The sequence below is a fragment of the Lipophrys pholis genome (genome assembly GCF_963383615.2).
Source record: "Lipophrys pholis genome assembly, chromosome: 1".
Taxonomy (NCBI): domain Eukaryota; kingdom Metazoa; phylum Chordata; class Actinopteri; order Blenniiformes; family Blenniidae; genus Lipophrys; species Lipophrys pholis.
In genome coordinates, this window is record NC_137635.1 from 18,157,898 (window position 1) to 18,224,549 (window position 66,652).

The 66,652-nt window shown below is 44.7% G+C and overlaps 5 protein-coding genes across 7 annotated transcripts; 2 read left to right on the forward strand and 3 right to left on the reverse strand.

Moving 5' to 3' along the window:
- Nucleotides 1-4,172: 4,172 nt before the first annotated feature.
- ubtd1b (ubiquitin domain containing 1b) lies at nt 4,173-14,447 on the reverse strand. The gene is made up of 4 exons (XM_080483049.1): nt 13,792-14,447; nt 6,549-6,776; nt 6,225-6,382; nt 4,173-4,901 (listed from the first exon to the last, which is right to left on the reverse strand). Exons 1-4 carry the CDS (start codon nt 13,871-13,873, stop codon nt 4,656-4,658), a joined length of 714 nt encoding a protein of 237 aa, XP_080339175.1. The 5' UTR covers nt 13,874-14,447; the 3' UTR covers nt 4,173-4,655.
- A 1,073-nt stretch (nt 14,448-15,520) lies between these two features.
- On the forward strand, nt 15,521-28,715 carry mms19 (MMS19 homolog, cytosolic iron-sulfur assembly component). Its single transcript, XM_080482963.1, has 31 exons — nt 15,521-15,647; nt 16,983-17,031; nt 17,303-17,403; nt 17,848-17,933; nt 18,022-18,096; nt 18,993-19,062; nt 19,987-20,115; nt 20,200-20,261; nt 20,651-20,737; nt 20,840-20,914; nt 21,067-21,144; nt 21,595-21,733; nt 22,003-22,157; nt 22,418-22,502; nt 22,727-22,852; nt 22,938-23,019; nt 23,236-23,333; nt 23,455-23,601; nt 24,360-24,515; nt 24,875-24,974; nt 25,100-25,202; nt 25,365-25,442; nt 25,517-25,643; nt 25,713-25,819; nt 26,146-26,202; nt 26,308-26,494; nt 26,709-26,791; nt 26,889-27,053; nt 27,128-27,187; nt 27,264-27,364; nt 27,956-28,715. The coding sequence occupies exons 1-31, from the start codon at nt 15,560-15,562 to the stop codon at nt 27,984-27,986; spliced, it is 3,087 nt and encodes a 1,028-aa protein (XP_080339089.1). The 5' UTR covers nt 15,521-15,559; the 3' UTR covers nt 27,987-28,715.
- Nucleotides 28,716-29,646: 931 nt separating this feature from the next.
- Nucleotides 29,647-36,809, reverse strand: zdhhc16b (zDHHC palmitoyltransferase 16b; the record flags this gene model as incomplete). Of its 2 annotated transcripts, XM_080483026.1 has the most annotated exons (10): nt 29,647-30,783; nt 31,103-31,173; nt 31,413-31,536; nt 31,630-31,715; nt 31,918-32,051; nt 32,153-32,181; nt 32,275-32,363; nt 32,595-32,789; nt 32,906-33,194; nt 36,262-36,809. In XM_080483026.1, the coding sequence occupies 9 exons, from the start codon at nt 33,164-33,166 to the stop codon at nt 30,681-30,683; spliced, it is 1,092 nt and encodes a 363-aa protein (XP_080339152.1). In that variant the 3' UTR covers nt 29,647-30,680. The 2 variants fall into 2 exon arrangements, with proteins under 2 accessions (XP_080339152.1, XP_080339151.1); XM_080483025.1 differs by lacking the exon at nt 36,262-36,809 and having other exon boundaries at nt 30,531-30,783; nt 32,906-33,307.
- A 44-nt stretch (nt 36,810-36,853) lies between these two features.
- Nucleotides 36,854-48,305, forward strand: vps35l (VPS35 endosomal protein sorting factor like). Of its 2 annotated transcripts, XM_080482975.1 has the most exons (30): nt 36,854-37,063; nt 38,090-38,189; nt 38,284-38,469; nt 38,593-38,712; nt 38,904-38,928; nt 39,395-39,474; nt 40,627-40,755; nt 40,835-40,919; nt 40,997-41,053; nt 41,165-41,261; nt 41,537-41,584; nt 41,712-41,805; nt 42,451-42,651; nt 42,755-42,801; nt 42,940-43,051; nt 43,148-43,264; nt 43,357-43,410; nt 43,485-43,565; nt 43,636-43,698; nt 43,793-43,878; nt 43,960-44,040; nt 44,135-44,198; nt 44,377-44,475; nt 44,592-44,669; nt 44,779-44,893; nt 44,980-45,119; nt 45,454-45,619; nt 45,888-46,006; nt 46,516-46,665; nt 47,962-48,305. In XM_080482975.1, the coding sequence occupies exons 1-30, from the start codon at nt 37,047-37,049 to the stop codon at nt 48,058-48,060; spliced, it is 2,910 nt and encodes a 969-aa protein (XP_080339101.1). In that variant the 5' UTR covers nt 36,854-37,046; the 3' UTR covers nt 48,061-48,305. The 2 variants fall into 2 exon arrangements, with proteins under 2 accessions (XP_080339101.1, XP_080339102.1); XM_080482976.1 differs by lacking the exon at nt 38,090-38,189 and having other exon boundaries at nt 37,037-37,063.
- A 1,193-nt stretch (nt 48,306-49,498) lies between these two features.
- LOC308121645 (tripartite motif-containing protein 16-like) lies at nt 49,499-51,199 on the reverse strand. Its single transcript, XM_080483012.1, has 2 exons — nt 49,847-51,199; nt 49,499-49,718 (listed from the first exon to the last, which is right to left on the reverse strand). Exons 1-2 carry the CDS (start codon nt 51,191-51,193, stop codon nt 49,635-49,637), a joined length of 1,431 nt encoding a protein of 476 aa, XP_080339138.1. The 5' UTR covers nt 51,194-51,199; the 3' UTR covers nt 49,499-49,634.
- Between the last annotated feature and the right edge of the window lie 15,453 nt (nt 51,200-66,652).

Sequence of the window (66,652 nt, forward strand, 5' to 3'; positions counted from 1 at the left end):
ATCAAGAAATATCTATATCATGACTCGCTTTTTATCTTTTGCTAAATACAAACAGATTTTGTTTCCATTTTTTTTTTAAAACACAAAATCAGATGAAGACAATGGAAAACAAAACAACCATGTTTGAGATTTTCCTTTTCTTCCAGATATGGTTGTCCTTGCATCCCAACGTAGAAAGCTTTATCTAACCGTTATATTGGTACGAGGATCGGGAGGTGGCATGAGGAGTGTCGATACGCTCGGCGAAGAACTTCCGTGTGCAAGTCAGTTCCGTCGGTCGCCCGTTCGCGTTTCTCGTCAAGTCCGAGTTGGAAATGTGCCTCCAATCCATCGAGTGCAAGACATCTTTAAAGTGGCATGAAGACTGCTGGGAGGACCAGTGTCCATTTGCATTGCTCCGAGTGTGAATAGAACAGAAGGAAGGCTACGGTTGAGGTTGAAACGTTCAAGAAAAAGCAAGTCAGACGTCTTTGTTTGACGATGCCGTGCCTTTTTTGCGAGCTTTAAAATCCGACTCAAATGAATACCATACGAGTACGAATGAGGGCAAACTTCCCAGCATTCCCATATAAAGCAAGACGGGCATTGCCCCGCACAATGGCGCAACGGCTGTACGACTGCCCGAATTGACGAGAGTCTCTTTGCGATTGCCCGACGCGTGCGCTGTTTAGAGGACCAAGCGTGACGATGGGTCGAGAAAAGGTACAGTTCTTGGCGAATCCCAGCGAGACCTTAAGATGCGACTGGCAACAAAAACGGTACTCATCCAGCGTTTAAAATATATATATATTTTTTTTAAAATGGAGTATTATTGTGCTTTGCAAGAAACTAATGAATTTCAGGGCTGCGTCTCAAGAAAACGCCACCCTGATCATTCAGATGGAGATCAATCAATCAGTCAGTCAGTCAGATGAACAACTACAGATCAGGGGTCTGCAACCTTTAGAACCAAAAGAGCCATGTTTGCCAATTTCCAAATAAAACTTTGTCTGGATCTGGAAACTAGAAACTCCATAAGTCCAATACAGATATGTTTGATAACTTTTAGCAATTTCTCTCGACATAGTTTTTTCCCATTTTAGCGACTTCCAGCCGCTGTGCATTTCCTCGCGGTTCAAATAGTTTGAGCGATATTAGCTTTTTTTTTTTTTTCTTTTTTGTGTAATTCCACCACCACCACCAGTTTAGCCATCCTTCCTGTGCTTTTAAATAATGTTGGCTATTTCGCCTTGTTAAGAGTCTGATATGTACCAACAACCCAAAATGTGACAGTGACTCAAAATGATATAAATATAATGCAATAAAATCCAAAATGTAACAAGTCAATCATTACACAAGACCCTGAGCCCAAAACCTAAATACCTTTATTACATCATAGGGCAGGCAAACTAGTATTCCCCTAAAATTGTAATAATTTTATTAAGTTCTGAGTGAGTCAATGATTTACAGATTAGACTGCTTCAATTTGAACAACACCGAAAGAATGAGTTCTACAAGTTTTATACGAATAGTATTTGTTTATACATCTATATACTTTACGGTATTTATGCATGATTGCTGTTTCCCCAAGTCATCTATAGTCTCCTGTTCTCTATGATCTATAATGTATTTCTCCAATCATCACTACAAAGTAAAGTATAACATTAAACACATCAAGACCACGTTTCAATTCTTGCTGAATCCCGTTACATTATTAACCAGTCGTTGAAATATATTTGAGAACGATTTGGCTCGTTGTCACTATCAAGCCGCCTTTGCTCATTTTGAGGAAGGAGATTAGGCCATTTTTTGACAAATTGTGAGATATACACATGAAATGAAAATGAAAGCCGCTCCAGAGGACCTGAAGAGCCACGGTTGGCTCCAGAGCGGCAGGTTGCAAACTCCTGTTGAGAAGTAGTTCACTTTGAATTGGAAAGACTCTGAAAGAACTGAATTTAAAAAAAAAAGGCCGATTCTTTTAATTCTGCCAAATAATCGTCAAGACTTTTTTTTATTATTTTTTTTCCTTAAATCCAAAAAATACGCATCTCTTCGTGTAAGGCACGTACAGCTTGACTGGCTCCTGGAAACATCGATCAACTTCAAATACACCAGGAGTGCGTCGTACGATATGTCGTCGTATCAAGGCCGCAAATCAAACAAGAGGGGTCAAACGCAGAGTTTAAAAAAAAAAAAAAAAAAAGTCAATTCAAAAGGCCACGGTTTGCTTTCACTCCTGCTTGGAGGACTAAAAGAGGGAAACACAAGAGGACAGGCAGAGACATGAGATAAACGGGGACTCGCTGTGATGGGAGACGTTCCCAATAAAGCCGTCAGCGCGGCGCGAACCTTCACATCATAATGCTGAACGGACACTGGGAGTGGAAGCTGTCAGGAGGGCTTTCTTAAGATCCGAGTTTTAGAGATTCGGAAGAGAAGAGAGCCCATCCAGGCTCCTCAAAGTCACTTTTTTTTTTTTTTTTTTTTTTAAAGCGGCCGAATAAGTCGTTGATTATCAGACACGGGGCTTCAGATTGTTGTTGTACTCGCAGCTTGACGTCACGGTGCTAAAAGTCGCGGCTGGTGCTTCGTGGAATCTGCAGAATGGGAAACGACGCTGCGAGGTCTCTGGTATTGCACATACAGAGTGAACTGCTCATTCAAGTTTGCATACGATTACAAAATATCCCTTTAAAAAAAAAAAAAAAAAAAAAAAAGGTCTCAGCAAAAGAAGGCAGCCAAGAGAGAGAAAGGTCAATTCATGTGATGAAGCAGCGGCTCAGCTTTTAATTCACCGCCGGAAGGGAGACCTGGGCGATCGGAGCGGCGAATGAAAACGAAGAAGCGTCGCGAAGACGCGCGTTTCTGCCGGGGAACGGGAAACAGATGGACGACGTCCCCGAAAAAATCCAAACACAGCCGAGTTGGAGGCCCACAACACCGAAGAAAGTCCATCCGATCACCAGAAGCATTTCAAAAACGGCCCGTTGGATGACGTGAAGGCGGACAAATCACTAAAGAAACATCAACCAGAAGGGGGGGGGTTCTCTCCAGGGTGGCAGTGACACGACTGAAGCTCCGATAAGCGAGCCTTTTGCACGGCTCTCTTAAACGGGCGGAAAATATTTGAATTATTCCGACCAACCGACACGTCCGAGGCCGATCCCCTTTAAAGCCGCGGCTCCCAACCTTCGCTCTGGGGACGCTTTCTTTGACGATTGGAAATCTCATCCAAAAGGCTGAGAGACCAACCGGTTGGGAAGCTTTGCTTTCCAGGTGAGATCAAACTGGATTTGGTACTGAAATAAACTCTTTCCGACTGGAAATAGGATTTTGGCTTCTTTTGAAAGGAAACAAAAATCGCGGAAATATTCATAAACATCCATATAAAATAATTTCTCCCTCGAAAGTCTAAAACTTCCAAGACTCCCACATTTCCCCAAATGCAACTTTACATGTTAGATTTAACATACTTTTATTTTTTTTCCTTTTCTAAAGCTTATGGCTCAGTTGTAATTTAAATATACTCAAACCCACGACGGTAACATCACCAACACTTTATGAGGTTTCCGGAAACAATACTTTAAACTCTTCTTTTTCATCCGCCGCTCTCTGCCAAGTCGCCAGACGGGGAAAAGAACCAGAAAACTAAACTTATCTGGAAAAAAATAAAATATAATAAAAAAAATACTGCATCGACATTCGCCAGGTGATGAAAGAAGGAACGATACCGGTCATGTTTGGAAGTGATTGTCTGAGTGTTGAGCTGCTCCTTTCAGAGCTCTTCCCCTCGAGGAATGGGAATACTGTCGAAAAGGACGAGGCCGAAGGATTTAGTGGCACGAATCCCGCTTCCAAATGTGTCGGAAGAACCTGCGGCAGGCGGGGGATTTTCCCGAAAAGCCCTTCCTACGTCGAGATTCGTTCATTTTAGGTCTTCGTGCAGATGGATCCCTCGAAATCCTGACACCGGTCCTTTAAGCTACGACTTGGATTGTAGTCTGCGCGACACATCATCGACATGATTTCTGTTAAAGGCAGCAAATATAGCTTAGACATATCTATTTGTTCCTGAAAAAAAAAAAAAAAAAAAAAAAAAGGGGTGGGGGGCGGGGTGGGGGGGCCTGAGTGGTAGCCCCCCCCCACCCCCCCGTCTCTCCAGACATCAAACCCCCCCAGATTTCTTTTTTGTCTTGTAGAAGGCACACAAACTACCACAAAAGTATAGTAATAATCTTTGAATGTGCAAAAAAAGCTCAGTTTACAATATTTCCTCGGTAAAAGAAAGGAGGAAGAGAGAAAAAAAAAAGAAAGGATAAAAATGCTCACACACTCTGCCAGATGTCTTTTAGTAGTAATGTGCTTCACAACCAACACGAACTCCTGCAGTTTATCCGTTGGCACTCGGAGGCAGCGTGTGCGCGCGGGTGTGCACGCGCGCGTGCACGTGGAGCTCATCTCGAGTGGTTGGATCGCTGAGAGGCGGCGCGCGGAAGGAAAGCGGCCCTTTGCAGTTCCTCCCTCAATTCTTTTCTTTCCACTCCAGAGTCATTTTGTTCCTCCACAGTCCAGATTTTTTCCTTTAGTAACAGTAGCCATTGTCCAAACAAATAAGCCCTCCAGGATGTGGAGGCCCCCCCCCCCCCCCCCTCCCACCCCCAACCCCACCGGGGCTACTCGGAGGCGGGGATGTTGAGCGCTTGGAGGGCCTGCGGGTTGACGATGACCTGGATGACAAAGTCCTTCTGGATCTTGGTGTCCTGCAGCCGCGTCTTGTCCGTGAGCAGCTTCCCGGAGAAGAACCAGCGCTGGTGGCCGGCGTCGATGTCCTCCTGGACCTGCAGCTGCTTCTTCAGCTGCCCGATGGTGTCGGCCATGCCGGCGCTGAGGCGCACGTCCTTTCCGGTGGACAGGCGGACCTGCGGAGGGGCAAGACGGGGAGGGCCACAGCGGTCAGGTGGACGCAGACGCCCCAGGTTGTCACGTTTTTCAGTGAAACTACGGTGTGAGAAAATCTCTTCGTTTTGATATCTTATGATACAGGCGGTGTTGAGCGCCATCGCCGCACAGCCAGACTACGCCCTCGGTGGCGCCATTTCTGTTTGGCCTTTACAAGCTTTTCTGTGAATTACAACCATAACTGACGACGGCATCAGAATTTTAAAGTTCTTAATAATTCTCTAGAAAAAACCTAGTCACCCAAGTTTTCCCCTTTTAAGTAAAAATGAATATATATATATATATATATATATATATACTAGAAGTGTAAGACATAAGACAAGATTCTACATGATAAAACAAGTAACGAGACGTTTTTTTATTGGACCCGCTTATGTGACGTCTCAAGTGAAAACGTATCGCTTTTTGCGTTTTCGCTTCATGTTTATATGGCAACGTCTCGAAAACGAAGTCCGTTCACACAGAAACAAAAGAAACGCTGAGAACATTTTCATGCCGTTTGTTCTTGTGATGATACCAAAACCGTTTCTACAGCGATGAAGCCTGGGCGTTTTCTCCCATTTACACTTTAGAGTTTTCGAAAACTTGCATTTCTCGTGGTTTCAAGCATCGTTGCGTTTTCAAAAACGCCGAGTGATCGGAAATCAAACAGAATAATTATGAGTAAATTTAGTTGAAGCCACTGATCGACATTATTCAGTATCCTTGAATGAATAAAAAGTCTGGACCCTTAATCTAGAAGAGTCTGTGTCTTTCAGGTTCAGGTTCAGGCTGGTTTTCAGAGTTTGGCTGGTAGAAAACACAGAATGATCGCAGCATGAAACAGGTCGGACATTGGCGGAAAGTAAGACACCAAAGTCGTTCGTCCTTAAAGTCCCGATACTGGTCCAGTGTACTTTCATTCCACAGGAGAGGATTAGTGGAAACACAAACTGGGGCTTGAAACCTTTTGATTCCGACTTTAATCCCAGTTTATCTTTAGATTTTCATACGATCTACAAAACGTGGAAAAATAGTGAACTCAAGAATTTAAACCAAGCAGCCGTTACGCTGCACATAATAAAACGTGAATTTATAGTTCTTAGAATCCCTTTGAATCTTATTTTCATTCTTAGACTCTCCATTTCGTCTTATTTTTCATTTGCGCTGTCGAGTAGACCCGGTTATAGAAAGTACAACGTCACTAAAAGCTTCCATTAAGTGGCCGTTCAGCAGAGGGGAACTCCTATAGCGCCATCCAGTGAACGTTTTTACTGTTTTAGGACTTGAAGCGGTGCTGGTACCTTGAGCTGGAACTCCTTCTTGGTCGCCACCGAGGGTTCGGGGCTGTCGCTGGGGTCCTCGTCGCTGCGCTCTGAGATGAGGTTGACCGGTGGGGCCAGGCAGTAGACCGGCAGCTGGTAGCGGTTCCCCAGTTCGTCGTAGCACTCCGTCAGGGTGCCTGGTGGGGAAGGAAAGCCAGAACATGAGGTCACCTACCGAATCCCAATTTTAGTCTTATGCTGTTTTATTTTGCTCAATATTACACAAGTTTGACTTCTAATTTCATAACGACATACTCATCCAAACGTTCCATTTATACTTAGGCGCCATGCGTTTGTGCTCACCATGTGGCAGTGTGATACTGGCTCCGTCCACTATCGCCTGGGCCAGCTCGTGGTCGTTGCACTCCAGGGCCACGGCGGCGGCTTTCAGGGCGTCCCATATCTCCTTGCGGCCCTCAAAGGCCGGCGCCGTGTCCCAGAACTCGTCCCGCTTGCTCCGCAGCTGGCCCTCCGTCATCGGGTAGTCGCTCTTCCACTTGGGACGGTCTTTCTTCAGAGGCTCGTTCCGTCCTGCGGTGAGAAGAAGAATCCTTCACAACCGTACAATTCGGTGAATTACAGTTTTCTATATCTATCCGCTAAGTATCACTGACATTCTAATCAATGTAAAACCAGACTGATAACTCAAGTTTCAAAATCCGAGACTCTGCTTGTGCAGCCACACGATTGAAAAGTGTAAATTGATTACAGACTGGTGCCAATAAACCGGCTCAAGAAGAAAACAGTCCAATCCTGTGTTTTCGTCCCTCAACATGTCACGAGCAGCGCTGCCAGCAGAGACATGCAAGCCGTCACCAGAGACACAGAACATCCTACTCCACCCCGACATGTCATCCCAATCTAAAATTAGGAGGTCATTCACAGTTTGCAATATGCATGAAGCATGCGTCGCCTGTATCGGTCAATGTAACCTTACCGGTGTTTCCCACCATGAAATATTCACACTAGGCACACTCAGTGAGGATGAAGCGCGTCAGACAAAACAAAAGTCAGAAGCGTTTGCCCACAGTAGCGTCCTCCCTGTGATCTCCCCATGCAGATTGGTGATACCGCTGCGGAGACGTGCGTTTAGTGCGAGTCGAGTGTCGGCTATGTCGCCGTCTGCTGACAGAATGCAGTTCAATTCCAAATTGAGTATCACCTGCATGTGCAAGCCTGTGTAAGCGAATGCCCGGGAGGCGGAGATACCACAGGCTGCAGAGTTGAATAAGCCAAAAGAGTTTAGAAAAGGAGACGGCACTCATCCAGAGGGTTTTCTTTCTTTCAAACTAATTATTTATAGTGTAAATGTGGAGGACGCGCGCTGCTGTAGGATTAGCTTTTCGTAGAGTAAATCCCAGTTGACACAAACGGGGCTTCGTCGCCGTGGCCGACCCTAACCCTAACCCACTGAAGATACGTGGGGGTTTGTAGCTGTGGATTTACAAAAAGGAAGTCAAGGCCCAAGGATGTTTGTGATGCAGAAGGTGTGGAAGGAATAATACTCCCAAGACCTTAGGTCTCAAGTGAAAAAAGGTTACAACAAGTTTAGGAATTTATTTTTTTTCCGACCGTGTGCCAAAAAGCACAAGATATTTAGGCCCAATTTAAGTGATAACACTTCCAAGAGTGAAAACGCAGGACAGGGAGCCCCTTAGTGTGTCTCAGTATTTCTTAAGGGACATTTTTACGGAAGTGGAAGAGGAGCGAGAATCATGGAGCAAAAGGGAAAAAAAATTGGACGGCAGATAGATTGTCTTTATAAAAACTTGTTTTGTGCTGTGTAAACTGTTGGTGTTAAGTTATAAGATGGTTTTTTTGATAGGCTTTTACACCCACCTCAATATAAAGATGGGAAACCTTCTTATTGGCAAGTACTGAGAAAAGTGCATGAATTTGAGAGGGTCACACTGTGTGCAAAAGACGACCACAACCCTGCAGGAACCACACCATGGTCATAGAACTTGAGGGGTGAGGGAGGTCGAGTGAGGCAGAGATTGACCTTGTTGCTTCAAAACTCAGATATAAAATACTGCATCACACACTATGAAATATGTGGGTGTTTTCATCCCACGGGACTCCCAGAAGCAGGTGAGGAGGCGACAGCAGAAGTGTATTCCTGAATATAAAGGAAAGATTTCATGTACGCCGCATGAGAACGACGTACCAGCTTTTATCTTGTACTACAGGAGACTTCTTTGACATTTCGCTCAGTCCCAGCATCATGTGGGTTTGGCCTTGTAAAGACATTTAACAGGCTCACACATTCCCCTGACATGAGGCAAACGGTGAAAGTGGGCTGTTATTCTGCGTTGCGCTGGAGCACATCCACAGTGGATGGAGGGGAAGCGCCCTTGACGCATACCGAGTCAATGTTCGACTACATTCTCGCCGCCCATAAAGAAGCATTATCTCACCGCCACAGCGGTGCCTTCAGCTTTCTGCAAACGAAGATAAAGTCTGCCTCCATACCTTCAAGAAGTCACCTCATGCATCGGTAAAGATACTTTTGGGAACCTTTCAGGCCAGGACTCTGAAATGTGTTCAAGTCCTCAAATTGTTTCTGACAAAGACAGTGTCCAAAATAGCAACAAGATATGCTTCTTTTGGACTGAGCTCAGGACTCAAAACAAACTAAAGCTTAAAATAATGTAAACTAAGAAGAAGCCAACAGGCGGGATTAACAGACACTTGAGCCTGAAGTTATCAGTATCATGAGCTACATCCATTGATGCATTTCAAGTGCACGCCACCGGAGATTATTTGATACAATGCCTTTACATGCAACATAGATTTACCACAACTTGGTTTGTCATATTTTCTTTTGTGTTGCTTTTAATGGTTTGCAAGGTTTAAAAGGATCCCCCAGAGCTTGAGCCCCCAGGATTTTACCTTGTATAAAGTGGGCGTAACAGATACGACAGATGGGTTACTTGGGTTTTTCCAAATGCAGTAACATAAGTTTTGCCTAATAAATAACTTATTGCAAGTCCAAAGTTACCGTTGTATTCACTTCCAAGTTCTGTCTATCAGCAATGGGTACTTTAGGCCTGTAAATCCACTCCCAGGTACTTTCTTGCGATCACATACTACCTATGGAAAGAGGTGAGGTTACTGAAGCGTCATCACGATCTGACTCCTCCATCATACAGAAGAGTGAGCAGGACGAATTTAAAGTACTGCGACATAAAATGAGAAACATGTGAACTTGGCATTGGTCCTCACTTTGCGTGCCTGTCTGCATGAGGGTGAGTCAGGCCGAGAGGATTCAGTCTCGTAAGAGGAGCCCGTCACCGACGCGGCCGGACATGATTCGTCTTGTTCTTTCTGAGCGAAGCCTGCTCTACTCCTGAGTTTCTGTTGATACCGATCGGGGTGGGAAAACGACCACAAGCCAGGGCAAACTCGGCCGCGATGGCTTTGACTTTTAAAAAGCCGCTCGAGCGAAATCAACAGAAACACAAAATTACTTTCAACACCATATTTACATTGCTACATTAGATGTCAGTTCAGGAACGCTGCCGAGGAAAGAAAAATGCTGCATCGACACCCTCTTTTTCTACCAAACAAAGCTGGGATCAATCTTGAAAAAAGAAAAAAAGCCTCTTGTTCTTCTGATGTAAAATGGAGACAATCCCCAGCTGGAAAAAATAAAAGATTGGCCTGCAAAGACTTTCAATCGGTAACAAGCGAAGGGGACATAACCTGCATCCAAATGAAGAACAGACATTTAGATTTACAGTAAAGGGAGCACTGGGCTGAACAGGGAAGAGCGTTGTTGTTACACTTGTTGTTAAGAGAAGTTAAAAGGTTCTCAATTCGGGAAAGATGGTATTTTGCTGTGAAAATATGGTGAACGACAAATGTTCTGCATTCAGCAACGATGTCTGGAAACAAATCGTTGTGATGTAACAAAGATAAAAGTCAATTGGGATGTTTCTGGTCATTAATCCTGAGGTCTTTAGCTTTGACAAAGTCAAATGGAAGCGTATCATTGTGGTAATCACCACAGACCAGGTGGGACTGGAGTGTTTCGGGGTAAACAAAATCACATGAGGGGAGGGGGGCGGGGGGGGGGGGGGGGGGGGGGGGGTGATTGGCTCCAGCACCCTGAAACCATGAACTTAACAAAATGGTAGAGGATGGATTAAGACCAGAGGGCAAATAAACCACCAGGACAGCATCAAATAGAGAACCAAAATCTTGTAATTATTCTATTTCTGCAGCTAAATTATGAACATTGCTCAAGCCAACACCAGTGCATTTTCAATTCAACACCAAAGGCCACCACTACAAACGTCTGTTTGAATTATTTCCTCTGAAGGGGTCAGATTGTTCAACTCAGATTAACACCGAATGAAGCAACCGAATGTGCCGTTTTCATGGAATCCGATTGGATCATAACCAGCTCCGTCAATCTACTCGGTGTTAACATGACACGCACGTTCAGCCGGATTACTTATGGTCCTTGTCATTGGAGCCATTGTTGCCACGTGTCGGGTCCCGAGAGAAATCCACGACTCCTGCCGGTCCAGCCGCGAGGCGCCCGTTTATTCAATTTAGTCTGGTTGTAAATATAACATTTACTCTTGCTGAGTGCTGAAGCAACGGCTCGGACTCTGTGTGTCATTATCAAAGAGGAAGGAGAACAAAACGCGGCAACGTTTCTTATTAGGAAAGCGTTACCTTCCAGGAATGTACAGAACCCATAAACCTGAACGAGCAGGATTGGGAGGAAGCGTGCGCTCTCCTACTTTATGGTTCTTCTTAAGTTAAATGACAGACTCTATGACCAGGAGCAGAATACACGTTTCACGTCACTGAACTCCAACAGCTATTGACGGTCACGTGAAAAGGAGTTTACCAAAAAGAACAATCTGGCCGCTACAATGACAGAGGAGAGAAAGGAAGCAGATTATAGCAGAGCAGCTGAATATGTAATCATAATGTTAACGCAGCAACGTCCATAAACATCATGTGCCACAAGAAAGGACTGTTTTTGTTGAGTATGTCATCTTGGAAAGAAAAAGAAAAAAATTGTTGAAAAAGTGGAACATAAAAACAAATAATTTTTTTAAAAAGTACAATAACTTGCTGAATTGTTGAAAACATTTACATTTCTTATTTGTGGTGGGATTGGTTTTTTTTCCTACGATTGTCATTGCAAGATGGTTTTTTTTTCTCCCTTCAACAATTCCTTTGTATTGTTATTTTTAGACAGAAGCTGAGATCAGGTAAAATGAAGCAATCTCTCCTGTTAGCCTGGTCCGGAGCAGGCTAACTACATTGGATAAATCACCAAGTTATATGAAACCGAATCCAGGTGGAATTTATCCAGAAAAACGGGGGGGGGGGGAATCCAAGCTTGGCTGGTCAAATGAAGTGTTTAGCACTCTCACTTCATTGGAGAATGTCACTGGTTCAAGTCCAGGTTTGTTTGTGTGGCGTTAGCATTTGAGCGTTTTCTCCAGGGAGTCTAGTTTCATCCCAATGTCCAAAAACGTGATTTTGAGCCTTATGTTGACAAAGATTTTAAGTCGATGTTTGTCCATGGCGTGTCTTCCATAGCCTTTTGGGATTGGCTCCAGCACCCCGCAACTCGGAGTTGGATGAATCAGTCAAGAGGAATGGAAGAAATGTTAGTTTTTTCAATCTTGTTGAAACGCTTGACTGCTGGCGGGTGCACCACACACAGACAACCGACTAGGTCAGTGGCGTCAAACGTAAGGCCTGTGGGCCAAAAAAGGCTCCGATGCGGACAAACCACGAGCAAAATGTAATAATAAAAAAAAAAAAGGAAGAAAACATTGATTTCAAAAAAAAAAAAAAAAAAAGTCTTTAGAGTAGCAAACACAAGGAAACACTGAGCACTGAGTTAATGAGTATATCAGTCACAATTTAATCTACTTTAGCATGTGATATTGTTGGTGTGTGCGCCCTGAAACTCTTTAGCATGTAGCACAGCTCGGAGTTAGACGCCGAGTAGTTAACCTAAAGAGCCACATCAGGATAACTCTGCTGATCCAAATGTCACTGGTGATTAAGTTGCTGGTGCTGTACGAACTAGCGTTCACCTCCTCTTGATACTTTGGCAGATCTACAATCTACAAACCACCGACATCTCTCGTTCTCTGGTTGCGGCGGACGCTGCCGCCGCATGACGTCCCGTAGTATTCGGCATTGGTATCGGTGCATCCCTGCCAAAAACTAAAATTTTGATTTAAGGGTCATTATGGCCCTATTTTACCGGTCCAGCCCACTCGAGGTGAAATTGGCCTGTTTGTGGCTCCTGAACTAAAATGGGTTTGACACCCCTAGATGTGGTAACAAAGGGATTTCTCTTCAAAAGGTAGTAAGAATAAAGGAAGTTGCATAATCAGCAGAGGAGTCAACATATGTCATTTGGCATGACAAATATGCCCGTGACTATCTGATCAAAACCAGTCAACGTCCTTCCCTTTTTATTTTACGGTTGTGCAATTTTTCACGACGGGAACATTTTTAACTTGGAAATATGACGCGGCTTTAGCGAACAAAGTAGCATCATAAACCTCCTGCAGGCAGGCTAGTTTATGAAAACATGCGTGCCAATGGCTGCAGACACCCTCCGTTCTGGGAGGCAATAGATCAGTCTGGAAAGAAAGACGGCAAACTTTGGAGGCGTCGGTAAGGATGAGCTAAGGGGCCATCGTTACTTGAAGACTAAAACAAGTCTGACATGGAGGATCTTTTACAGTATGGCCCTCTGCTCCACTGATGAGCTGCAATCAGTTTCTCAGCACAAAACAAAGATGAGCGGGGATGTGAAACCCAATGACAAGCGGTGACCTGAGATGCATTTGGAGTTAGAGTGTGCAGCCGGAGTGAAACACATCCGGATAGAATGAATCTTGGGCAGCCTCCACGTTTCAGCCCCTCAGAAACCCGACAGCCATCTACATTGGGCTTACGGTTCAAAACTGTTAAAGTTTCAATCTATAGAAATATTTAACACTAGTTGTATGTTTTTGGGATATTGAAGACTATGAAGAAATGTGCAACTCAATCACATTCACACAAGATGTAGAGAAGTGAAAAACGATTTAAAGCACTGTGGGACTGCTCAAGCGGTTGAAAAACACTATATATAAGTGAAATCCATTTACCATTTACATCTTCTGCAAAAATAACAACTTTGGACATGGTTATTCCCTACAGCTACTTGGAATAATGTCAGGACACTTCAAATGAGTGCATGCACAATGAGCAACTGGAAATCTGTTAAATGTTAGGGTTAAATTGTTAAATTGAGACACACGTGTTGCTGTTGCATTAAACTCTGCTATATTTTGGGGGAGACTGACGTTTATGCTCAACAACATGGCCCCAAGTTGCATTTGCAGCATCATTTCTTTAGTTGATTTGGTAACCTTTGCATGTGCAGCTTGGAGTCTTCACTCCACCACGAGGTGTGGACAAGACGTGTCTGCTGTCTTCGTACTTTGAACAGGCGTTTCCTAACTTTCTGCTACTTCATGAAGCATAACATTCACACACACATTCTTACCTCCACGTCCACCGTTCCTGGACGAGCCTCGGCTCTGTGTGTCCTCCCAGCCTTCCCAGTACCTCCCCACACATCCTCCCATGGCTCAGCGGGTTGCAGGTCGTCTCCCTCCGGGGTCTCACTGGCTGAGGACGGGGTCCATCGCTGGGGCAGGATCGTGAACTGGGTCCGATGAGGGGGGACAGGTCGCAGTCGTAAAACCACGTTTTCTCATCCGTTTGCTCCAATGGAGACCTTATTGCTGCGGCGAATTAACGCCAGCACGACGCGATCCACACGATCTCGTCGCCACGCAGCAGAGTCGCATGAGTTTGGCCGCCGAAATCGAAACGCGTTTATAACGCGCCTGTTACCCGCTTTTTGTCCTGTAAAGTTGAGTTTTAGTTGTGTTTCTCGCTAACAGGCTAACGGCGCTAGCCAGCTAGCTCCCACAACAACAGTGGACACAAACTTCCACATCGTGTCCGCAGCGCGACGAGCCGCTCTGCAAAAGTTCCAGTTTCCTCCCGGGCCGCGCTTCCAGGTGGAGTTTCGGCTCCTTTTCCGCACTTTCTGCGGGCTTCCACTCTGTTTAAAGTGTTACTTCCCTCCCTGCTGGTAAAAAGGTGACTAGCCGCGGGGAGCTAGTGCGAGCGAACTTTTTACGCCTGTGCGTCAGCACGCAGGTAGGTCTCGTTTCTCTGACGTCACGGCGTAACCGAATCACGAATGAATGTCGATAAACTGGAGGAGCCGTCTTAAAAGGGTCAGGCAGCATAAATATTTTTTTATTCTGATTTTAATCCCATAAAACTGAAGTGAGCTGAAAAGTAGTGTCAGATTTACTATAGGACATTTTAGGTGGTCCTGACCGTAAGGGGGAGGATTGGAGCCACCTTAAAAAAAAGGGAGAAAAGACAAATAGAAATGTCCTGATTTGTTTTTATCAAAATAATTCTTTGGAGAATAAAGTCGGAATTCCGACTTTGAAGTTGCAGTCAACTTACAATTTTTGTGGATTCCATGAAATAAAACGGAATTCTGATTGTTTTTTGATTAGATTTTTAATATTATTTTTAACTCTTCTAAACGTTTTGGCTGTTTTAGTCTGGTGTACAAACAAAATCATGCAGATTGTTTGTAATTTTTCTCAGTTCTGGATTGAGGTTATTCAGTAATAAGGGTGTCTGCAGTGGATGTCACACTGTGTGTCCAACATCTGTCTGAATGTCAAGCTTCAAGTAACAGTACATTGCCTTTCTTATGAAGAAACTAGACTTGAAACTGAAACAAGGAAATATGAAGTCCTGGAACTAAAAAAAACAACAAATGAGTGAAAACAATGTCTGCATGTGCAACTGATATTAACAGGTAATTAAAGTGTATGTTGATACATTATGTGCGTGTGTGTGTGTGTGTGTGTGTGTGTGTGTGTGTGTGTGTGTGTGTGTGTGTGTGTGTGTGTGTGTGTGTGTGTGTGTGTGTGTGTGTGTGTGTGTGTGAGTTATCTTACTATGCTGGTATGGGTGTTTTTTTTGTGTGAGTGTGTATGCGTAAAGGATTAACGACAGTCCGTGAACGCAGCAGCAATAAAAACATGGCAGAGTTTTATTTTAACACTGTGCTTACGTTTATCCAAAAATGTTATTTAATCTGCATTATGTTTACTTTGTGTTGTTAGCTTACGAAATTTTTTGTTATTATTTGCTGTTGTTGAATTAATGGGTTTCGTATTTCCGGGCAAAGTTTTGACGCATGCGCAGTGGTGGAGGAGACAGAGCGGAGCACGATGGCTGCGGACAGCTCCCTTCTGCTGTCTCTGGTGGAGGAATTTGTCTCCGGACTGCAGGACAGCAAGGCGAAAGATGCAGCCAAAGGTAAACAAGACATCATCGCTTTCTACTCCGCTGGTTCACAGAGCATGTCGGGACTGGGGAGGCGTTTTCATTTCGGGCAAAAGCCGAGGAAGGGTAACTAGCTCAGTTAGCTACCCAACATCCTTTCTGTGGCTACAAGCCACAGAAAGCCACTTTCACATTTTATTTCACATCTCACAGCTCGTCCTGCGGGTTACTCTGTGCTAACTAACCAGGACCGTGAATATAAATGCTGCTCGTGTCAGGATCACCGCGTGTTGCGGCTGTTCCTGTGTTCCTGGAGAAGTCAATGAACCCTGAGCTGGATCCAGTCAAACCTGCATGTTGTGTAGATGTTCCTCCTGCTCCAGTATTTGTGGATCTAATGGATATGTGTTCACAAAGCTCCTCATAAAGCCCACTGAGGAGCCTGCATTGCAGTCAGATGCAGGTCGTTGGTCTGCACCCCCAGTGAAGAAAACATCAGTTTGTGTCACTTTCCACTTGTTAAAATGACTCTGGAGCCACACAACATGTGAAGAATTAAGGCAACACGTTAGGACCGACAAAAACTTTGTTGCACTCAAGTTTCATAAAGTAAAATTTACAGTTCGAATTGATTTTTAGTAGTTTTTGTTGCTGTATTTAGCAGTTTCACCTCTGTATTAAAGGAGGTTTTAAAACGGTGTTTTTTTTTGGAAATTGTAGAAATTTTAACTGTTTTACTGTTTGATTTTTTTTTAAACCATTTTTTATAAATCTTAATCTTATTTACCTGTTTGTATCTTGAGTGGTTTCAGCTGTTTTCCTTTTTTTTTTTTGTCAACTTGTTTGTCTAATGTGTAATGCTGTTTTTACATTTTGAGCTGATTTACTGTTTTTTTAAAACTCTTTTTTTTTCTTTTAGTGTTTTAAGCTTTTTTGTGTTAGACATGTTAACAGTTTCAGTTTTTTTTATATTATTTTTTGCCATTTTAATTTCAGTGGTTTTTTTCCCGTCAAACATTTTCCTTTGGGTTTTGGCTATTTTTGCCATTTTATCAAATCTATCTATCTATCTATCTAAAAAGCCATTTGTAGTGAGTCATAAGTCATTTTTAATATGAGTCTGGTGTGTAACTCAAAGAAAATTAAGATAGAAATGATTTTCATCCTAAAATGTATTGATAGCTTCAGAGAGCCTCATGTGGCTCCAGAGCCGTGACTTGAGGACCCCTGCTGTCTATCCGGGGTGCTGTACCAGAACCTTTGAACCTGCGGGTTAATCCGATCGTACCCACCAGAGATGACCTTGTTATCGGCGTTGGGGTCGTAGCGTCTCATGACTGTTGACCAAACCTTGCTTTTCCTGTTCAGGTGTGAAAGATGGACAGTTTACGGTCCTGCAGCTGGTGGAAGCCCTTGGGTAAGCCGTCGCTGTCCCCCCCCCCCAACATAAACACACATGGCCACACCACCGGTGCTTTTCAGTGAAGTTACGTTGAAACATTTAACCTTATTGATACCACACAGGGATTGCCCTCATTTACACAACATCGTTTTCAAGTGAAAACGCAAAACTGTTATCGCGTTTCCTGTGTCTGTTTCCGCGACAGCGGCGCTCGGAGCCACTGAAAGCTCAACTTTTTTTGAAAGAGCGTCCAACTCTGTCGTTCATTGTCTTTTCTTTATTTTAGACTCAGTCTGACCAGCTCGCAGCCTCACACTCGAGCCCGAGGAGTGCAGCTTCTCTCCGAAGTGTTACGGGAGTGCTACGGCGAGCTGACCGAGAAAGAAGGTGCACATGTGCTGTGTCCTGTTGTAAAAGTCCAAACTCCACAGAGGATGGAAACAGGACGAGATGATTTCCGCTGTCCGCTGGAACGTGGACGACATGTCAGATTTTGATAGCAAAAGATTCTATTCCCCAGAACGTTGGGACAGGGCTATGCTTACCAGCTGCTCTGTCTGTTGTTTGAGGGCCTTCTCTGAAAGAGACTTCAAATAAAGGTTTAGAACCTTTTTCAAAGATAGATAGATGCTGACTATTTCATAGGCACAGTCAGAGATACAGAGATTTGAACTGTTTGGTGATAATCACATTAATAAACCTTCATCTGCATAAATGTGTTTACAGGCAGTTTCAGTCTTTGTTTTCAATTCTTGCTGATTTTCTCAGTTGTTTAAGCAATTTAAGACTTTTAATATCTAATGTCGTGTTTCTCCGTGGCGTCCCCTGCAGTGGAGGTGCTCATCGCCTTTTATGAGAACCGTCTGAAGGATCACTACGTCATCACGCCGGCCGTGCTGCAGGGCCTCGGAGCGCTGGTGAGCCTGCCCGTCGCAGATTGTCGGACACAAAACGGAACAGGTGACGGCAGAGATTCACGGCTTTGTGTTTTTAACGTGTGCTCAGACAAAGTGTACGGCGCTGCCGCCGGGCTCTGCCGTGTCCATGCTGAGGTCTCTGTTCCAGGACGTTCATGTGCAGGTGAGACTGACATAGTGGAAGATATCTAATCATCTTTTAATGTCGTCCTTTGCGATTTGACATGATTGCATGGAGGAGCGATTCTTACTATATCCTGAAACTTGAGCTATGACTAAAGTTTGACGGAAGATGATTGAGCTGGAGGGTTTGTGCATAGTACCTCGTTAGATTTGGGGTCATTTTAACTGTTATGAAAGTGTAAAAATCTACAATGGCAAATGTCATTGACCTCACGTTGTAAATAATCTTTGTGGTCCCTATGCACACAATCACACATGATTAAAGCCCAGTTTACACGACAGCGTTTTCAAATGAAAATGCAAAACGTTCGTTGCGTTTCGGGCGTCCATTTCCATGGCACTGGCGCTCAAAACCACTGAAAGCGCAACTTTTTGAAAACGTTCTTTTTGAAAACACTGCTACTGCGCATGCTCACCACGACCGTAGTAATTACATAAATACACTGCAAAAAAGGTGGCCCAAACATAACATATAAACACTAAAGGAAATCTTGAAATAAGATTTTTAAATCTAGATTTAAGATTTTTTTTTTTTTTTTTTTTAAATCAAGGACTAAAAATAAGTAGATAACTTTTGAAACGAGCAACATTTTCTATCATGTCTAAAAACAGTAGTTCAAATCTTGGCAAGTGTCCAAAAAAATTTGCAGCGTAGATCTTCTGCACATGTGCGAGTAGAAAGACGATAAGAACAATGTTTTCCTCCAGAGTGTCACGACACCCAGTCCATGTTCTCCTGGGACCTAGTGGTTTTATAGCTGACGGTCACCGTTCGTAGCAATTCAAGGTTGTCGTGTAAACGGGATCGGATTAGAGCTTTTGAAGTGAAGTTGACTCATCTCAGGAGCTTTTATGATCTCTGTGTTTTCCACCTAGTCTCTGATGCTGGCCGAGCGCTCGTGTGTCTACAACATGCTCATCAACCTCATGGAGACGCGGGAGGCTGGTAAGAGACAACGTGCAGGCTTTAAACAAGTAAAAGTGACGAAGACTATAATAGCTTAACTCCACACCGCAAAGTTTAGCTGCTCTTGTCTAACATTTGCTGGTTTCGTACAGTCTTATACACAATCTGAGTAGTCTCTTGCCCTGGCCCTTTAGATTTGCTTTTTTTCCCCCCAGATAGATGATGAACCGTGAGGCTGTATTAGAGGGGCACTCTGTGAAAGTGAGGTCATACCTCTGTTGTACATTAGGGGGCACTATGAAGACACTTCTGTGTCGGTCCCTTTCGTCTGGCTTTGGGAGTTTTTGGCTCCATGGCTATTTTAGTCCCTCTTCAGTGCATAAATAATGTGTAGCAGCTGATCATGTAGACATAACCACTCCACAAGAGCTCCAGCCATTAGTTTGAAAACTCCTCCCCCTGCTGCTTCTTTGAGTGACTCAATACACCGTCTTGTGGCGCAAACTTGTATTGCTAGATTAAATCAAATTTTCCAAATTGGAAAACTTTGGGAGGTCCACCAGCACCACACTGCCATTTTTAGTTTGCTTAATATTTGATTTTAAGTTAATTCCATGAAACTAAAATATTATCCACCTTTTTGAAAGTTGCCATAAGAGAATTTCTGTGAATCCGGAAAAGCCACTTTTCATTTTGAAGAACATTTTTAATGAAATCGTCACTTATCTACTTATGATTCCCCTTATAATTGCTTTATATGTATTTGTATTTTTCCACAAAGACTTATTATTGGCTCTTTATTTCTGGTCATTTGTTAAGTATTTCCAAACCGACGCTTAAAGTCCTTCCAGCTCTTTGTTCTTCATTGTTTAATTCCTCCCTATGTACCAGTGCATCACTTCCTTCCTTGTTGAGGACGTCTTTCTCACTCGGCAGACATCGTCTTGCTTTCCTCTCCCACAGAGCTGAAGGGTCTGGGCGCCGACTTTGTCTTCGGGTTCGTTCAGTCAATGGACGGGGAGAGGGATCCCCGCAACCTGCTGTTAGCATTCCAGATCGGCAAAAACCTCATTCACCGAGGATACAATCTAGGTGAGAACCTGTAGGCCCCCCCCCCCCAAAATGCAGCTCACGTAACCGTCAGGCCTCTTGTTAACTTCCGGCGTGCCGTCACAGGTACATTTACAGAGGAGCTGTTCGAAGTGACCTCCTGCTATTTCCCCATCGACTTCAGCCCGGTAAGTCCCCTGTTTACTCAGCTGGTAGGTCCAGGTGACTGACGCAAGCAGCAGAGCGTTTGCAGAACAGAAGAGTCTTTACTGACTTCCTGTGGCTTCCAGTAAAGACGCTGTTCAGGAAACGGGGAGACGGCGTTCGCCTGCCTGTCGGCAACAATGCGCTCGTTTGATGTGGGGTTAATGAGACTGACTGCGACCACGTCATCGACAGTCCATAAAACCTTTCGCAATTGTAGAAATGGTCTGTTTGAGCTCCAGTTTTGGTCTCCGCCAACTCAAAAAGCCCTGATTTGGCTCTTTAGCCACTTTAATATTTGTATAATAGGAAATTAAGATAAGAGTAAGGCGATAGAGTGTATATTCATTGCTTACGTCATTGCTTCCTTCAGCCTCCCAACGATCCCCACGGCATCACCAAAGAGGAGCTGATCCTGGCTCTGAGGGCCGTCCTCACCGGGACTCCCAAATTTGCAGAGGTAGCCTAGTTTTTAAGCACAACTCTTACCATTCGATGCGTCTTCGCGACCCGCAGAGACTTGAATCTGGCTTAAGGTCTAACGGCCGCTGTGCTCCTGCAGTTTCTGTTGCCTCTCATCATCGAGAAGTTGGACTCGGACGTTCCGAGCGCGAAGCTGGACGCACTGCAGACTCTGGTGAGAAACTCTGTTCAGAAAGATGCGCGCGCACACACACACACACACACACACACACCGGACGGGTGTATTAACGGATCACTCATTGCAGTCAGAGCGTGCGTCAGTGTGACTTTAGGTTTCTTACCAGTCTGTACTTTTCTATCTTGCAGACAGCTTGTGTGTCGGAGTACGAACACAAGGACCTGGCTGAGTTCCTGGAGGGACTGTGGTCATCACTGCGCAGAGAGGTGTGTGAGACATACATTTAAATCGTATTTACTGTTGTGGAAAGATTCCAACATCGTCGCCTTAATATCTGTAGGTTGTGTCATTTCACCGAGTTAAATTTCTATATCTAAAGGCAACTTTCCTCTGATTGTGCGAAGCCCTGCTGACATGTAGCGTCTGGACATGAACAGTAAATGTCTTAACGCCAGTGTGTGATTTGTTTTATTCCTCTTTATGGCGCTTTTTTTATGTGGGACTTAAATTCCAGTCATCAAAAAAGAACGACCTCAGCACAGCTTGGGTTGCCCTTTCAAACCAAGCCTGTTCTTTAGGTTTACACTCTAGAATTGTCTTGTACAGTTTGTGCATCACGTAGCAGGGACGAGGCGAGCTGGTAGACCAAAGTGCAGCGCTGAGGATTTGGGATTGGAAAGATGGTTTCTAATCGTCACTTCATTGTGTGCCCGCAGGTGTTTCAGACCTCCAGCGAGAGAATCGAGACGGCGGGCCTTGCCGCCCTCACCGCGCTCACTTCCTGTCTGTCTCGCTCGGTCCTCAACTCCGACTCGGAAGACTCCCTCAGCACCTTCCTGGACCTCGTCCTCAAAGGTGAGGCGCTGCGCCCGATGGTGAAAAGCTGCTACTAAGACGGCTGATCTGAAATGAATAAGTGAATGTATGAACCGGTTGAAGAACTACTTGCAGTGTAAAGACGCTTTGAGAGCTCAGCAGGAAACCCCCAACCACCCTTCTTTCTTTTTTTTTTTTCCACACCCAATATGTCGCGTCGCTCGTCTCGTACTTGGTGTTTGTTGTTCAGATGCTTCAAGCAACATTCAGACTCAAAAATGAGGACTCTCCTGTCCCTGATGTTGCAGACTGTAAGCATCACCTGTGTGAGCCGGACCTGAAGCTGGTGTGGCCCAGTGCCAAGCTGCTGCAGGCCGCCTGCGGCGCCTCCCACAGGGCGAGCCACATGGTGACGGCCGCTGTCATGCCGGCGCTCATCGAGCAGTACAGCAGCAGAACACAAGTCAGTCACACGCTCCTTCTACTCCTCTGAGCAGCTTTCACTTTGTCTTGATGTGGACCGACTCTCTCTCTCTCTCTCTCCTTTTTTCTTTTTTTTTTTATCCCTTTCGTTCCCTCTCTGCATGTCTCGGGGGTTTTTTGTTTTGTTTTCTTCCTCCCACTCTGCTTCCTCTCACGGTTTCTGATTCTCATTTGGTTTTGCTCCTCTCTCTCTCTCTCTCTCTCTCTCTCTCTCTCTCTCTCTCTCTCTCTCTCTCTCAGTGTTCCCACAGACGGACGTTATTGGAAGTCGTCCAGCGATTCGTCCAGTCGGTGAAGATCTGTCGGTCTGCAGACGCCAGCCCCGGTGAGTGCGTGCTGCGTTCACTGCCTCTCGGCCTCGCCGAGGTATAAATATCCCTCCTATCAACCTATTCCCTCCATTTGCCCTCAGTCCCGTCCCAACCAGGTGTCAACTCGTTCCGCGGTGTCTCGGACGCAGTTGCATGTTGTTTGTGTCTTTCTTGCCGCCTTTTGATGAAGCGTGAGCTCTGCGTCGTGTGTTCACGTGCTTTCACCTTCTGGCTGCAGACGAGAGCGCGCTGTCGGGCTTCAGAGAGGCGCTGTGCACCATGGTGTTCTCGGCTCTCGCCGAGAGTAACTCCAACCTGCAGGTCACCGCCACCTCCGTGCTCACGTCGCTGGCTCAGCACACAGGTGGGATGCAATAAGGGGAAACACGTTTCCTACTCCTGGCGGGAGTGTCCCAGCTGTTCTGAGCGTCCGCTTCTCTCGCACGCAGGCCTGCTGTCTGACTCTGATGTTCAACTTGCTGTAGATCACCTGGCCAGACTGCTGCTGACTGAGGAGGAGGACCGAGTCTGGTAGGGCACAAGATATCAGTTTAACATTCCTCCTTCTGGGACTGGGCCCCGTTTTTGATAAGTACTCATATCGGCAAGTAGCTAGTACGTGTCCCCCCGTGATGCACCGGTGAACTTTTCTTGAATACAGTTTTGAAAATCAGCAGGATTGAGTTGATTTTTTTTATGCACTTGACTGACACGTGTCTCACATCGTTGTCATATTTCTGCCTGCAGCCTCGCGGTGGTGGAAAGTGCCGGCGCCTTAGCAGCCCTGCACCCGGCGGCTTTCATCGACAAACTCATCCCAAGACTGAAGGAGGAGCTGTTTTCTGGTGAGGAGGAAGGACTTTCATCCCCGCACAGTCGCACCACCATGACTGAAGGTGTTTGTAGCGACTGCTTTTCCTTGATTTCCAGCCAATCTCAATGCCAGTTGTTCCCTTCTATGTTCAGAGCCGACGGACAAAGACAACAGAAAAGATTCCCATCATGCAGTGCGCCAGCGGTGTTTGTCGGCCCTGGCAGCCGTGTCCATTCAACCCAGCGTTGTTCAGGAGAGCACACCCGTCCTCCTGGACGTCCTCAGTTCAGCACATACAGGTAACGTATTAACATATCATGGAAACATTAGTTTGTGCTAGAATTTAAAAAGAAAAAGAAAACGGCTTCTGACTCATGAAAAGCTGCAGTGTGAAGCTGCTCTTCTGCTTCAGTTGTTTCATGCTGCGAAGTGTTTTGTCAGAATTCACAGGAACTGTCTCACTGGTGGGCGGCACAGCGATGTCGACGCTGCTGCTCTCGCCTCACAGCGAGAAGGAAAGGATTAGTTTCAGGATTTTATGAGTTGGGATTGCATGTTCTAGGATTTGATTCTCCGCTTTAATTAACTGTAAAATTATAGTCTGATTGATATCAAATTTCCAAATACGAGATGCTTGATTTAATTTCATGTCGTTCTTAAATATGAGTCATTCCCAGTGAAATAGCCATTGAGTCCTGTACAGAGGCTTCTGGTCGCTGCTGATCAGAGCTGCACAATGCTCTGGAGGAAGTTGGGATGCTTCTTCTTAATTTAAATCTGTGGATTGATTTTCCCAAGAATAATGCCAAGCTATCCTAGAACCGAAGCAGCAAAGCAGCCCCTCACACTGATGCTCCCTCCATCGTGCTTCACTATGGAGATGGGGTGTAATGCCACATGCTCCTTTTCCTAGTAATTCATGTAGAAAAACAACAGATTTCATAGGTTTCTTATATTTTTCCTGCCGCACTATGCGAATGTGGGTTTTCTCTGGAAGTTTCTTCACACAGGCACAGAGATGATGGTCATCTCAGTATAACTTCCTGGTTCCTCTCAGGCAGCGGTAGCTTCTCGGTGGACGAGGTGGTGCTTGCGTGCCACAGCCTCCGGAGGATAGCAGAGCAGGTTGAGGACACGGAGGAGACGGGGCGATGCTTCCATGACGTTGTCATCCCACGCATGCTGTCTCTGGCACTCCAGGCAGCTCTGCAAGGTAAGCAGCTAACCAGCCAGAAGTGCCAAAACATCCTTCTGAGTAAACTCTTGTCTTGTCTCGTTTAATCACGAAAAACTGTTCGATGGCTACAAATACCACGGCACGTTTATGAAAATAATTTCAATCTGAATCGGCTATTGCTATTCGCTTCATCTTTTTCTTTTTGCTCACTTGGAGCATTTTGACACACAAACAGGCTTTACAAGGTGAGATCCCCGAGTAAAAACAGTCAGGGCCTTGAGCCGTCCACTCTGCAGGGACAAAATGCAAAAGAAAACTAAACAATCTTGTTCCTCAAGACTTTCAGGACCAAAAACACACACCAGTAAAATGGACTGAGGATATTCTGTTTTCAGGTGAGGAGTCTCCTGCTCCTCGCAGTCCTCTGACAGAGGAGGCGGTCCTGTCCGCCATGGTCCCTGTTGTGAGCACCGCCTGCTCCCGGCTGCAGCCCTCGTCAGTTACCTTTTCTTTTCTTTTTTTTGGCATCATTTTTGTACATTTTCCTTTGTGGGTCTGTCCGATCTGTTTTTCGAAATGCACTCTGAGAAGTTTTCATCAGGTGCTTGTGGTTTCCTCAGGTCGGCGGCGCAGACGGCGGCGAGCGCTGTCGCTCTCTTCCTGGATGGTGACGTCTCCTTTCTGCCCAACAACTCCTTCCCTTCAAACATCCAGCTGCTCAAGGTTTGTGGATTTTGTATGAGAGGGCTTTTGAAGCACAGACCAGGAGTTTTCATTGAGCTGATTGTGAATATATGAAGTGAAGGTCAACTGATGGCGATGTTGAGAGTAAGGAAGCTAATAGAAGGGTTTGTTCAGCTCATTACCGATGATGATTCTCCTCAGGAGCAGCAGGGAGGATCGTGGAGCCGCGCTCAGATTGTCTGCCTGCTCATGGCCTGCGTGTGCTCGCTACCCCGAAGCGTAAGTCCCCACTCAAAAGCGCCTCCCGTGAGTTTTACCATGAAAGCCGAGTGACCTGACGGCGTCTGCTGCAGGTGGACGTGCCGCAGGCGGACCGGCTGCTGGCCGAGCTGGAGGAGCTGAGCTGCACATGCAGCCGCCCGCTGGCCTACACGTCGGCCGCCAAGTGCTTCGCGGGGCTGGTCAACAAGAGGGAGCAGGGTCAGTGTCTCGGCGACTCCGGGCCTTCAAGTTTGCGGCCTGTCAAGTTAAAAGCCGCTCTCGTTTCAGGAGATTCCCTGGACGGCCTCATTAAGAGAACCACGGAGAGAGTGAGCAGGGCGCTGGACTGTGGCTCCTCGCCCGGACGCACTCAGGCCTTCACGCTCATGATCTGGGTAAATGTCTCCGACTTACAGTGCGGTTCAGTCCGAGTCTTCACACCTTGTCACAACTAATGGTGTAATCGGTTCAGCCATTTTAAAAATAACTCGCCAGTCGAGTCATAGGATATTCGACTCTGTATCATAACATTTGACCAATAATATAAGTGAGGTAGAGTAGCATTAAAAAAACAACTTTAAAATGTAATAACCACTCTGAATGACAAATGATAATATTATTTGCCGATGATGGATAGAATCAGCATCTTTCATGGGAGCAGCCTGCATTGGACGCTCGGAGCACTAAACACTGAGCATTAAAAAGCCCCTCTTTCCCCCAGGTTGCGAAGGCTCTGCTCCTGCGATACCACCCTCTGTCCTCAGCACTCACAAACAAGGTAAAAGAGACGCCCGCCCGGTCCGGCCGTGCATTCAGCTGGCTTCTTTATATTGTAAAGTGGTAACTCCCCACCCCCCACCCCCCACACCCCCTGGGACCGCAGCTCTTCTCTCTGCTCGCCGACGCCGAGCTGGGCCCGGTGGCAGCCGACGGTTTCTCCCTGCTGATGAGCGACTCGCCCGACGTCCTGAACCGAGGCAGCCACGCCGACGTGCGCATCATGTACCGCCAGCGCTTCTTCAGCGAGAACTCGGCCAAGCTGGTGCAGGGCTTCAACGCCGCACCGCAAGGTGAGAAAGCCACAAAACCATGGCTTTATTTTAAAAAAAAAAAACAACAACAAACTAATAATAAATGAGCTTATGAACGATGTACGAAAGCTGTGAAATTCCTTTTTGGTCTCTACAAAATACCACCGTCTTCTCCTCGGTTTCCTATTAATGCCTCTTTGACTTATTGGTCTTTTTTTTTTTTCTTCTTCTAATTCGTCTGAATTTCCACCAGAAAAAAAGCCCAACTACCTGAAAGCTCTGTCCAACATAGTCAACAAGTTGCCCAAGCAGGTTCAAGTGGCAGAGCTACCGGCGGTGAGTAGAGCAACGACGCGAAAGTGCTGCGACGACGCGAAAGTGCTGCGACGACGCAAGCGGTGGTAGTAACGTGAGGTCTTGTGTCCTGGTCCAGCTCCTCTCTCTGCTGCTGGAGGCCCTGACGTGTCCCGATCAGGGCGTCCAGCTGTCCACGCTGTCCTGCCTGCAGCCTGTCCTCGTCAGCCCGCCGCAGGCCCTCATCCAGCAGCTGGAGGCTCTGGTCGGCCGGCTGCTGGCCCTCGTCCGCAGCCCGGCTATGGTGAGTGAAGGATCGCGCACGGCGCCGCTCGGTGAAGGCGCCGCGCGGTGAACTGGGTTTCTCTTGTTTTGCAGAGCGTGCGGATCGCTTCACTGCGCTGCATCCACGCCCTGTCCCTCTTCCCTGTGCATGAGGTAAAACATCACACCATAGTCTTTTGAGTTCTCGCTTCTCTGGACGTCGTCTAACGGATATCGCCCGTTGACTCAGGTGCTGCCGTTTCGAGCGCGGGTTCTGCGGGCGTTGGCTCAGCCGCTGGACGACGGGAAGCGGCTGGTGAGGAGCGAGGCGGTGCGGGCAAGAGGAGAGTGGTAAGGATCGGCTACTACCCCAGTTTTCCGTACTTACACCCCCGTCTAATTGGTGGTTACGATTTCATGACTTTTTTTTTTTTTTTAGAGCCCCTTTTAGCCCAGAGTTAAGAGTGCTCTCGCAAATGACTATTATAACATACGTTTATTTACATACAGTTGAGTCAGGGAGCCACAACAAAAGAACTGCAGGTTGCAGACCCCTGGCCTATAAGAATGTCCATGTTTGTAGCGTATTGTTCTCTGCACGCATGAGCGTGTGCTTTCATTTGAGAAACAACCAACAGCACCCACTAGTGGCTCCACTCCACACATTGACTTCAGCATTATCACTTTTCTGTGTAAATGGGGTATGGTACATTTTCTTGTACCTTTAGGAAAGGGATGAATAAAAATGACACAATGAAAACCAGTCCTGTACGTGTACCGTATTTTCCAGACTATAAGGCACAGTGTGTTTATTTTTTCATGACGAACTTCACCGATTACTCGACCAGCGGCTCTTTAAGTAATAGTCCATAAAACACAGTAATGTCGCAGCATTTATTCTTTCAATGTGTCTCAACGTTTCTCTTACATTTTTCCTTCAAGGTTCCTCGTCGGGAGTCCCGGGGGAAGATGATTTTCCATGAAACCCACCGGGAAACTCCAGGACCAAGTACCGAAGCGCTGCAGTCCTCTCTGGGCTTACAGCTCCTCATCCTCTCAGTCCCTCCCTCCCTCCTTTTTTGTTTTAACCGTCTGTATTTACATGAAACGCACAAAGAAATGTTTATGTCCCGACTCGGCCTCAAAATGAAACGTCGTCGTCGGGCTAAACTACGAACGTACAAGTGCCAACTGACTGAGCACTTTGAAGACAAGGCAGTGTAATGTACTTCGAATTCAGATTGTAACTTATGTGGGAAGTATGTCCAGCATCCGTCTTTTATTCACACTCATGTTCATTTCACTCGGACGGTCCGACGACTCGTCCACCGCCGCCACGGAAATAATGCAAAGTCTGTCTAACTTAAGATGTTATTAAAACTTTTCTTTCTAATTTACACAAACAAAAACTATCTGCTCCTTTTGTTAAACTGAAAACATTTCACACACAGAAAAACAAAACAAAAAAAGTTTTATTCTAGAAAGAAAAGGATTTGAGTGGAGCACAGCTCACGCGGTTACAAATATTGCAGCTGGGAGTTCAGTCGCTATGGCAACCGCGTTCGTCAGAAAGGACCGAAAATGTCTTTAAAGATGAACAGTGACACAAGGCACACAACAGCTTCAAGTGAGAAATGTAAGAAAAGGAAAACTTTTTTTTTTTTTTTTTTTTTGGCACAAGAGTTCGATTGGACTGCCGATCCTCCGGCTCGTCATCCGCAGGTGTAAACATGACACGGGAGTACACAGTTTTCTTAAATAGTCACCAGATGGAAAAATGAAACATTTACCAACGACATTAAGCAGAAACAGTTTTCATTCAGTATTCATTGGCTTTTTCAATCAGCAAAATGAGTTCAGATCTCTGAAGTGTTACTGGTGCCATGCTTTGCACGTCCTGTCACACAGTAGCTAAAGCGAGTTCAACAAAATCCCTGGAATTTTCCGCCTCACAGCGTTAACTTGGATCAAGTGGAAAGCGCTTGTTGTGATTTAAAACCTCGTTCACATTCGGGGATTACCTTGTGTAGCCTGGGATTAGACGACGGTGCTCGGAGCCACTGAAGGTGGAAGTCCTCTACAGAGACGCTCTGTCGTGTAAATGAGGGACTTTTCTGAAACTAAAAAGCAAACAATCGTGCATTTTTACTTGAAACGTCGTGCAAGCTTTGAAAACTCCCGACACTTGTCTTGGTAAAGTGCTCGGCGCTATTGCACAAGTTTGTAGGCTAAGCTGAGCATACAAATAGTTCCCTTATCAGGTTGGACTTTTCTTTCCCTCTGAGGAATTTGCATATTCTTCCTTTCCATACGTGGGTGATGGTTATTTGCCTCGCCAGTGTGTCTCACCTTCAGCCGTTTATTGGATCAGGCCTCATTTAAACAAGGTTTCAAGTGAAAACAGTTTTCGCTTTTTTGAGAAAAGTTTTGCATTGGCAGAAGCGCTGAAAATGAAGTTAACACACCAGGCCACTAGAGGGTGCTGTTGGGTCTTTTTGTGATGAAACCACAGGCGTGGGCGGAGAGAACGATACACGATGAACATTAGCAATACATGGACTGGTAGTCTTGCCACTCTGGAGGTTGTGATCATTATCGACTTGCTCATTTTTTTCTTAATTTTTTTTTTTTTTATGATTTCCTTCATTTACAAGGAGCATTGAGCATTTTCAAAAAGTTGCATTTTCAGTGGTACTGAGCACCATTGTCGCGGAAACCCACCCAAAACCTAGCGTAAATGGGGCGTTTTCTTGCTTGGCATCAGGCGCGCTGCTGCAGCAGCAACCACATCGGTGTAGATGATGACACTGAAGTGTCAGAAATCGTTAAAAAGCTCCGATGGAAATGTTACTGCACACAGACTAGGACCAGTTGTCTCGATCTTTAATTTATTTGTGTTATGCAACGTTTGTATCATCAGTTCATCATTAAGCAGCCTTTCTGCTATAATTAATGGCTTTTTGTGGAAAATAAAATGAGCCGTGACACAAAACAATGAGCGTTAGGACACGAGAGGAGTTTGGGAATCCCCAGCTTTGTGTGCCTCGATGATCTAGCTTCCTTTTCTGGCAAAATCCAATGTTGAAAATAGAAAATTCTACAAAACTGATCCCAACTTTTCTAGAGATGTGATGAGGAAAAGGGTTGGTTTCCATTCCACACACATCCCATCACTCAAAACAAAAAAAACCTTGGTCTCATCGGAGTGAAAGTTGCAGCCAAAAACAGTTTTGTGTAAATTAGACTTAATATTTTCTGTACAATAAATTAAGTGGATTAAAAATGACATTTTGTGGATTTTAGTAGGAGGGAAATCAAGACATTGAGGCCAATGAATCCATGTGGAACAAGATGGTGACTAGCATTGAAAAAATTTAACACATAGCACCTTTAAATACGCCGTCAGTTTAGTCAAAGTCTTTCAGAGACCCACCATGTCTCCGCCAACAGGAAGAGCTGCTGGAGTCAAGATGCCGACCAGCAGCATCAAAACATTTCCACGTCACTGCAGACACAAGCGTCACGTTGGGACGTGTGGAAAAACTATTTTGGAACATTTGTGGCCCTTTTCCTGAAAGAACTTTGGGCACAAGCAAAAAAAAAAAAAAAAAAAAAAAGCCTCCCGGTTTGTGGGACGCCGGTTTGAAGTTGGTGATGCGCTCCAGAGTCAGATGGCCATTGGGTCGTTCCTGGCGAAGATGCAGTCCCACATGATGCCGTCTCCGCCGGGCAGATGGCTGGAGGGCAGGAGGACCCGCGTAAACCAGTGACTGAGGGAAAAGAAGGACAAACGGCCTGAAGACGTGCAGCCCAAACACGACAAAAGCCCAGAGACGGCGTTTTCACGGGCTTGCGCCAGTGTTTTACTCTTCGACGGGCAGAGAAGAGTTGGAACTGAAGGACTGATCATTAACGCCCACACTGATCCTCACAGTGGGTCGGTTTTGGCAACGACTCCAACCAAGCGTCAACATCTAAGGCGGCACCCTCGATTAAACTAAACAGTGGTTGCATTTTGGGGGGCGGGGGGGATCCAATGTGTCTATGTAATGATCGACGCCAAAATCAACAAGTCCAAGATGAACTCACCTCTTTTTCTCCACACTGAACAGCAGCCTCCAGTTGTTCATTTTCCCGTGATGAAATGGATTTCTGAACACCTGTTTCAGAACCCAACAAACACAGATACCTGTTATCGTAGCGTGTGCGTATTAATATGTTATATTTCGTACGTATTGTTTGCAGAATACAAGTTATGAACCCTTGAAAATTCTTTTTAAATAAAGTCACGTTCTGCTATCTTGAGTGTTACGTGGCTCTGCGTTGGTTCTGTGTGAATCGGTAGAGGAGTCGTGAAGTCGTGCGTGTCACAGTGCCACCTCCGCATGAGTGTGCGTACCTTGCCCTTCTCCCCCAGTCTTTTGGTCTCTTTGCGGTTGATGTGGCGCTCCACGCTGGTCTCGCCCCGGCTGATGAGCATGGCGTGCCAGAGGGTGAGTCCTCCGAGAGCCACTGCCACCGAGCTGCGCGGGAGGAGACGGACACAAACATTTCTAACGTGAGTCGTGTGACGTCGCAGGCGGGATCCTCGAGACGGGCGGCTCCGCGCTGCTCACCTGGTCAGTACCCAGAGGAAGATGATACTCTTGTGGGCGGTGGTTTCTCTCAACGTGAAGTCAGGAGGAGGGGTTTGATAGTACATCTGATGGTGATAAAGAAATGTGTCCCATTATGTTGGAGACAACGTTACAAGATGAGACGAGACATCGCCGCTCATCACGAGGAAGTGGGTCTTGTTTGCTGATCCTTAGACACACGACTCTTCCAGACTGGTACTCAAATCCTGCTGTTTGTTTAACCATCCGGGGAACTTTGAGATTCTCGGACCCTGTTTAAACACTCACCTCGATCGCATTGTAGGCATCCAAAAACAAGTTCCTGCTGCTGATGCTGCAGTAGATGCAGCCTAAAGTCATGTAGACGCAGAAGGAGAAGAAGTAGCGGTGGTTGAAATGACCCACGCAGTTGTTGAGCCAGGCTGGAAACGAGTTCAGTCCAACAACAAGTGGAACATCAGAAAAAAAAAAGAAAAACAACTCAATTTCATGCATTGGACTTTGGCGAGTCTGAGAAGGATACGGCAGTGATGGTCCATCTTCAATACACACCTGTAACATGAACATTATGCCAGGTTGGATTAAAAAAAGTAACAAGTACAAAGCGACTCTTTACCAACATAAAGACGGATCTGATGGTCTTACACATTGCAGATGCTGCAGTGGTGCGTCCTCGGTGGTTTGGGATTGATACACTTCTTACATATGGACACAGACGGTATGTTGACTTTGTCCTGAGAGAAACGAAACCCCCCAAAATTCTAAATTCTTCACGTAAACTCTGTGCCACAACAAAAACAAACGATAGAATATAAAGGTTATCCAGGCACTATTTTACTGGTCCGGCCCACTCGTGATGAAATTGAGCTGTATGTGGCCCCTGAACTAAAATGTGTTTGACACCCCTGATCTAAAGCAAGAAAATGACACTATTGTGTAGATCAAGATACCAATGATTGAGGTACCTTGGGGGGGTGTCCGGGGGAGGTGGTGGCGGCCTTGTAGTAATGGAATACCACCATGACGAGAAGCCAGTGGCCACAGCAGAGGTGCCACACGATCCAGTGTGCAGGGTAGGTCCTGAAGATGGTGGGTAGGACAAACATGTAGACGATGACCACGATCGAGGACGTCAGCACGGTGACGAGACAGACGAACACCTGACAAGTCGAAAGGGTGAGAATTCACAAGATTAAAGCAAGGGTAAGGGAAGTAGTAAGAAGAGGTTAAAAATAAATAAATAAATAAATAAATAAATAAATAAAAGAATGCTCACCACTCCAAACCAGCGGGTCACATTGTCCACGATCCAGTAGACCGGTTCAAAGGCACAGTCCAGCAGCGTGTCCGAGTTGGTCAGACTATTGTAATAGAGCGACCGGAGCAGCAGGCTGCTGTAACTCCACAGCTCCAGAATCCTGCCGCTGATCCACGGTTTGCCTCGACTTCCCGTCTGCAAGCGGCATAACCGGCACCAGCGGAGCGTGAGTCGCATGGCCCGGGAGAGCTGCCACCTCCAGCTGCTGCCTATACGCATGCCCCCGCCGCCACCTCTCCTACACACTCTGCCCTCCAGACACACACACACGCACAGGCAGACGGTCCAGCAGTTACAAACGCAGGCCGCGTAAAACAGCAGCTCCTCGTGACGGAGGCGGACGGCCGCTGAGGTTTCCATCGTCGGGTGGCGGGTCTCCCAAGAGGTTCGGTACGAACGGCTTCCACTCCAAGGAGAGCCCAGAAAAGTTACTCAGGCACAGTAACAGCCTCTCCTGTGTGACATATGCCAGTCAAAGCGAACAAGAACAGGGGCTATCAGGTGATGAGCTACGCCCATCGGGGGCCCTCCGAATAAACTTCTCCCGTTAATAATTCACATCAAATCCAGATCTGCAGGCCAGAAGCCTCTTACAAACTCTTACTGGAGACATGTTGAGTGGTAACTCTGTAAGGGGGGAATGCCAAGTGATGAATGTCTTAAGAAGGACCTACAGAGGCTACCTGATCCTGGGGCTTCAGCTCATGAATGTGAGTATTGGTTACACAGATAAGACATGTTCGGGTTCTCCAAAATTGGATGGCATTATTAATGAGAGATGCTAATGTGGGAGCTGAAGTACAGTAAATACGAAGCCGGGCAACAGATGAGATAGGACTGACAACTCTACCTGGGTTTGGTTGTACAAAAGCAAATCAAACTGAAAGATTTGGGACCAAAATAATGAAATAAGTATAGATTTAAAATAGAAATGAGGGATATTGGATACTGAGGCAAAATGCCCCGAGAAAATGTCAAGAATAAAACCAACGGGCCCGTATGAAGACGAAACGTTGAGAAGACTCAAGAATATCGAATATCGAACGACAACATTTGCAAGTGAAAATGGAAAACCTTTGTTGTGTTCGACTGTGTTCCGAGCCGCTGAAATGGGCTCGCAGGGTGCAACTTTTTGGAAACGTAGGGAAACTTTTGGAAAACGCTGCTACTGCACATGCGAATCACGGCCATAGTAAATAGTTCTTCTGCACGTGTGTAAGTAAATGGACAATGACTGGCGGTCCGTATTCTGCCTCTCCTCTGCATTTCTGTCGTCTCCGTGTAAACCGACATCGTTTTTAAATTGTTTTGACCTGAAAATGCTGTATGTACAGAATAAAACAAAAGAATGTGTTTTCAAGTTCAAACGAGCAGTCTTTAAAGTACATTTCCTCATAAGAAATGCTCTGCCAAGAGTTTGGAGTTGTCAAAGTCAGAGTATTAAGCCGGCATTGGTACAGTCGTTTGGTTGCATTCACACGCTGGTGCTGCATCATCCAACACGAGGTTGGCAAAGTGCTCGTCACAGTCTGAGTCATTGATGTAAATCAAGAAATTTACCACGGTTTGATTTGAATTGGACATTTTGCATCATTTTATTGAGGCCAACACTTTTCATTACGACCAACATGAGTGCATCCAAATTCCTGCCATCTCTGATATTATTTCCCAAGGAAGTCACTTGTGGAAAAAAGTGCTATATTTTATTTCTCACTTTGACATCAAAACTATCGCGCGAGAAAAGGATATGAATGCGCTCTCCAGGGAAAAACACACAGACATCCTGACGGATCAACGTGTTGAACGGCGACGGTATTAATCTAGAAGTTGCGTACCTGGCAGACAGCGGGTGGCACGCAGCGGGGCACCGCGGTCACTATGGCAACACGCCGCCCTAAATCTGCTCTGGGCTGAAAAGAAGATGAAGCTTTAGTTCATCCTCTGTGCTGTCGCCATGAATCAGGGGGAGGAGGAGGAGGAAGGGGAGGAGGAGGAGGAGGAGGAGGAGGAGGAGGAGGAGATCTGTGACAGCTTTCACTTTTGGTCAGTCTGCCAAAAGGACACTGATCACCAAGTACAAACATTTTCATCCTCGCTTGCTTGTTTTCTTAATTTTTTTTTTTTAAAACTGGTCGCACTCACAAGTCAGTGTAGAATAAATATTGATTAAACATAAATACTATTGGGAAATAATATTGTGCAGTGTGTATATTGATACGACTTGTAATACATGAATAATTACCGTAATTTCCGGGCTATAAGTCACATTTGTCCAAAATAAAATCCACCATGATGATTCTGTTGTTATACAGTGACATCTAGTGGTCCCAGACAGTATGTACTAGTATATTTTTGATACAAGTCACTTCTTAAGCTGCGGAACCAGCCAAACAACGACAACCTTCTGAATCTTGGTCCAGAAAATATGATAGCTGTTTCGGTTTTTTTATTTTATTTTGTGAAACAAAAATGCAAAAATTACACTGTTTCCCGGAAAAACCCTTTTGGTAACGCTGCTCCATGTGCGCCGCGGTCATAATAAATACTTCTTTTGCACGTCTTCATGACGAAAACAAATAACAGCGCCCACTAGTGGCACCAACATGCTAACGCGTCAGTTTCAGTGTTTCCGCTGTTTCCTTATGAACGGACGTCGTTTGAGAAACGTTGACGCGTAAACGCGAAACCTTTCTGAAATGGTGCGTTTTCATCTGACGGACGTGGAGCAGAAGCTAGAGATGCTACCTGGTTTAATAAGAGGATATGTCGGATTTTTATTTTACTGCACGCTTCCGTGTCTCCTTCTCCATTCCTGCTCTATTTCTGTGGCGGAGTTACAGCGCCACCTCTTGGCCTGGCATATGTACTACGTCGTTTTCGCGCCGTCATGTGTCATGTTCAGTTCTAAAGAGTCCAGATGCTGGCTTTCAAGTCATTTTTAAAGTGTCCAGCTGTGTAGATTCACCAGTTAGAAAGACTTTCTCATTGGAACTGTGTTAAAGTCCCAGGACTCCTAGTAGAAGTGACAGACTTGAACCTTGTCATGGATCCAGGGGTGTTGGTCCTGAACACCGCACAGCAGCAGCTCCCTATCACCACAAACACACCTTCAAACAACGTCTAAAAAGGAACCACGGATGAAACAAGCCCCCCCACCGTGTGTCTCATAAATATGTCTTCGTGACACTCAAAGGTCCTCAAAGCTCCAGTGTGTCATGCTTTGCATTAGCGGGCTAACGGCTAGCTGCCTGCAGCATCATTGTGAGAGTTTGTGTGTTTGCGTGTAGAGAGACCGTGTGTAAGATGGAACTCACCTGGTCTGGAGAACCGGGCGGACAAGCCTGCGGAGCTGCGGTCGCGTCAGGTCATGGCCGGGCTAAACTGGAAGCTTTGAGATCCGAGCAGACCGCCTGTCTGCCCGCTGCAGAGAGAGACGGAACACCGGGGAACGCGCTGCGCCGCGAAGATCGTTTATCACATTGCTGTTACACTCTGGGAAAAAAAAAAAAAAAACATCTCTGGGGCTAACCAGCCACAAGAGGATTAAGGCCACCTTAAAAAGAAAATATAGTGTAATTGTTTTTATTCCGACTTTCAAACTGTAAACATTTTTTTTTGTGTGAAACTAAGCAAAAACTAATTCCATAATCAGTTATTCTCACAAAATCAAGCCGAAGTTTGAACCCTTTTACTTTGTTAAATGTACAACACAGTCTAATACTCATTAACACACGTTGTAGCGGATGAGCCGAACTTGAACTTTTAATTGTACCACTATTAATGATTGTCATAATGATTCTGACTTTGCTCGTCAGAGAAACCTTACCGCAGTGATACTACCTCTCTTGTTTCTCTCTTCGCTGGAGCGGAAGCGAGTTCATGTGCGCGTTGAATGCTGGGAAATGTAGTCACGATTGTACAATAGAGGCTCTCTCAAAATCGCCGTATCCTCAGTGTTGAAATTAGAACAAGTTAGGAATCAACAGTCACATACAATGATCTGACAACAATATTCACCATGTCTGAACGAAAACAAGCGCTCCGGAGAAACATTTTGGCCGAAAGCAGGAAGTGCTCATGGGTCATGTGACATGCAGAAATGGCTGCGGTGCAGTGGTAAGATGCTATTTTCTTTGAAGCTCCTGAAAATCAATCAGATTTCATGTGTGTTGAGGTTGTTTTAGATCGCATGCATGTAGTGCAGATACACAGAGCTCCAAAATAAATCTCCTCGTTTGCTGACACATAAATCAGCAGGTCGCAGTGAGACGTGACAGTAGAGAATGTCGCTCTCTGAAAAGCTCTCTGCTCATTAAAACATGGATTTTCATCTCAGTCTGATATGGAAAGGCAAATGCTTGTAATTCGACACCAGCTTCATAAACTTACTGTTTACATTTTTTTTTTTTTTGATAACTCCAAAGACAGCACAGTCATGTCAAGGCACTTGTACACAAAACACAAAATTCCACATGGGAAGATGGAGATGGTGGAAAGAAAAAAAACCAACTCTTTTAACATGAGGAAACCTGCAGAACCAGACTCAGAGATGGTGGCTTTGGGGTGACGGGATAGAAGTAGAGAAAAGGATAAAACAGAGCAAAATACAACAGATTGTCAAAATGGATGGTTGCAGGAGCTTCAGATGATGAACATCCAGTTCCACTGTCAGAGATCCTGCAGGAAGGTAGAGAGAAGCTCAGTGTAAACCTACAGCAGCTTCACTAGGAAAAGGTCCAGCGTGGCCGGAAGAAGCCCTAACTGTAAGCTTCATTACACAGAAAGGTCTTAGCCTTACTTTAAATGTAGAGACGGTGTCAGCCTCCTTAACTGAAACTGGGAGCTTGTTCCACATTGGAGGAGCTTGAAAGCTGAATACTCTACCTTTCATTCAACTTTTAGAAAACCAAGGAACCTCCAGTAAGTCAGCACGCTGAGAACAAAGTGTTCTTCCGGGTTATTATGGGACTGACAGGTCTTTAAGATATGATAGAGCTTGGTTCTTCAGAGCTTTATAGAAGAAAATAGTGATTTTGAATTCTATTCTAGATTTTACAGGCGGAACTTTAACATAAACTCATTGATTGGCTCCAAGTTCTGGATAGCCACCTCAAAAGCAGGCTGTTTTTGTTTTGTCTCCAGGCGTTCCCGTGGGCGCAACTATGAGACAGAGCAGCAGAGGTGTCGCTGTCAGGGGTCTCCAGTCGAGTTCGGAGAATACCATCCCCTCAAACCCATCATGGTATCCAGTAAAAACTGTCAATGACAATGTGAGAGACTCTCTGATGCCGTTGAGTGACTCTCACCTCACTTCCATCTGTCTCTTCTCCATCCAGGTGACGGATACGAAGACCCGGCGTGGGGCGCGTAAGGGCAGCACCTCCTCCTCTTCGTCATCCTCCTCCTCCGTTCCCCCTTCAGACCCCCTCAGCTCAATGCTGGATGGGACCGACCCGCTCTCCATGTTTGCGGCGGCTTCTGGCAGCGAGACTCACGCCATGTCACACAGCACTTCTGCAGGGGTCAGTTCGTACTGCAGACAGAGCGAGTGATGCTCCAACAAACTTCATTTATTAAAGAATTTAATAGAATTTGTTTGACAGAAGTAAAGTGTGAGTTAATAGAAGTAGATGTTGTGCTTCTAGGACCTTGGGAGGAAGAAGAGAGAGAAGGAGGAAGAAGCCGTGGGATCAGACTTCGAGCCATGGTCATCCAAACGAGGGGAAATACTGTCCAGGTTCACCACAACTGAAAAACTCTCAATTGTGAGTCGTCCTTTAAATTTCAGCCAAGTTCTTCTGCAATCATAGTTTTACGTTTGCTTGTATGATTCACAATTTTTTTTCTTTCATGTCTGCTTGGATCAAAGACTTTTATCGACCAACTTTGCACTCGTCCTCGACTTGGATTTACTTCATGAAGTTGAATCTTAATTACAATTTCTTTGTTTTTGTAGAATCTCTTCATGGGCTCGGAAAAAGGTAGAACCTGCAGTTATATTCTACAATTCTACATGGATACACTATGATTATAATGTCTTTTAATGTCTGGTGGTTATCCTTATTTTTTCTGATTCAGTAAATGTTTATGCGGGATGTCTAACAGATTTTAGTTCCGGGGCGACATACATCCCAATTTCATCTTGAGTGGGCTGAACTGCTAAAATAGAGCCTTAAGACATTTGTTTTAAAAAAGTCAAAGTGTTTTTGCTTAGTGGTTTGGCGGACCAGACTGGAGCCTCTTGCAGGCCAATTTTAGCCCACGGGCCTTATTTTTTACACCCCTGTAAGTTAGTAATGTATTCATTCGCCCGAGTTTACGCTATGACACTGCAGTTTTAGATTCCAGCTGGTTTTGGTATACTGCATGTTATCCCATCTCTCAAGGAACCAAATATATCACTCTGTGAGCTCCTGTTGAAAGTGATTCTCTCCTGTTTTTCAAAAGGAAAAGCCCCCAGCCCAGGCACATCAGCTGTTTCGGAGAAAGTTCGCACTCGCTTGGAGGAACTGGATGATCTGGAGGAGGTATTTTTGTTTTTGCTCAGTTTTACAATCACCAGCCACAACATGAATTTTAAGCATCTAACTGAAGTCCAGAGTAAGGATCGGAAGGGAAAAGGTGCAACTTTTTGAAAACGCTCTGTCTCCGTGGAAATTTTAAAAAAGCAACTTTTCTTAAATGCTGCTACTGTGCAACCGGACCACAGCTGTAGTAAATAGTTGTTTTGCACATGCACGAGTGTCATGACTGCCTGTCCATATTCTCCTGGGACTTGGTCGTTTTATAGTTGAGAGTCTCCCGTAATACCAATCCAACTTCGTTGTCTGACCATGCAAATCTCCCTGTACTCATCATTGTTGATGTTTATAGTGTATTTTTGTCTATGTGTGTGGTTTATTTACAAAAACAACCGACAGCACTCACTCGTGGTTCAATAGGAACACTACATCGTTTTCAGTGTTTCTGCCGTTCCCACGTAAACCAACTTCGTCTTTAGAATGTTGCCGTGTAAATGTGAAAGTTTTCTGAAACGAAAACACAAAAATGATGAGTTTTCACTTAAAACGTATTAACGGGGCCTGAATCCAAATGACTTCCCATTGGATGGATTGATCACCTTGCACGGCACCATTGGTTTGTCCATCCGTCCATCCATTTTCTCCCGCTTATCCGTCTCCGGGTGGCGGGGGTGGCAGTCTGAGCACCGTCACCCAGAGCACATTGCACCGATTATGAACCTTTCCTGCTGGTGGTGAGCCCACGGGAAGGTGGCGCCCGGCGTGGGACATGAACCCACTACCCTGAGATCTCAAGTCTCATGCTCTACCAACTGAGCTCGCCGGGGGGCTACCATTGGTTTGTGTGAGTGTGAGTGGATGAATGTGATTCAGAAAAGAAAGGATACATTTGATATGTAAATATTAAGTATTGGAAGAAGTAAAAAAAAAACGCCTTTTTAACTCGACTCATTTGAAACTAAATTAAGTCAAAGCACTATGTCACGATCCAATCCATTACAGTTAAACATAGTTGTATACACTTGTTGTAAATATACGTACATCAATAAAAAGAAATGCATGCATGCACATATTTATTCTCGATAGGTATGATATAACATAACTCCAGTACGCCAGGATTTTCAGTGAGCTACATGCTCCTTGTTTGTGTGTCGCCAGGGTTCCCAGAGAGAGCTCCTGAACCTCTCCCAGCAGGATTACGCCAACCGCATCGAGGAGCTGAACCAGTCCCTGAAAGAAGCCTGGGCCTCCGACCAGAAGGTCAAAGCCTTGAAGATCGTCATCCAGGTAATCCATTGGTTTGAAACACTGGTGCATTACCTTTCTGTTCGAGAGTATCACCATGAAGCTGTGGTCTTTGTTGCAGTGCTCTAAGCTGCTGTCCGACACCTCGGTCATCCAGTTCTACCCCAGCAAGTTTGTTCTCATCACCGATATCCTCGACACGTTCGGTGCGTCATGACGCCAGGTTTCAGTTCTTTCCTTGTCAGAAGCATCGTTCCTGACTGCGGTCTCGCTTTGCTTGCAGGTCGGCTTGTGTTCGACAGAATCTGGACCATGTGTTCGGACCCTCGGCCGTTACCGGGTACGGATGAAAAACCAACCCGCGTTCTCTTTGCACCGGTCGCTGCGGTCAAGTTTTAATCGCCCACTTTTTTTGCGAGCCGTGGTTGCTCGTTTTTTTGTCCTGTTTCAGACAACTTCACGGTGGAAGATGTAAATGACACGGCGAAGGAGACGTGCCTCAACTGGTTCTTCAAGATCGCCTCCATCAGAGAGCTCCTGCCCAGACTGTATCCTCCGCCTCCCATCACAGCTCAGAACCTGTGCACTGAACTTTCTACATTTTAGTTACCTTAAATCCATCAAATACGGAAATAACATATTTGCTTGAGTGTAGAAGTTTTCCCATGAGGGCTAATGTTTTCATTCCAGTTTTGTCTGCATACTTCTGCAAATCAATTGAACTCATATTACTTTACTCATTAGTCCCATTCTGGGGGATTATTCCTCATTGGACTCAGAAGTGACTGTTCCATGAAGTTGACTCTTTAACCACAATACACAGATATGTTGAAGCTGCCATTCTCAAATGTAACCGGTTTCTCACCAAATCGTGAGTAACAACAGTTTATCAGTCAGTTGTTCCACCCTGAATTCACTTTTGGATAAAAGATCAAATGCGAGATTAAAGACACTGTTTTGTTTTGTTGTGAGTTGAAATGAAATATCTGTTTTCACAGCGGCATCCAGGAGACTCTCCCACGTTTGACCGCCATGATCAGGGGGATCGGAGATCCGTTGGTGGCTGCGTACGCCAGAGCTTACCTCTGCAGGGTGAGACGGCTCCTGTAATTCAAGTATTCAAGGCAGTCAGTGCACCGCATATTGTGTTTACACGACACCGTTTTTAGAAGAAAGGGGGGAAACTTTGTTGCGTATTGAATGAATGCTTGGACACTGCGAGCATAATTGACAGGTTTTTGGCTGGGCTCCTCGGTAAATGCAAAGCAGAAGATGATGAAGCATTGTCAAATATGCTTTAAAAAAAGGGGGGGTCGGAACATAATTCCACTGTTAAGGTGCTTGAAATTACACTGACAGCAAAGAATACTATTCCACGGTAAAACAGTTACACTGTAAAGGTGGTTAAAAGAGTTTGTAGTTTTATTTTATTGCGACCAATTTATCGCTGTTCAAAAGGTTGATGTTTGACAGACACTGCAGTGGAAATTGAAAAATAAAATGTGTGTCTGGTTGATAGTTGCGTGTGTGCCGGTGTCGGGTGGGGCAAACAAAGTGTTTTAGACCAAAGGGGAGACACATCTGATACTGAACGGGCCTTGAAGAAAAGCTTGTATCATACTGTTCTCTTATGTAAAGCATAGCACCAACTACTGGCCTAACGTGCAAACTGCAGCCTTTCTGTGATGCCATTCCCTCCCAGTTCTCACTGAACCGACGTGTTCTTTTATGACCTAGATTGGCATGGAAGTAGCCCCGCACCTCAAAGACAACCTGAACCGCAACTTCTTCGACTTGCTCGGCACCTTCCGGCAGATCAGCGGCGAGACGGTCCAGAATCAGCTGGTCCTGCAGAGGGTGGAGCCACCCGAGTATCTGACCCTCTACTCTCCGGCCATCAACTGGATCTTGCAGTGCATCGCCTACCGAGCTCCAGAGGTGCTCACACTGTGACTCTTGTAGGATAGGATGAATGAAAATGGGTCGGTGGGTGTGTTGGGGGATGAAACTGTTTTGGATGCTGATTGTGTTTCCATTTCAGCCGCTGCTAACGGAGATGATGGAGAGATGCAAGACATTGGGTAATAAGTAAGTAAGCTTTAAGCAATGAATTATTTTTTTCCATTAAAAATCCCACAATACCCCTCACGCGCCTGTCTCTATAGGGTCCCACGGTTGACAGTGTATGTCAACCAGAGTCATTCACTTTTCTTCCACTACCCACAGTGCATTGCTTCTAAATTCCGTTATGAGGGCGTTCAGGCCGGAGTTTGTTGCAGCGAGGGCAACAGACTTCATCAGTATGATTAAGGATTGTGACGAATCGGGCTTTCCGAAGGTCAGAAGACATGAACCTTTGCCACTATCAATGTACATGGTGGTAAATGTTCTGAATGAAAATATAGATGGACGCCTGCTGTGGTTTTCTCCTCAGCATCTGTTGTTTGGATCTCTGGGTCGTAGTCTGGCCTGCACAGACCCTCCAGAATCGGAGAGGCTGACGATCCTGAACGAAGCCTGGAAGGTCATCACCAAAGTGCGCAGTCCGCAGGTGACTCAGGACTCACACCAGCTTTCCAAAAGCACGTCGTTCTCGTCGAAAATGTCCCGGATACTCACCCCAGATTGACTCGTGTCTTTCAGGATTACATCAACTGTGCTGAAATCTGGGTCGAATTCACCTGCCGCCACTTCACAGTGAGTACAGCAAGGTCTGATTCCTCTCTGCAAAGCGTCTTGCTTCTCCTTGACGCCCCTCTTGTTTGTTTCAGAAACGTGAGGTCAACACAGTTCTGGCTGACATCATCAAACACATGACGCCTGACCGAGCGTTCGAGGACGCCTATCCGCAGGTTGATTCTTGAACCATCCCCCTCGCTCCACTCTGTCTGCTCCATACTGAACGTTTTGCTTTTCTGGCAGCTGCAGTCAGTGATCCAGAAGATCCTCACATACTTCCACGATTTCTCCGTTCTCTTCTCAATGGTGAGCGACGTTCGAGTCCAAACGCAGTGAAACTCCAGGTGGGCTGAGAAGAACTGCCACCCTCGTGCCACCTGTCTCTCTTTGTGTTCCTCAGGAGCGTTTCCTGCCCTTCCTAGACATGTTCCAGAAAGACAGCGTGAGGGTGGAGGTCTGCAAATCCATCATGGAGGTCTTCATCAAGTAAGCATCAAGATTTTTTTGTGGGGGGGCTGACCGCAGTCAGACAATGCTCCTCCTTAACATCTTTCACCCTTGGTGCAGACATCAGGTGGAGCTCACCAGAGACCCGGTCATCCTCAACGCCATGCTGCACATCTGCAAGACCATGCACGACTCTGTCAAGTATGGTGTTTGTCAAATACAAATGATTTTTTAGTTTTGGTTCTGTTGATGCCGCGATGTGTGTTTCATCCAGCTGCTCTGCTTTGTCCTGCAGCGCTCTCACTCTCGAAGACGAGAAACGATCTTTGGCTCTGCTCATCATCGGTTTCATCCGCGTGGTGAGACTCCTCCGCAGTTCAAATCTATTTCTGACTTTATTATTTCTGTTAACCATCCCCATGAAGCCTCCAGAGCCAACTGCACTGACACAATGCACCGCCTTTAAACGCATACGTCTCCCAACTCCTGCATGTTTGATCCCTGAGCGCCGTTTCTCTGGTGACTCTTTCCGTCCAGGTGTCCTTTGGCCGTGACTTCGAGCAGCAGCTGAGTTTCTGTGTCGAGGCCCGAGCCACGTTCTGCAACCTGGAGCCGGTGCTGGTGCAGCTCATCCATGTCAGTCTGCGTTTGTACCGCTGTCAATGAGCGCACACACACACACACACACACACACACACACGAACACATGCCCCCCCCGCTTCATGCTCTCTGTGTGACCTTGCGGTAAGCAGACGGTGAACCAGCTGGCCATGGAGACCAGGAGGGTGATGAGAGGGAGTCACTCCCGAAAAACCGCCGCTTTCGTCCGGGTGAGTCAGCACACACGGCCTCTCCCTCTCCCTTGGCCGTATGGGGTGGGTGGGTGGGTGGGTGGGGGCGATTTGTCAGCTCATGGTTGTGCACCCGTCTTTTCTCCAGGCATGCGCAGCGTACAGCTTCATCACCATCCCGTCTCTCAGCAGCATCTTCAGTCGTCTCAACCTCTACCTGTTGTCCGCTCAGGTTGCGTTGGCCAACCAGTGTCTCTCCCAGGGTGAGGGAGTTCTTTCTACATATTCCCTTTTTTTCTTCTACTCTTTTCTAATCTTCACTCCGCTCACATTTCGCCTTTTCCTCCAGCCGATGCTTTCCTGAAGGCGGCGGTCAGCGTTCTCCCCGAGGTTCCTCGCTCCATCAGCGTGGAGGGGAAGCTGCGCTCCTCTGAGAGCTTCCTGCTGGACTTCATCAACAACTTTCTTGCAACACTGCTGGTTGTCCCGGTAAGGAAGAGGCAGATGAGAATGACCTCAGGTCTTCCTCAGATCACACCACACAACCCTGATGACTGGGGATGACCCGACACCGACATCGGTATCAGGCCCGATATCGGAGTTTCCATGGCGACAGAGTTGCACCGTTTATAAAACGTTGAGATTTCCCCCGTTTCCATGGAGATGGGAATCAGAGCGTTTTTTAGTGATTCTGAGCACCGTTGCCATGTAAACAAAACAAACCCCCAAAATGTTACAAAAGTTTTCCATTTTCACTTGAAAGCATGTAAACGGGGCTTCAGCGTGAGTCTGGCGTTCTCCGACACGCCTCCGTGTGTTACAGGACCACCCGGAGCACGGGGTGCTCTACTTAGTCCGGGGTCTGCTGAACATGGTGCAGGATTACACCTGGGAGGACTCCAGCGACGCCAAGGTGCGAGTCTACATCAGCGCTCTGCCTCTCTTGGCTGCCATGAGTCAGGAGTCCTTCCTCTACTCCATCCCCGAAGGTAATATTGCTCGTTTTGATCACCTTTAGAAATTGTAGCCATTGCTCAGCACCGCTATGCGTTATGATAGTAATCTGTTACCGGCGGATTGCTGGAAATATTAGTGGACTTACACTAATTTGTTGTCTTTCCAACACCTTTGTCCAATATTGTGATTCCCAGGTTGCAAATGAGGCTTTGCTGCTGCACTGATATATGTATATATATATTTTTTTAATTTATAGAAAGTTTGGCCGTTTTCTGAACGTATCTTTTGTGCCTGTTTCAGTCGACTCCAATGAGACATTGTACGGAGGAGACCCCAAGTTTCTCTCTGAGATCAACAAGCTGTGCGAGACCCTGATCGGGCAGATCCTGGACCATCTGAAGACGCTCAGCCGGGACGATGTAAGGCCACACAGAGCAACCTCCCCCGTTACACACACAAAAGCTTTCTCATAGGGAAGAGTGGAGGTTTTTTAACTCACGTTTAATAATGTCAATAACTCATTTCAGATGTATAAATCATAAAAACTTACCTGTGTAGAAATATGCTCTGATATAACAGTTAATGTATTATGTGGCCATATCCCCGCAGCTACGGTGTATATAAACCCACACAAACAGTAAACATGTCTGAAAAGGAAGAAGCAAAGCTTATTTGATCCTACCTCTTCTTCTATATCTCAGATACAATTCAATATGTTCCTGAAGCTTATAAAGTCTGTTTGTTTCACTGCCTAGAATATTTAGTCAGCAGTTACATGTTGAAACCAAACTTCTGCTGGTATTTTATACTCGCAGGATAGAATCTTACACACCAACATGTGATCCAGATTTGATGGGTCAATTCTTCAGCGATGCAGTGAAACTGTGCTTCTTTGAGTCCTTTGCATGTTTTCTCCTCCGTCCTGCAGCAAAGCACACGGCGCCAAAGCGCCTTGGCCTTCTCCTTGTTCGGCGTCCTGCTGGCTCACGGTGAGCTGAGGAACAACAAGCTGAGCCAGCTGGTCGTCAACTTGTGGAACCTCAGCCACAAACACGGACACTGCGAGACTCCGATGTCTGTGAGTTGGTGTTTCACTTCTTCTGTCCAGCAGCTCAGCCATGCTTACCTCACTTATAGTCCAGAAAGTACCGTCCTCTCCACACGTCGGTCTGGTCCTGGAATGGCAACCTTTTTTCCCCCACATCCGGTAGTGCTGTTGAGTCGCTGCAGGGGGCTCCAGGTCTCATTAATGAATCGCTATGTTTTAAGAACAGTTCACAAAATGCAACCAAACAAAAGAGCAGAAGTGAGGAGAGTTCAGTTCAAGTTTTCCTTTCAAAAAGTTCAATTCTCCAACAAACAAACATTTTTTGAGCTTTCTGACGACACCAGTTTCTTTTATTTGGATCTTTATGTTTTGTATGTTGTGTGATATTTGGGTGTGACATGCTTTTGAAAAGTACTTTTTGTCACTTTCCACCAAATAAAATCCACAAAACATGTTCATCTTTTTCGACTTTTAATAGTTTTTAGTAGATGTGACTGCTTTTTCAAAGCAGGATTTTCAACTGTTTGAACCATTTTGAGCCTTTTTAAGTGTTCCTCACTTTCCACATTTTCTCATGGATTTGAAGCAATTTTTGCAATTTTGAGCAGTGTTTTTCCATGCTGGGTTTAGAAGGTTTGCCCTTTTAGTAACAAGATAATTTTTGATAATTGGTGTCTAAATAAGAAAAGATAAAACTCTTTCGCACCATAATATGCAGTGAAAGCCACAAATGGTGGCTGTTTTACTTTGCTCTTCATTTATCTGCGCCATTATTATTGATTCATACAGCTGGAGGTTATTTCCATTTGAAGAAACACGCTTTCTTGTGAACGAAAATAAATCTGGCTGGAACAGTTCCTTGATGTCTTGCGCCAGGAAAGACGGGCAATCTGAGCTAAACATCTGCAGTCTTAAGTCAAACAGTGAAACAACTGACTTTTAGGAAGAAGTTGATGAAATCTGAAGAACTTAGACGGATGAGATTGCTCCGTGTTTGCCTGCGATGGACTGGTGACCTCTCGAGGGTTAAATCATATGAAAAATGTGAGATTTCCTCTGTATTGTAGTTTAGTGGAGATGTTTATTTCTCTCCCAACCGACTGAGGACACCAGACACTGCAGCTCAACACACCATGTCCCAGATCTTCTCAGGACTTCTGTTGAGTTGAATCAGTTTTCCCGTATAAATCCACATCCAGAGTGTTTCATACGACTGCCTCGTTGCTTTCAATCTGCAGGAGAACGTTTTCAATGTATTTGACTCGCTGCTGAAGCCTGATCTCTTTGACTGTGGACCGACGGTGTTCTGGTCTCTTTGTGCTTCAGGTTCGGACTCTGGAGTCCATCAAGCATCAGGCTCAGCAGCCTGACACGGCTCACCTGTCGGACACAGTCCAGAGGCTGGCGCTACAGTCCCGCACCTGAACACCGACCGTCTGGCCGTTTGGAGAAATGTCGTGTCCATAAAAACACAAATTATCTTGAAGAAATGTTTCAGAGCCCTTTTAGGTTTGACAGATTCACACACTTAGTTGAGATTGTGATGAATAATAAACTAATTGCAGCCACAAAACGGCTGATTTTGTTCAACATTGAAGCATTTTGAAACCGTTTCCAGTCCCTTTCATTCTGGTCAAGAAATAAACTTTGATTAAAGAAACTAAGAATTGTTTGAAGTTGTTGGAGAGTCAATCTTTTCAAACTAGTTTTATGAAACTCCGAGTCGAGGGTTTGTCCTTGTGTGTTTCAGGAGAAAAGAGAAGAAGCTTTATGGCTCAACCAAGAAAACTTCATTGCTTTCTCACATTAAATGAGCTGAAAGATTAAATAACAACAAAGTGCTTTTTGATTAATGGAATTCAAGCTTCTGGTCATTTTCTTCACTCTTCAAACATTCCTTCATGTTTTCTGTCTAAACAACAACAATATATAGACTAATGTTAAAAAGTCAACGGTCTGGAAACACTTTTTTATTCAATCCGTGTTTGATCAATCAGTACAGAAAAGTACATTTCATCAACTATCATCAGACCTTCCTTATTGGACTTTTAGGAAATGATTCCAAAGATTTACAAATCACATTTATTAACCTTTATAAAAAGACTAATCAGTTTCTCTCTGAACAAGTTTATGAAAATTATATTCAATAATACATTTTTCAAGCAATTATGTTAATCCCTCACCCCGAGTCTCTCACACGCACACACACACACACACACACACACACACACACACACACACACACACACACACACACACACACACACACACACACTACAGCCGAGGGAAAACACAGATACACTACAAGATATAAATCAAAGACATGATCACATGCAAATGTCATGAAAACAAACAAGAATCCAAATCATCCAGAGATCACAACAAAAATCTACTACCTGCATCAAAATAGAAATAATTGTAGTTTCAAATAAAGAAATAAAACTATGAAAATGACCAACTATTCCCCCATTTGTACATGTTGCTGCTTTCAGATTAACAGATTACACCTCACACAAGATGACTGACAAAACAAAAGCGGATTCAAACTTTAACAACAGAGCTCCACACTGCACCAACGTGACGCCTCCTCTGGAGTTTATCTGCATCAAACAACATCACAACTCAAAACAAAAACCCTCTTTGCATCCAGACTTGATGAAAAGTTTCTAAAACACAAAGAAATGAATCTCTGTTCATGTTTCTGTGACAAAGCTGTGAGAGACAACTTCAGTGTGGAGAAGCTGCAGAAACAAACATCAGCAGAAGAAGAAAAGATGAACAAGTGTTGATGATGGCTGTTTGATTGACACCTGATCTGTGTGCAGTGTAGAAAGAAAACTACAAAATAAAAGCAAATCACTGCACCTGTTGTGACCTCAGTCTATTTCAGTCTCATGAACTCTGCACTGCTTCCAGAGAAGGACCAATCATCAATCCAGACTCCAGCGAGGAGCGGCTGAGTGAATGTGGTCTGGACTCTGTGGAGGAGAGTCATGGTTTCAGAGACGCTGTAGAAGGACAGAATACCTGCTGTGTGATCCAGGTACACTCCCACTCTGGAGGAAGGACGGCCTGACACTGGAGTTTTAGCTTTGTTGTGATAAAAACTAGAGCCGCTGTCAGAACAAAGTAAAGCCCATGATTTGTCATTAGAACCAAATGAACTTTCAGCCCAGCCTTCTCTGCTGATATTTTTGTATGAGACTGCTACACCAATGTATCCTCTCCACTCCACCTCCCAGTAACAACGTCCAGTCAGACTCTCTCTACTCAGAACCTGATAATGTGAAGTGAATCTGTCTGGATGTTGAGAATAAGGCTGTTTATTCTTCATTAATGTGACTTTTCTGTTTCCCTCTGACAGTAGCATATATTTGTTTGCTGTGTTTGGATCCAGTGTGAGTTCACGAGAGTATTTGAGGAAAGCAGCTCTGGTCGTTGGCTCTGGTTGAGGCAGTAAAACATCCACTTCAGTCACTCTCAGTGAGATGTTTGTCCACGTCTCACTCAGGACGTCCTGTAGTTTCTTTGGGACTTCTGACACAGCTGCTGTCACGTCCTCAAAGTATCTGAGAGGAGCCGTCTGGAAGCTGGAGGAGTGTGTGGACTGACTGAGAGCAGACAGTGAGGGGAAGCTGAGCAGGAAGTGCTTGTGGTCCTCTGTGTGTTCCAGCTGCTCCAGCTGCTCGTCTTTCCTCTTCAGCTCAGCGATCTCCTGCTCCAGCTTCTCCTGAAGCTCTCGCACTCGACTCGCCTGTGTTTGCTGCTGGGATCTGACCTGCTGCTCCACATCTCTGCTTCTCTCCTGGATGAGACGGATCAGCTGGCTGAAGATCTTCTCACAGTCCTCCACTGTCTGATCAGCAGAGACGTCCAGGTTCTTCACCTCCTGTTCCAGCAGCTTCACGTCTTTCTCTGCGTCCTGGATCCTCTGCTGGATGATCTGTCGACTCTCCTCCAGCCCCCTCTGCCTCTCCCTCCTTTCTGCTGCAGCTGACACGATGTCGTGGCCTTTGTGTTCGTCCACGGAGCAGAGAAAACAGATACACTGCTGATCAGTGCGGCAGAACATCTTCATCACCTCATCGTGACGAGAGCACATGTTCTCCTGCAGCTTCTTGGAGGGATCCACCAGCTTGTGCTTCTTCAATGCAGCTGCATCATAATGAGGCTGAAGGTGCTGCTCACAGAAAGAGGCCACACACACCAAACAGGACTTGGAAGCTTTCAGTTTCCTTCCAGTGCAGACGTCACAGGCCACATCTTCAGCTCCAGCATAGCAGTGATCAGCAGGAGCAGCTTGAAGTCCGCTCCTCTTCAGCTCCTCCACTAAAACTGCCAACATGGTGCTTTTCACCAGGACAGGCCTGGCTGGGAACGTCTGCCTGCACTGAGGGCAGCTGTGGACTTTCTCCTCATCCTCGTCACCCCAGCAGCTTTGAATACACTTCATGCAGTAGCTGTGTCCACAGGGAATAGTCACCGGCTCCTTCAGGAGATCCAGACAGATGGAACAAGAGAAGCTCTCTCTGTCCAGCTCAACTCCTTTCTGCGCCATTTCTCCTCTCTGTGGCTCCGACTGTTAGTTTCACTTCCTGACAAGAGAAACTGCTTTGAGAAGTGATCTCCACGTCATGTGTTTGTTCAATACCTGGAGCCTATCAGCTGCTGCTCCCCACCTCTGATGGTTCCGCCTTCCAAAGAGATCTGAAGGGGAGGGAACAAGGTTCTATGTGGAGGGGTGGAGCTCATTAGTTTAACTTCAGTCTGGATTGAATCATGTAATTACACAGAACAAACATGTATATAACTTCACAGTTACAATACATGACATAAATGATATTGCTCAATCAATTCCAAAATCTTTTTTTTTTTAATTAAAGATGAAGCTGATCAAGTTGTAGATTTTTAGTTTTCAGTTCAAAAACTCAGCTGCAGCACCCTGCGACCCTGAACTGGATAAAGCTGTATAGAAGATGGATGGATGTCTGTTAGGTTATTTATAAAGGATTATCTCTACGATTTAGAACTACAAACATTTAAAACAAAGCTTGTTTACATATTGTACATTTTGTTTGAGCTGCTTAAATGACTTTTATTAAATAATTAGTTGTTTTTTTTTTGCTTTGCTTACTTTGGCAGTTTTCATTGATTTGTGCTCTGTTGCTTCGTGGCTGAAATAACTGCACAACATCTCAAACTTACGTTCCCTCTTTACTTATCTTAGTGAACAAGGTACAAGAACATTTCTAGAGTCCAGCTTCTTCTGTGTTTCTAACTCTGAACGTAGCTTTCAGTAGGTAACATTAGGGAAGGTCGCCCTCTACTGGGCAAACCTTGTAACATGTTTACATTATATTAACAGCCTTAATATTCAGTATTCCACATGCTCTTTGACTCATTTTTATCCATTTGAGCTGTTTAGTCATTTCATAGTTTCAAACTACCGGTATTTATTTTTGTTCTTACTTTTTGGCATGGTCCTCATTAATTTGATCTTTTTACAAACTGTTTTTACATTCTCACATTATTTCCAGTGACACCTTTGACAACATTGGTAATATTTTGGTTTATTGTGCTGGACTTTTCTTTGGACTCCAGTGTTTCCTCAGTCGGAGCCCCCTGCACCGGGGAGGGGGCTCCTGGTTCTGTCCCGGGTGACGCTGGCTCGGGGTCCGCTCTGCCCTGGTGAGGTGGGAGGTCCTGGTCCTGCCATGGCCTTCTGGCGGTCTGGGCTCTTCCCCTGCACGGGTCTGACCAGGCTTCTTGTTTGGCCCCCGGGTGGTCCGGGGTTCTGTTACTGAGGGCCCCCATGGATTTGATCGTGTTTCCTCTCTTGTTCTGGTGCTCAGCCACATCTTTCCATTGATAATAATCATTTTTGTAATGAGCTTTGTAACACTTCTGGAGTCATTACAGTGCCTAAGTCAGTACTAGGGTCAGTGCTAGGTTTGACTACTGGAGCAGTAATGAGTACCACATACTTCAATGACCACAGACCAGAGAATAATTAAAATTTTTGCCGGCTTAAGTTTATAAAATTAAAACAGAAACAGTTGACATACAATTAACAACAGTTGACATGTAATTAACAGACAGTTGACATACAATGAACAAGTTCCACTTCCCTTTTTTAGAGGAATAGCCCTTTAGGGCTTTGAGATACTAGTTGCACTTGGATTAGGTTATTTAAATTCAAGGTTTGTCTTTCCCTTTTTATTATTCGAGTTAACTCATGGTTTATTTGGAATTTTAGTTCATTTCTTTAGTTCCAAAATTCTAATTCCAGTTGATTAAGGTTCGTTTCAATTATTAACCATTTCAGTTTTTGCACAGAAATTACAACCATAGTTCATTTAACACCATTTTGCATTTCATGTATGATTGAAAAAAAAAAACCTATGAAAATCACAACTCAAACTAAATTCAGCAAACGACTGAACAATCAATTGTCTCTTTTCCTTCATGCATGAATCCTGTGTTTCCCAGACCGCTGCAGGTTGCAGAGAAGTGTGGATCAATACCAGGTTTTGATGAACCCACAGAACCTCCAGAAAAAGGGGGTTTGCTTTTCAGGACTCACACACAGTTCAATGGATCCTTAGGTGGCTCGCCATCGGGTTTCCTGTACCTGCATTTATTTACTCCGTTTATTTATTTAATATTAAGGTTTAATGAATGGTACAATATTAAAGATTGACAGTTACTTGTGTCTGGTTTTACAAAATTGAAATGGTTAAATAAAGTATGTTTATGAATTGTTTGCACTGTATGAGAATTTTTAATTAAATAACTTTTATTTTGTATTGTCTTGTAGTTTTCACGGTGCTCAGCTATGCTCAACTGCGAAATAAAAGGGGCATTGAGAAGCATCAGTCGAGACTCCAGCGTCTTGTTCTTTCAACCCAAGGGCCGTTATAGGATTTAAATGTCACTTAATATCCAAGATGATAAAAGGCTGCCAATTCCCCTGCACTCTGAAGAATCGTAGTTGTTTATTTTTGTAATAAAACCACAAACACATGCAATATGCTATAAAGACTAACAATGGCGAGCTGCACAAACATTCAACGAAGTTGGATCATTAATAAAGTTGATTTTTCTGACTCATTGTTGCTGAGATGGAGAGCCGGTGAAGCAACTGAAGAACGGATGTGATGTGTTCATATTTGCTCTCATCAGGATCCAGGCAGCACTGTTCTGAATGTCTGGGCCTTTTTAATAGAAGTTTAATCTGGAGGAGGAAAAGGTGAGTGCCGCCAATGAGCTTTGTTAACTTTGCCAGTATTTGTCTTTATAACCCGATTTTTATGGTGGTAGGTGTGTGTGCACTTTGTGCTGCATTTTATTGTATATAAAGTACTCTGTACATAAAACTTGTTTTACTTCAGTTCATCTTACAGACTTGATAACCTAAACATGACATGAGGCCTTCATGTTTATCACTTTTACCTCCTGTGATTCTTCCCAACATCTTAAGATCTTCCCACCTGGATGCAGAAGATGCCTCTTTGCTGTAACTGCTCACAGTTCCGGGGGCTCCTATTAATATTCCTGGTGTTGTAAAGCTGCAGGTAGCAGCGATAGAAACACACAACATGATGGTAATAAACAAACAGGAGACGGTTTAGGTTTTTTTCCCAGACATTCTCAAACTCTTCACTGTTGTACTTTATTTACTCGGTTAGTGAATTGTGAAGGTGAGCGGTGCTCAGAGCAGGTGAGCGGCTAAACCCAACTACTGGACGGAAAGAACCGGATTCCTAAACCGAAAAGGTGATTGCCTTCCAGTTTCTCTCTGTTTGTGCTCTGTTTTAGCTCCTATTAGCACCTGTCTCGTCATGGCTTCCCCCTCCTCTCCTCCTATTTTTTCCTGCTCCAAATGTCAGATGTTTAGCTACACCTCGACCTCAGTTACTGACACAGGGACCTGTGAAAAGTGTAGCTTTATTGTAGCACTTGAGGCGAGGCTGAGTCAGCTTGAGGAACGTCTCCTCTCTGTCGAGCTTAGGGCTAGCCCTGTAGCTAGTAGGCAGCCACCAGGTTTAGCTGGAGCGGAGCGTTCTAGCTTAGCAGCGCAGGTAGCAGCTAACTTTAGCCCCCCCTCAGTGGCTCCCGAGCAGCCGGGGGAACAGGGCGGTTGGGTGACTGCCAGGGGTAAACGTAGCAGCAAGAAGTCTACCGGACATCCCCTCTACACCCCGCAGGCCTCCGTCAGTGTCTCCAATATGTTTGCCCCACTCAGCAGCACGTTGGTTGAGAAGGACACGCTGGTTATTGGCTCCTCAATAGTGAGACACGTTAACCTAGGACAACCAGCGGCCACAGTTAGCTGCCTGCCTGGGGCCAGAGCAGGCGACATTGAGTCCCAGCTAAAGCTAATGACCAAGAGTAAACGGAGATTTAAACGGATTGTAATCCACTGCGGTGGAAACGACGTTCACCTGAAGAAGACTGAGGTCCTCAAAGCTAACGTAGAGTCAGTGTGCACATACGCGCGGACCATTTCAGACGAAGTAGTTTTCTCTGGCCCCCTCCCAAACCTCATCAGTGACGAGATGTTTAGCCGCACGTCATCTTTTAACCGCTGGCTGTCAGGGTGGTGTCCCAGTAACTCGGTAGGCTTCATTAATAATTGGAAGTCCTTCTGGGGCAAGCCTGGTCTCATCAGGAGGGACGGCATCCATCCCACGTTGGATGGAGCGTACCTCTTATCTAGAAACATAGTTAAAAGCTTAGCTCCTCCATCCTGACGCACCAGAGTGGGGACCAGGCAACAGAGTCGCAGTCCTACACGCCTCTCTGAGTTTCCCTCTCGGCAGTCACCAACCATAGCTAACTTAGTTAAACATCCCATAGAGACTGTGTCTATCCCTCGGACCACCACAAGTATAAAACTATCTAAACCTAGGAAAACAACTTCTAATGACTACAAAAACTTAATCCGTATCAAGTGTGAAACTAGACAAAATCAAGACAAAAAAAATTAAATGTGGTTTCCTAAACATTAGATCTTTATCATCCAAAGCTCTTCTAGTCAATGATCTGATCACCGAACACAACATTGATCTCTTTGGATTAACAGAAACCTGGCTACGTAAAGATGAGTATGTTAGTCTAAATGAAGCCTCCCCTCCAAGTCATACTAACACTCAAATAGCTTGTGAAAGTGGTCGAGGAGGGGGCGTGGCAGCCATCTATAACTCTCAGTTACTAATTAGTATTAACCCAAAATCCAACTTTAGTTCTTTTGAGAGTCTGAGCATGACCATGCGACACCCGTCAAATAAAATAGTAAATTCTGTAGAATTTGTAATCATTTATCGTTCTCCTGGACCTTATTCAACTTTTTTAACTGAATTCTCTGAATTTTTGTCAGATCTAGCCCTGACTAAAGATAAGGTTATCATGGTAGGAGACTTCAATGTTCATGTTGACGTAGAAAATGATAGTTTCAGTGCCAGCTTTAAATCTACACTTGACTCTCTAGGTTTCTCTCAGGTAGTAGACGGGCCTACCCATAAACATCTACACACCGTATACTGTTGCTAGCTCAGATATTGAATACCTAACAAACAGTCTGACAGATATGCTAAAAACAACGCTAGACGACATAGCTCCTGAAAAAATGAAAATGAAAAAACAGGAAAAGTCATCCCCATGGTTTAACTCATCAACCCGCGAGCTTAAACAACGCTCCCGTAGATTAGAAAGAACTTGGCCTTCAACAAAAACAGACATAGATTATATAGCCTGGAAGGATAGCTTCAAAACTTATAAGAAAGCTCTGAGTAGAAGTAGAACTAATTACTACTCATCCTCAATAGAAGAAAACAAAAACAACCCTCGCTTTCTTTTCAGTACTGTAGCCAAACTGACCAAGAACCAAAATAGCGTCAAGCCCACCATTCCTATCAATATATGTAGTGAGGACTTCATGAAGTTCTTTCAAAATAAAATTACAACGCTTAGGGATAACATCCATCAAACCCTACCGTCCGTTAGCCCCATAACAGAGGAACTGGTAGAGGTCTTCTATCTGTTTTAGTTCTTCTGGACCTTAGTGCTGCATTTGATACTGTCGATCATAATATACTTTTAAGGAGATTAGAAGATGCTGTTGGCATTAAAAACTTAGCCTTAAACTGGTTTAAATCATATTTATCTGACCGGTTTCAATTTGTTCATGTAAATAACAAATCTTCAATGCATGAACGGGTCCTGTGTGGAGTACCACAAGGCTCCGTCCTCGGACCGATATTGTTTAATCTCTATATGTTACCACTCGGAAATATTATTAGGAAACACAACATTAACTTTCATTGTTATGCAGATGATACTCAGCTATATTTATCAATTAAAGCCAATCAGGCCGACCAACTTGTTAAACTAGAGTCCTGCCTCAGGGACGTTAAGTCCTGGATGTCTATCAACTTCTTAATGCTCAACACATCCAAGACTGAGGTTATAATCGTAGGTCCTAAAAAGCTCAGGGATAACTTTTCAGATCGTCTGATTACCTTAGATAATATTACCTTAACCTCTAACAGTGATATTAGGAACCTGGGTGTTATTTTTGATCAGGATCTGTCCTTTATTTCCCATGTTAAACATGTCTCCAGGACAGCCTTCTTCCATCTAAGGAATATTGCAAAAATTTGAAACTTCTTGTCCTTCAAAGATGCAGAAAATTGTTTTCATGCCTTTGTGACTTCAAGATTAGATTATTGTAACTCCCTAATGTCAGGCTGTCCAAACTCCTCTGTTAGGATCTTACAGATAGTGCAGAACGCTGCTGCAGGTTTCCTAACCAGAACTGGAAGAAGAGAGCACATCTCCCCAGTCTTAGCATCCTTACACTGGCTTCCAATTAAATCTAGAATAGAATTCAAGATCCTTCTGATCACAAATAAAACTCTTCATCAGAAGGCTCCGTCCTATATCGAGAAACTTCTAGAAGTGTCTCACCCTCCACGAGCCCTTCGCTCTGAGGATGCAGGACTGTTGGTAATCACTAAAGTCCATAAAAGTAAAACAGGAGGCAGGAGTTTCAGCCATATGGCTCCTTTACTCTGGAATCAACTAGCAGCCTCGGTCCGAAGGGCCGACACCATTAGTTTATTTAAGAGTAGACTAAAAACCTTCCTCTTTGATAAAGCTTATCATTAGGAATAAAATAGGAGCACTAAGTTGAGCTGCTATAGGCCTAGACTGCTGAGGGGATTTTCTCTCTCCCGTTAAAGGGAGTAACTCTACATTTGGAGCTTCGGTTTCCTGTCTTTCTTTCTTTCTCTCTGTGTAACAACATTACTGTAGCCACCAGATACTGCCACCGTCTTTTTTTCTCCCTGACAGGAGGGGAGCAGGATCCAGGGGATCAGACCCAAGACTCACAGAGTGGAGTTACCACGGTCCTACTACCCGACCCCACCACAGCACCGGGACCCCACCGCAACGGCACGGCCCTTAAACTCCAGACTGAGATTGGTTCATCATCAGACCAACGCTCATCATAGACTTTTCTTAGTATTTGTATTTATCTGGCCTGTCTGCCACTCTCTCTCTCCCTCTTCTATTCCTCTCCCTCCCTGTCCTATCCCATGTACTTCTCCCCCCAACCGGTCAAGGCAGATGGCCGCCCTTCCAGAGTCTAGGGTCCGTCCCACGGTTTCTTCCTGAAGAGGGACTTCTTATGAACTTCTCTCCATGCGAGGGAGTTTTTCCTGGCCACTGTTGCTTGTTACATCTGCTTGCTTTGGAAGGGTTTAGTTGTGTTCTGTTGTACTCTATCATTGTAAGAGCGCTTTGAGATGTTTGTTGATGTGATTTAGCGCTTTACAAATGAAATTGAATTGAATTGAATTGAATGTTGTGGCCCAAGACGAGGGGCCGTCGGAGCATCCGGAGGAACGCGATGAAGGAGACCACCACCTCTTGGACGGTGTTGGCGGTGCTGGTACAGCCTCCGCCTGCGCACACGGAAGCCGGTCACTTCGGACGCTCCTCTCTGCATCCGACATCGCGGGACAACGTAGAGGTTCAGCGAGTGGTCTCCACTGACTGCGGCCAGCTGGACGATCTCACAGTTCTTATCTGGAAACATTAGGAAAAAAGCAAGGACTCACTATCGCTTCATTTACTTGGAAAGATGTGTGAAAATCCACCGTCCAAGATGTAGTCTTCTTAGACCAGAACAGACTCAAAATATCACCTTGTGTCAAAAAGCGGTATTACAAGATGCCAAGCAGGTGCCATTCTTAACTTCAGCAAAAATCTACAAATCTAAAGAAAACAAAGGCCCTGTTTACACGACATGTCGAGTGGCAACGCATCGTTTTCGCGCATTCGTTTCAGAAAAGTTTAGCATGGGGAGCGAGGCGGGGCTTAAATGGAGTAGGACGCGAGTTTGGGGGCTCCTGCCGATTTCGTTAAAAAATTGTAATTCCTTCGCGCTTATTGGTCACATATTCATTTTTATTCTACTTTGGCACACCTTTTGTTTGGAGGTTCAACTCTGAAGTGAGTAAAATGACTGGGAGGAACTCAAAAACCCGCAATACTACGCAGACGCAGCTGCGGCCTGCTCAGCTCACTCCGACCACGTCCTCGCGGGACCCGCTGGTTCCTGCGGAGGTCGCCCCAAGCTCGCCTGACACTGAGGCACTCAAACTTGAGTTGCTGGCTTCGCTGAGGAAAGATATTGCCGATATATTTAAGAAAGAGCTTAAGGATGCTCTCGGGGATGTTTTAGCTAACATTCAACTCGACCTGCAGGCGGTGAAGACACAGCTGGCGAAAGACAGGGCTGATACCGATGCTGCCATCTCCGAGATCAAGGGGACAGTCGGCGGGATGGAGCAGGCACTCACTGAATGCTCCGATGATATCACCGAGATGAAGTCCACTATTAAGTCCCTCACAGCCAATGTCGCCAAGCTGGAGAATAAATGTGAGGACTTGGAGTCCAGATCACGGCGTAACAACGTCAGGATTGTAGGAGTACCGGAGGGTCCCGACACCAGCACCAGCACTGTTGTAGCCGCCTTACTGAAGGAAGCGTTCGGTCTGGATAAGGAGCCGCTATTGGATCGTACCCACCGGACCCTCCAGCCGAAACCCAAGCCTGGTGATCGTCCGCGGGCCATTGTGTGCAGGTTCCATTATCATGGTGACTGTGTGGACATTTTGCGCCGCGCCAGAGAACTTCAGCGGATTAAAGCTGGAGACCTGACCATCTCCGTCTTCCCTGACCACACTGCTAGGATAGCTCGGGCTCGAGCTGCATTTAACGAGGTCAAACGTCAACTCCGGGGCATTGACGGTGCTCGGTATGGTCTTTTTCATCCAGCGCGACTCCGCATCACTTACAATGGTGTTGAGAAGGACTTCGTCTCAGCGGAGGAAGCCAGTGACTATGTTAAAAAAATTATTCCTGGGTGAGGTCTGGTAGCTGAACTACATTATGGGCTCACTTGCCTTAATAGTTTGTTCGAGCAGCATTTAATCTGTTTTGTTTTCTACTGCACTCACTAAATTAGTGTCATTGTTATTTAGTTTTGTTTAATATGTGTATATGTGTATGTATGTGTATATATATATATATATATATATATATATATATGTATGTGTATGTATGTGTATATATATATATATATATATATATATATATATATATATATATATATATATATATATATATATATATATATATATATATATATATATATATATACACTATATATATATATATATATATATATATATATATATATATATATATATATATATATATATATATATATATATATATATATATATATATGCTGTTGTTAAATAAGAAGGTTATACTATTTTGTATCATGTTTCATTTTATGCTATTTGCATTTTTCTGAACATGACATGGCCTGTTCTCATGTCTTTAAATTATATTATTTATTTCCCTTTTTATTTTATTTTTTTGCCTGTGTGTGTTTGGGTTCTTTGCTGCTTACATATATGTGATGTGGGGAAATATATTTAAGTTTATCTTTGTTGTTTTCTCATATTATTCTCATTTGAATCTTTCCATATTTTATTATTTATATTATTATAATACTTAATTATTGTGCGCATATTGTTATACAGTTTTGAAGTCGGTGGGAGTTTCCCACCTTTAGCCTTTTTCTCTTTGTATTTTTTTTTGTTAGCTCAGCTCAGTCTCTGGGTCGTTCCATATTCTTGTGGACGACTCTTGGATGTTGCAGGAAACACTGCTGTCCCCTTTGTTCTGTGGTTATATGGGGACTTTGGGTGTGTTTGTGTTTAGGGGTATACTGTGGGGAGGGCACCCCACCTTGGCTCTTCATGATTATTTACATTTTTGTTTTCATTTATTTAAATGGTCAACGGCAACATAGATCACAGCACTGTTGGGTCAGGCACCTCTCTTAGATTCTTCAGCTGGAACATCAAGGGTATGGGCAATCCTGTTAAGAGATCTAAGGTTTTTACACATTTGAAACGTTTACACTCAGATTTAGTATTTTTACAAGAGACCCATCTTCGCATTAAAGATCACCGTCGGCTACATTGCCCATGGGTAGGCCAGGTTTTTCATTCCAACTTTAACTCAAAAGCGAGAGGAGTCGCCATTTTAATTAACAAAAGAGTTCAGTTTTCATCCACTGACGTTATCGCTGATAGGAATGGCAGATACCTTATAGTTGCTGGAACCCTAATGGGGAAAAAGGTTTTGTTGGTGAATGTTTATGCCCCAAACTTTGATGATGTGGAATTTGCAAATAGATTGTTGAGTAATATCCCATTTATGAATACCCATATGCTGATACTTGGAGGAGATTTCAATTGTGTGTTTGACCCGACCTTGGATCGGTCAAATCCTCGCAATCGGAATCGATCTGCTATGTCTAAAGTGTTTTCTGATTTTGTAAAACAGAATGGTCTTGTTGATCCTTGGAGATCTCGTAATCCCTCTGGTAGGAAATTTTCTTTTTTCTCTCAGGTTCATCATTCATATTCTAGGATTGATTATTTTTTTATTGACAGTAGGCTTAATTCAAGTGTTAAATCCTCTGATTATTTAGGTATTGTTATATCCGACCATTCACCTTTATTATTAGATATTCAAATGTCTACCCATAAACGCAGCCTTCCACATTGGAGATTTAATTCTCTTCTCTTGTCTGATAAAGAATTTTGCAGTCGCATTTCAAATTCTATTGATGAGTTTTTGTCTTTTAACCGAAATGAATCAACTTCATATTCGTTGTTATGGGAGACACTCAAATGTTACCTGAGAGGCCAAATTATTTCTTACTCTGCTGTTTTGAACAAAAGGATTAATACTAGACTTAATGAACTCACATCAGCAATTAGTAACCTGGATTTAAGGTATTCTCTGAACCCTTCTCCTGAACTATTTAAGCAGCGTTTTGATTTGCAAGCAGAATTTGATCGAATTTCAACCACAGAGGCTGAACGTTTGTTGTTACGCAGTCGTAGCTCGTACTATGAACATGGCGACAAAGCCAGTCGTTTACTAGCTCACCAGTTGCAGCGACAGGCAGCCTCCCGTTTGATTCCGAGTATTAAGGACTCACATGGTAATACCATCACAGATTCCATGGAAATCAATGCTACTTGTAAATCGTTTTACGCTTCATTATATAAATCTGAATTCCCTAAAGACAAAACTAAAATGAACAAATTTCTGGTGAATCTTTTAAATCCTGTCATTGATACTCATATCACTGAGCAACTGGACTCTCCACTCTCCCTTGAGGAAATATTAAAAGCAATCAAAGCCATACAGTCATCCAAAGCCCCAGGCCCCGACGGGTTTCCTATTGCATTCTATAAAAAATTTATTGATAAACTTGCTCCACTTCTATTATCTGTATTTAATGAATCCTTTGATATTGGTTCCTTACCACCAACCATGACACAAGCTACCATTGCTCTTCTTTTAAAGACTAGTAAGAATCCAACCTCCTGTGGCTCTTACAGACCTTTATCGCTGCTCAATGTAGACGTTAAGGTGTTGGCTAAAGTCATTGCATTCCGTTTAGAGAATGTGCTTCCGCACATAATATCTGAGGAGCAGAATGGTTTTATTAAGGGACGTCAGTTGTTTTTCAATACACGTACACTTTTCAACATAATTTACTCAAAACATTCATCTGAATTTCCTGAATTGGTGATCTCTTTGGATGCTGAAAAGGCGTTTGATAGGGTTGAGTGGGAGTACCTGTTTGCAGTCTTGAAGAAATTTGGATTTGGTGATATATTTAGTTCCTGGATTCGTCTCCTTTATTCATCTCCCAAAGCCTGTGTTCATACCAACGATGTCTATTCAGATTATTTTACTCTTGAACGTGGAAGTCGCCAAGGATGTCCTTTGTCTCCTTTGCTATTTGCCATCGCTATCGAGCCACTCTCTATTTCATTAAGATCTTCCCCATTGTTTAAAGGAATCATCCGTAATGAAATTGAACATAAATTATCACTGTATGCGGATGACTTATTATTATATGTAACTGATCCCACGCTTTCGATCCCTGCTGTTTTGGATATTCTGGAGAACTTCAGCACCTTCTCAGGTTATAGATTGAATTTAAGTAAAAGTGAGTGCTTTCCCATTAATTCTACTGCATGTCTTCTTCAACAGTCGGACTTACCTTTTCAACTCAATCCTTCAGGGTTTAAATATCTGGGTATAAATGTGACCCGTTCACTATCTAGCCTTTTCTCAGCTAATTTCACTCCCCTTATCTCAAAGATCACATCTGATATTCAGAGATGGGGTAACCTCCCCCTCTCATTAATCGGCAAGATTAGATCATATGTCATTTAAAAATTCACTTGTTGAGCGTTTGATGTTCCAGACTCCAACAAACCAAAATAGCAACATGTCACCAATTTGTTGAATGAAGAATTGTTGGATGTGGGTTTGTTTAGTGCAGAGATGAGGCAGATCATTTCTCCATGTTTCACCAGTGACTCAACCAGGTTCTCCCTCGTTCACGTCTTCTCACCAACTCTTTTTGTCTCTTGCAGAGCAACCTGCCGACTTCAGCGCCAAGAGGAGTCGCGAGGAGAGCCCAGGGTCTCAGGTGAGTAAGAGAGCCAGGTGGGAGTCGGGCACTGGTCCAGATGGTGAAAGACCTTCATCTTGGGCCTCGGCTCTTTCATGGATGAGGAAGGAGGATGAGGATGAGGATGAGGAGGTTGATATTGAGACAATTGAGGAGGTTGAGGAGGAGGATGTTGAGACGGTTGAGGATGTTGAGAGGGAGAAGGAGGAGGATGAGGAGGATGAGGAGAAGGAGGAGGAGGAGGAGAAGGATAAGGAGGTTGATGTTGAGACAATTGAGGAGGTTGAGGAGGAGGAGGAGGAGGAGGAGGAGGAGGAGGAGGTTGAGATTAAGATTGAGTTTGGAGTTGCGTTTGAGGATGCAGAGTGCTATCAAGCCTTCAAGACTTTCTTTTCAGTTTTATTTTGGGAATGAAGAGGAAGAACCAGACAAAGCTGTTGTTTTTATCTGGCATGATGCAGGTCAACCATGGCTGCCATGTCCTGAAGACTTGGAGGAGGAGGAGGAGGAGGAGGAGGAGGAGGTTGAGGTTGAGGTTGAGGTTGAGGTTGAGGTTGAGGAGGAGGAGGAGGGGGAGGGGGAGGTTGAGGAGGAGGAGGAGGAGGAGGAGGAGGAGGGGGAGGTTGAGGTTGAGAAGGTGGAAGGAGGAAGAGGAGGAGGAAGAGGAGGAGGAAGAGGAGGAGGAGGAGGAGAAGGAGGAGGAGGAGGAGGTTGATGTTGAGACGGTTGAGGAGGTTAAGGAGGAGGAGGAGGAGGAGAATGCATTGGAGGAGGTTGAGGTTGAGACAGTGTAGGAGTCGAAGTAAGAGGAGGAGGAGGAGGAGGATGAGGAGGAGGATGAAGAGGCAGGCTGAGGGTTTGGGGAAGGAGAATTCCTGGTTATGAAAAATGAGCAATGGACTTTAGCTTGACGCTAAAGAAGGAGATTTGTTTTTCAATGATCTACAATGAATTGATTATTTTATTTGCAAACACTGATTTTCCAAACTGATCTAGTCTGTCCCAGTCTTCTGCTGTGCTTCTCCTGTGTTCCCCCTCCTGTGTTCTCCCTCTGTGTTCCCCCTCCTGTGTTCCCCCTCCTGTGTTCCCCCTCACCTTGTGTGTCTTTGGTGGGCGGAGTCAACATGTGCTGCACTGGAGCTGAGCTGCACACCTGAGAGCTTCATCATCATCATCATCATCATCATCCTCCATAAAGTCTCTGGATCACTCTACTCTCGTCACCAGATCGTCCGTTCACCCAAGTGGTACTTTGCTCGACCAGCTCAGCGTTTTGGAAAATAAACTTTTGTGCCCTTTTGGACCTCGTTTTGCTGACTCATGTTTTCCCTCCTCTCTTCAGACTCAGTGTGTGCTGCTCCGTTTTTGGATCTCCGGTTCTCGACTCCAGCTGCCTGACCCCCGCCAGGCCTCTACCGCTCTGGTGGAACCACCTGTTCCAATAAACTGTCTTTTATTCTCTGCAGTCCATCTCCTCGTCAGCTTTTGGGTCCGACACTCACCACAAACCGTAACACTGATCGAGGCTCAAATCAGCTCAATAAATTAGAACGCATTGCTGTAATTCCCTAAATAAATAGCTAAAACTACTCAAATGATAATGATTTCAAAAATACAATAAAAATAATTCAACTAAAATCATTAAAATTTCAACCAGAGGTTTTGTTTATGGAAAGAAAAAGGAAAATAGGTAAAGGAAGAATGAGGAAAAGAAAAGTCGAAGACAGAAAGAAGAATTAGAAAAGTATTGCTGGTTTAGTTAAAACTGCTCTGAAGCAGCTATAAAGAGTTAAATATCTAAAGCAGCTGGAATTGCCCCGCTGCTTACCAACTGTGACATTTAATCTTGTGATCACGCTCTGAATAAATTGAATGTGGCCGTTTTTTTTGGTTTCTTACGGCCAATATTCATACTTATTCAGTGACACTGGGTGGGGGTGTTAGGAATTAGTCAAGGTTTTTTGTATTATTATTCTACTTGCGTTGAGAGGTCAATTTATTTAGTTATATATATATATATATATAAAGTAATATTTTTCGGCGGGAAGTAAATTTATCTCTATATCCCCTTGTTGGTTTTCTTGAGGGATTATTTCAGTATTTGTTGATAGTTATTATTTTTGTAAGATTCGTTAAAGCTATAAATAGGCAGTGTCTAAGGGGTTGGGGGCTCCTCTCTCTCGATCACTCCCATTCGAACACGCAGCCAGGCGGCTGCCCTCTTCGGCTCTTCCGCCTTCGTTGTATGTGGGGGTTAGCGCAGATCCTTTTTCCCTGGTGGGACTGGTGGTCCTGTTTTCGTTTTTGTTCATCCTTCAAAAGTAGGTTGGGGTTTTCGTTTGTTAGATTGGGTGTTGGTACCGGCTCCTACGGCCCTGTACAGGGTTGGCCCGGTACCGCACCTGTTTGTTTGTTTGTTTTTGCCAGCCCACCAGGTACTTGTTCTTTTGATATTTTGTTAGTTTAGGACACGGGTTGGTAATGGGGTTTTGTCGGGTTCTAGTTTTTACATAACCCGCTTGCTTTTCAGGTTCAACACTTTTTTTTTAATTGAAAACCAACAAGCGTATTAAAAGAAATTTAAATAAAAATGGTAAAAATCCAACCGTTTCCCTGTGTCCTTCAAGGTATGTTCCGTCCCTCCTCGAGGTGTAACAGCAACCAAACAAAAGAGCAGAAGTCAGGAGAGTTCAGTTCAAGTTTTCCTTTCTAAAAGTTCCATTCTCCAACAAACAAACATTTTTTGAGCTTTCTGACGACACCAGTTTATTTTATTTGGATCTTTATGTTTTGTATGTTGTGTGATATTTGGGTGTGACATGCTTTTGAAAAGAACTTTTTGTCACTTTCCACCAAATAAAATCCACAAAACATGTTCATCTTTTTCGACTTTTAATGGTTTTTAGTAGATGTGACTGCTTTTT

Excerpts from the sequence above, each read along its gene's own strand:
- ubtd1b (XM_080483049.1), bottom strand. The coding sequence starts at position 13,873 with ATGGGAGGATGTGTGGGGAGGTACTGGGAAGGCTGGGAGGACACACAG. Across the intron at positions 6,777-13,791 it reads CAGGAACGGTGGACGTGGAG|GACGGAACGAGCCTCTGAAG; the intron begins GTAAGAATGTGT and ends TTCTCACCGCAG. Across the intron at positions 4,902-6,224 it reads AGAAGGAGTTCCAGCTCAAG|GTCCGCCTGTCCACCGGAAA; the intron begins GTACCAGCACCG and ends GCCCCTCCGCAG.
- LOC308121645 (XM_080483012.1), bottom strand. The coding sequence starts at position 51,193 with ATGGCGCAGAAAGGAGTTGAGCTGGACAGAGAGAGCTTCTCTTGTTCC. Across the intron at positions 49,719-49,846 it reads AGTGGAGAGGATACATTGGT|TCCAGTGTCAGGCCGTCCTT; the intron begins GTAGCAGTCTCA and ends CAAAGCTAAAAC.
- vps35l (XM_080482975.1), top strand. Across the intron at positions 38,190-38,283 it reads ATCCCCTCAAACCCATCATG|GTGACGGATACGAAGACCCG; the intron begins GTATCCAGTAAA and ends TTCTCCATCCAG. Across the intron at positions 43,566-43,635 it reads TCGAGGACGCCTATCCGCAG|CTGCAGTCAGTGATCCAGAA; the intron begins GTTGATTCTTGA and ends CTTTTCTGGCAG.
- mms19 (XM_080482963.1), top strand. The coding sequence starts at position 15,560 with ATGGCTGCGGACAGCTCCCTTCTGCTGTCTCTGGTGGAGGAATTTGTC. Across the intron at positions 17,032-17,302 it reads CAGCTGGTGGAAGCCCTTGG|ACTCAGTCTGACCAGCTCGC; the intron begins GTAAGCCGTCGC and ends TCTTTATTTTAG. Across the intron at positions 20,116-20,199 it reads TCACCGAGGATACAATCTAG|GTACATTTACAGAGGAGCTG; the intron begins GTGAGAACCTGT and ends GTGCCGTCACAG.